This window comes from Vicia villosa, linkage group LG1 (assembly GCF_029867415.1).
Source record: "Vicia villosa cultivar HV-30 ecotype Madison, WI linkage group LG1, Vvil1.0, whole genome shotgun sequence".
NCBI lineage: Eukaryota > Viridiplantae > Streptophyta > Magnoliopsida > Fabales > Fabaceae > Vicia > Vicia villosa.
The window spans coordinates 90,441,223-90,505,071 of NC_081180.1; the positions used below are offsets into that span (position 1 = coordinate 90,441,223).

Genomic DNA, 63,849 nt, shown 5'->3' on the forward strand with positions numbered 1-63,849 from the left:
CAGTTCATCTTCTTCTTCAGATTCTGATTCTTCAGGATCTTCTTCTCTGGCCTGAAAAGCGTTAGTGCATTTCTTGATATTTGATTTTAATGCAATAGACTTACCTTTCTTTTGAGGCTCATTTGCGTCCAGCTCTATTTCATGACTTCTCAAGGCGCTGATAAGCTCTTCCAGAGAAACTTCATTCAGATTCTTTGCAATCTTGAATGCAGTCACCATAGGACCCCATCTTCTGGGTAAGCTTCTGATGATCTTCTTTACGTGATCAGCCTTGGTGTATCCCTTGTCAAGAACTCTCAATCCAGCAGTAAGAGTTTGAAATCTTGAAAACATCTTTTCAATGTCTTCATCATCCTCCATCTTGAAGGCTTCATACTTCTGGATTAAGGCTAGAGCTTTAGTCTCCTTGACTTGAGCATTTCCTTCATGAGTCATTTTCAAGGACTCATATATGTCATAGGCCGTTTCCCTGTTAGATATCTTCTCATACTCAGCATGAGAGATAGCATTCAGCAAAACAGTTCTACATTTATGATGATTCCTGAAAAGCTTCTTTTGATCATCATTCATTTCTTGCCTTGACAGCTTCACGCCACTGGCATTTACTGGATGTTTGTAACCATCCATTAGAAGATCCCATAGATCACCATCTAGACCCAGAAAGTAACTTTCCAGTTTATCTTTCCAGTATTCAAAGTTTTCACCATCAAATACCGGCGGTCTAGTATAACCATTGTTACCGTTGTATTGCTCAGCAGAGCCAGATGTAGATGCAGGTGGATTTGTCGGAGTTTCACCAGCCATCTTTTAAATGAAGCGTTTTTCTCTTCCTGAATCTTTTCTAAACACGGTTAAGTGCTTGCACCTTAGAACCGGCGCTCTGATGCCAATTGAAGGATAGAAAAACACTTAGAAAGGGGGGGATTGAATAAGTGTGACTTTAAATCTTGGACGATAAAAATAAATTGCACAATTATTTTTATCCTGGTTCGCTGTTAACGAAGCTACTCCAGTCCACCCCCGCAGAGATGATTTACCTCAACCTGAGGATTTAATCCACTAATCGCACGGATTACAATGGTTTTCCACTTAGTCCGCAACTAAGTCTTCCAGAGTCTTCTGATCACACACTGATCACTCCAGGAACAACTGCTTAGATACCCTCTAAGACTTTTCTAGAGTCTACTGATCAACACGATCACTCTAGGCTTAGTTCACTCCTAAGACTTCCCTAGAGTATTCTGATCAACACGATCACTCTAGTTACAAATTGCTCAGCCAACTGCTAAGACTTCCTAGAGTATACTGATCACACGATCACTCTAGTTCCTTACAACTTAATGTAATCTATTTAAGAGTTTACAAATGCTTCTTAAAAGCGATAATCACAACTGTGATATTTCTCTTAACGTTTAAGCTTAATCTCACTAAGATATTACAACAGCAATGTAGTGAGCTTTGATGAAGATGAAGATTCTGAGTTTAAATTTGAACAGCGTTTCAGCAAGTTTGATATAAGTTGTTTTGGTGCAGAATCGTTAACCTTGCTTCTCATCAGAACTTCATATTTATAGGCGTTGAGAAGATGACCGTTGAATGCATTTAATGCTTTGCGTGTTCCGTACAGCATCGCATTTAATGTTATACGCTTTTGTCAACTACCTCGAGCCTTGTTCACGCTGTGTCTACTGACGTAGCCTTTAGTAGCTTTTAACGTTCCTTTTGTCAGTCAGCGTAGTCTGCCACCTGTACTTCCTTCTGATCTGATGTTTGTGAATACGACGTTTGAATATCATCAGAGTCAAAACAGCTTGGTGCATAGCATCTTCTGATCTTCTGACCTTGAAGTGCTTCTGAGCGTGATACCATCTTCTGATCTTCAGTGCTTCTGATCTCATGTTCTTCTGATGCTTCCATAGACCCATGTTCTGATTCTGCTTCGACCATCTTCTGATGTCTTGCCAGACCATGTTCTGATGTTGCATGCTGAACCATTTGAGATACAACTTCTGAGCGCTGAATTATGCGTACTCTTTATATATTTCCTGAAAGGGAAATTGCAATGGATTAGAGTACCATATTATCTTAAGCAAAATTCATATTATTGTTATCATCAAAACTAAGATAATTGATAAGAACAAATCTTGTTCTAACAGAAGGGACATAAAAAAGGATATAAGAAAATCTATGGAATTTAATTAGGGAAGAAAAAAGTTGAAATTGTGTAAAAGCGGTAGGCTCGAAGAAGAAGATTTATCATTATAAAAGAGGGAGAAAAAACAAGTATTGATGGAGAAATTATGAATGAAAACGCAAAATGAAAGGTTTCCACCTCTAAATGAAGAGAAATAAGGTGCAATGGAAAAAGAACCAAGTCATAATAGTGTGGTAGAATGCGGTAATCTTGCTAAGATGAAGGAATAGAACATAGGATAGAAGAAAATTTCATGAATTCAATTAGAAAAAATGATAGGCTCGAGGAAGCATATTTATTATTAAAAGAGAATTCTAGGTTGGCCTAGCAGCGAAAACTATTAGGAAGAATGGGGAAAATGTATGCGTGTTATGAGATTTTAATGCTATCAGATTTGGGAAAAAAAAAAAAGAAAATGAGCGTCCAAAAATCATCAGAAGAGATGAATTCAAGAAACTCGATTATTTCATCTTAAATTTAGATCTAATTGATCTGCCTCTTCATAGTAAGTGGTTCAGGTGGTCAAGAATTGGTGATGCATAAATGAGCCATCTGGACATATTTCTAATCATGAAAAATGGTTCAAGAAGTGGCCCACCTTCACTCAGTGGGCACTAGACAAGAGACTATCAGACTAGAGCTGTCAATATGAGCTACCCGACCCTAAACGAACCGGCCCATGCGGGTCTCGGGCTTTTCAAGGCCGGGCCCAAAATACCCTTTTTTAAATGGGCTCTAGTTTTACTACCTAGGCCTAGTCTTGTCTGGGTTACGGGCTACCCGGCCCTAAACGGGCACATTTCTAAAAAAAAATTAAGACAGTTTCTTTATGGACCCCCCCAACCTTCTTAGAAACTCGCGAAGAAATTCCAAAAAAACTCCTATATTTCGGAAGTGCATCTCCGAAGTCACCTTTTTATGAAAAAAAAAGTGGTTTCGGATGTGCACTTCCTAAAACACCTTTTTTTAGGAAAAAAGGTGCATTCGGATATGCATCTCTGAAATAATCCATTTTTGGGTATTTCGGAAATGCACTTCCGAAATAATGTTTTTCACCTCTGCAATTTCGTTAGCGTGCTTCATGACCGTACCATCATCATCAATGCCCACAATCTGTAACATGAGACAACAAGAAGCAAAGGAATGACAAAATGGATTTGGGTTTTACTACATACGGAGTACCACGAGTTCATAGCGAGCGGCAAGCATCCAAGAACAGAATTCTATCAATTATTTGCAAGAATGGCAAAATGGATTTGGGTGTTACTAGGATCTGCGGTCACAATAGACCCTAATGCAACCATGTTTTCTGTGAGAAAAGGAAGCATCTTCTCAAGCTCATACATGGAATCTGTTGGGAAAGAAAATGAGTTTACAAGTCCTTTCGACGAAGAACAACTGGTAACTTGCAGAGGTGGAAAACATTATTTCGAAAGTACATTTCCGAAACACCCAAAAATGGGTTATTTCGGAGATGCATCTCCGGAAACACCCCTAAATTGGTGTTTTGGAGATGCATCTCCGAATTCTGGAAAAATCTAGAAAAAAAAGACTTCAGAGATGAATCTCCGAAGTTAGGGGTATTTTGAGGTTTTCAGTAGGGGTTCTATAAAGAAATTGTCAAAATTAAAATTTTCTCCTTCATTTTATGAGTAACCATGCAATACAATAACACTTGTATAATTATTAGGATTTATAAATAATACATATAAGTTACCAATTAAAATGTAAAACAACACATTAACTTAATTCAAAGTATCCAAAATACATCAAAAATCATCCAATGTAGCACTCAAAATTAAATAACTTGTTCCAACAAGTTTTAAGTTATAAATATTCACGATAACACAAAATATTCATGATAACACAAAATAACTTTGTTCCTTCCAAGATAATACAAATTCAAATAGTACAAACTCGACTCGCAACATCACTTGAGTTTTCTTCAACGACATTCAAATGATCAAATGTGTTGGATGCTAGTCCACTTCCATCATCTTGATTTATATTAAGGTCGTTATCAAATTTTATAAAACAATAAATATAGTCGTTAAAAATTATTAAAAGAATATAACCAAGTTTATAACATGCTCCTACCAAAAAAAAAGTTTATAACATGCAACATTATGATAATACTAAAAATATATAAGCAATATTACAAAAATATTAGATGAATGAATAACTTGCAACATTATGAATAACATGCAATATTAGAGTTCTCGAGTTTGGCCCAATTAATTGTTTTTCCTTTTGTTTAATTTTTTATGGGGTATGAAGGGATGATTTTTAATTATATTAAAAATTTTAATCTTTTTTCGGGTCGGCGAGCTACCCATCGCCCATATGGGCTAGCCCATATTTTTTAAGACTTTTTCGGGCTGGGCTAAAAAAAGGCCCGGAAGTAAATGAGCTAAAAAAATAAGGCCCTAACTTTTTCGGGTCTGATGGGCCAGCCCATGGGCTTTGGCCCATTTTGACAACTTTATATCAGACGATTTCCCCATTCTGCTTGGTGATTCAATGCAAAGTTGAGGTTGAAATATTTCCCTATGCTAAGTTCTTGTTGGAATAAGATGAAGGGGTATCACAATTTAGTTAAAGAACAATAATTGAATCTGAAAGTCGAGGGTGGGGATGTACGTCTTGAAGGAAAAATTGAAGTTAATTAAGATCAGGCTAAAAGAATGGCATAAATATCACACTAAAAACCTAGAAGGTAAGATCAAAAGTGCAAAAGAAGAGCTGCTAAGTTCTTGTTGGAATAAGATGAAGGGGTATCACAATTTAGTTAAAGAACAATAATTGAATCTGAAAGTCGAGGGTGGGGATGTACGTCTTGAAGGAAAAATCGAAGTTAATTAAGATCAGGCTAAAAGAATGGCATAAATATCACACTAAAAACCTAGAAGGTAAGATCAAAAGTGCAAAAGAAGAGCTCAACCAACCTGAAGTCAAAAGCAAATCAAAAATCATGTCTCCGGTGGAGATAAATTGTAGAAGAGAAGCCTATGTAAATTTACAAAAGATGATGGATCTTAACTGCAACATTCAATGTCAAAGATCACGAAACATGTGGTTGAGAGAGAGAGAGAGAGAGAGAGAGAGAGAGAGAGAGAGAGAGAGAAATGCAAACTTCAAATACTTCTACAAATGTATTAATAGAAGAAGGAATGATAACAAAATTTTGGCGTTAGAAGTTAAGTGAATACTTTTAAAGGAAGCAAATGAAAAAAAAATAGAGTTTGGTATTCATTTTCAAAGAATCTTTGAGGGTAAATGTGAGACACATATTCATACCAACATCGAGTTTAAGAAAGTAGAAGAAGCAGATAAAGAGTGCGACAATTCAAAAAGTCCATGCTCAGATGGAGTAAACTTCGAGTTTATAAATGAGTTTGGGGAGATCATCAAAGGTGATTTTATGAGAGTTATGTCAAAATTTCATGCAAGCAGTAAGATGGTTAAAGGCTCCAATTGTTCTTTCTTAGATTTCATCCCAAAGAAGAATAAAACATTAAAGATATCAGATTATCAGCAAATATCTCTATAAGGTGTATCTATAAAATAATATCTAACGTATTGGCAAATATGTTGAAATCGGTGATTGATTCCATCATTTCTAAAATACAATACACATTCATTATAGGTAGGAAGATTCTTTACGGGGGTGCTTATGGCAAATGAAATTGTGCACGAGGCTAGGAGAAAGAAGAAAAAGGTCGTCCTTTTTAAAGTAGATTTCGAGAAAAACTATGATTCGGTGAATTGGAATTTTCTAATCTTTGTAATGATGAAAATTGGTTTTCATGAGAAGTGTCTAAGATGGGTTTTAGAATGCTTAAGGTCGTCATCAGTTTCGGTGTTAGTAAATGGTAGTTCCGCTAAGGAGTTTGAGGTTAAGACAAGGAGACCTCATGTCTCCTTTCTTATTCTTAATCGTAGTGGAAGACTTTAGTTTATTGATGAAGAAAGTTGTCGGCATGGGCAAATTTTTCGGGTTCGAGGCTGGTGACCAACGATTCTCACATCTTTGATATGCAAACGACACCATGATGAGAAGTAAGAAAAAATGGTTCAATATCCAAACCATAAATAAAACCATAAAGGTAATTTTATTACTTTTCGAATTAGTAAATTTTCAAAAGAGTTCGATGGTAGGGATTATTATATTCCACAACTGGTTAATTTAGGTAGAAAACGTCCTACATTGTAGAATTGGCTCTTTTTCGCTCAATTGCCCTGGGCTTACAATTATGACAAATCCAAACCGAAAAGAAACTTGGAACTAGGTGATAAATTCAGGAAAATAGAGATTGCATAGGTGGATGAACAAACAATTGTCTATTGGCGGTCGGGCTGTAATCTTAAAATTTATCTTATATGTGATTTCAGTCTACTTTTTCTCTTTCTTCAAGACTTTGGCATGTATTATTTATTTCTAAATTAAAATCTATTTTTAAACAATTTTCATGGAGAGTGAGGAAGTGAGAAAAAATAATTAGGTTAAATAAAAGAAGGTGTGTAAGTCAAATGAAGAAGAGACTTAGGGGATTAGGAACTTAAGGATGTTCAATTTTTTATTATTAATAAAGTGGGAGTGGAAGTAAATAATTAGAGAAGGGGTATTTGGTATGATGCGTAGTTAACAGATATGATCTAAATAATGAGGTTCTAAACCTAGGGTTTAATGGAGTTTCAAATTGGTGGTGGAAGGATATTTGTCATTTGGACTTAGGTGGGTGGATCACAACAAGGGAATATTCATTGAAAGAGGTTTATAAGAGTATGGTGTTGGACAGCCAAGCATGGACCAAACTTTGGAATAAAACGATTCCCTCAAAAGTTTCATGCTTGGTTTGGAAAGTGATTCAAAATAGAATTCCATCAAAAGATAACTTAGTTAGAAAGAGGGTGTTAGCTCAAGGGAAGGTAGGACGCGCCAGAGAGTGTAGGAGAGAGGAGTAGTTTCTCACATTTTTTTCTAGTGCCCTATTTTTACAAGTGTATGGAGTTCAATATGGAACTGGATTTGCATAGTTTCAGCTCTTTTAACACTTGAAACAGTTTGAAAGCTTGCTATGAAATTATCCGTGATTTGGGTCTGTTGTGTGTGGAGTATTTGCAAGCATAGGAACAATAAAATTTTCCTAAATGAGGAGATTTGAACTGAATGAGTGATAGAGGAGGGGAAAATATCAACATGGAAGTGGCTTAGAATAAAGAAAAACACAATAGCTTATGGCATTGTCTCGTGGTGTTTGAATCCTAAGGTGTGCCTCGGCATCTTGAACGATTGAGCATGTTGTTCGACTATAGTTGTCAGGTGGTTTGATTGTTTGATTCAAAGATAGAAGCAGTTGCAACAATAGTCTTCAAGCGTGCTGTCATGGAAATTGACAGTCGTCATGATTCTTCTCCTGCTGTGTGGTTTGGGTGTTGTGGTATTCTCTCAGTTTGGTTTGGTAGGTGCGGTTGGAGAAGGTTGAGAATCTGGCATTAATTCGCACAGGTTTCCTTTCATGTGCTGCACTTTTGGAGAGTAGTAGGCTCTGGTCAACTGCAATTGGCATAGGGGTGTTCAAAACCAAACCAACCCAATAGAAAACCGCAAACCAAACCAAACCGAAACCGCAAAAAACCGCATTTGGTTCGGATTAGTTTGGGTCATCATTCAACAAAACCGCACCGTTCGGTTCGGTTTGTGGTTTGTATTTTGTAAACCGAACCAAACCGAATCAAACCGCATTATGTTACAACCTAACTTTTACTTAACTCACATCAAACCAAAACTTAAACCTATTATACGTTAGCCTTATGATTACGAACAATTTTCTCATCCTTGCACATATATTTTCAGTCCCGATCTTCTCAAATCTCTAATAACATTATCGCACCTTCTTTGCCACATACATCTTCCCTTTTCTTCTATAATCTCTACTCTCTTATATTCTTTCTTTTTCACCTTCTCATTTTTATGTAAACGTTCCGTATTTCAGTTTTGTTTTTATCGTCCATCTTCTTCTCTAATCGCTCAATATTTTTTTCTTTTTCACCTTCACTACCTCTCGTCTCTTCTATTTTTTTGTTTCATTATAATATTTTTTATATTGTTTTATGCTATTATTTTATGTTTAATATTCTACTTTTGTCTAATTTAATTTTTACATATTATATGGAAAATTGTTGTTAAAATATGACGAGTTTTGTTGTTATTTGATAGTGCATGAATGTCTAAATACAAATTTATATTGTCATCTATATGTGTATGGATGGCTCAATAAAATATTTGTAAAAAACCGAACCAACCGAACCGAATCAAACCGCATTAGTTTGGTTTGGTTTGGTTCGGATTTTTTTTAAAAGCCAACCGAACCAAACCAAACCGCACGATTTTTTCTCTTGTGGTTCGGATGATTTTTTTCGTCAAAACCGCCCAAACCACACCGCCAACACCCCTACATAACAGTATCGGTTAGTCAGGCCTTTTACTGTTTGGCCTGTCGTTGTTCATATTGCAGATAAGGACGTTCCTTATATTTGTTGATTTTCTTTGCGGTTATCACTCATCATCCAGATGGTTCTATTTTGACGCTGGTGTTTTGCTATGGTGGTGTATCAAGGCATTCCTTATGCATCTGTTTGCTAATTTAATTATTTTATTTCTTTTGCTTCTTTGAAAAAAAACTATTGCAATCATTGAACATATCAAGAATCTACTTCCATAACCGACACCTTATTACCAATTTGCTGTAGCAGACAATCACGAAGCAGTGACACTGTTAACAAAGAACAAAGTAATTTCACATAACTACTATAAGTGATTGGTAAAAACAAAACACAAGCCTTTTCAACATATAAGCCAAAGATTATAGAGCAAAATTTAGAAGAATTTTATTCAGTCGAAGAAATTAAAGATGCTCTTTTCTAAGTATAAAGAGAGTTTATGTACACTCTTTTGCTTGTATACAGGATGCAGAGTAACTATGTAGGAATATACATGGACGATTCCTTGATTGCCTTCTAACCTCAAATTCTATAGACTTTAAATGTGTCCTAAAGAACTCTAGCATTACACAAGGGATGTGCCCTTAACATACTCTGTGAATGCCAATGCAATCAAACCCAACATAGCAATTCTTCCATTCCAAAGCTCTGCATCTGAGGACATGATACTCTTAGATTTAGACTCAACACTAACACCTTGCAAAAATGGAATCAAGGAAGCAAGTGTCAACAACACACTTGTCCCCAAGAACCATGGAACTCCACCACCAGATATCTGTTCAAACAAACCCTGCCCTCTTGCTATCTCCACCCCCAATGCTGCAACAAAACCAATCATAGCCAATCTTCCATTGATCCTTTCAGGTGCTGGCCCACCAAATGCCATCAAATCAGAAAACTTTGTGCTCATCTGCCATTATATCATCATCATCATTATCATGATTTATTAAATGAGTCTTACTAATTTAGACCATGATTAATGCTTAAAATAACTAATCAAACATAAAAAAAAAAAAAAAAAAAACAAAGTAGTATCTGTGTGTTACTATGGTTACCTTTGGTGGACGAGTGTAGGTAGGCTGTGGTGATGATGTTGGGGTAGATGAAGGTGCAATTGGGTCAACAGGCACCTTTGAATGATCTTTCTGCTCTCCCTGTACAATATAATAAGTACTAATTAGCAACATATCATCCTTAAATCATAAACATATTACATAATACATATGCATAAGCATATAGTATATCCTTAAAATATGTTTGAGTAAACCATAATTACCTCAGCCATAGATCTAACTTTGAGGCTGACATTCCTTCGGAGGCTTGGAACGTAGACAGAAGGGATGTTGCTAAAGTGGTTAACCCTAGATCTGCCAGAAATGTTAGTCATAGAACATGACATGGTTGATTGAAAAGATGAAACAGCCATTGATAATAGTTTCTTAATTAATGTTACAATGCAAAACTCAAGAACCAAAGAGATAGGCCAATGTCTTTTCTAAAACTCACAAATTAAACTCTTACAGAACTTACACTTTAGAAGGTTGGGTTGGTAAGTGTAGCTTTGAAGAAGGTTGGTTATATAGAATAAAAAGGAAAGCATATTGTGAGGAATATATAAGTTCCACGTAGTGTGTAAAAAGATCCTAAAAAGTAATTGATTCACGTGGCTTCATTTGTCCACACATGCTAAAAGCAACAGATGTGGCTCTAGCTAGAACCAGAAAATGCTGAACTCATAATTTTGAGGTTGTTTGGGGTTGTAAACTTGGTACATTCAGGACCTCAAATGTTGTTTTTACTGTTTATTAATATTAGTCTAGAATATTCTATTGCTCTATAGATTACATTAGACAATTGGTGGTTCTGAATGTTCCTTAGTTAACCAAGAACCTAAAACTCTTGATTTGATATTAAGACAATAACTTTGTTCTAGCTAAGATGCATTATTTCAAAATCACATTAGATGATTCTGAATTTACTTAATAGTTAATGTTTATTACAGTTTTTCAATTTAGTAGTCCCTGTGGTGTCAAACAAATATATCATAAAGCACTTGATAAATAGAATCAATTTCTGTAATGCTTACCACTTCTTTGTCATGTGAAGTATCAAAACTGTTCCTGATCAACAACAACAAAGTATACAATATGGCAGAGCTTCTATTATTCATATGTCTTTCATTACTTTTTCTTATTACTCAAGAAAATTGACAAAAAGAAAAACACTACTATCTATTTTTTTCCTTTTCCTAAGGTGAGTTTTTAATTAATCACTCATATAACCTATAGTTTTAATTTACTATTATTGTTTTGAATCTTTTCTTTTTTTTTTCAGTGAATTTTTTTATTTTGAAAAAGTTAGCGGTGATCCATCTCCATACAAATCAAAATCAATATCAATATACTGTATAAATTTGTTTCTATTTTTTTCTTTAATTATTTTAACTAGAGAGCGATGATTTGTTTCTATTATTTTCTTTATTTTTTTTTAAAAAAATTGATAATAATATCAATATACTGTATAAATTGTTGACGGATTGTTATTAATTATTTGATTCTTTTCATTCATTGATAGAGATGAGAAGATTTTTGGTTGATAGAGTAAGTATTGAGAATGTGAATGTTGTGCAATCGGAAGCCGAATTAGAACCACCGTCTAATAATGTGATTAATGAGTTTAACCCAAATGAGATTGTGCATGATCCAGGTCTTAGGAAACAAATTAATGAGTATGCTCCGGATATTCAAGACCAAGTGAAGAGGACATATATGTTGAAGGGTCTGTTGAAAGAGTTTTTTCAGCAATGAAGATTATCAAATCTAAATTGCGCAATATGATCAACGATGTGTGGTTCAGTGACTTGATGGTGTGTTACACCGAACGGAAGATATTCAAGTCACTTGATGATATTGATATTATTCGAACATTCCCAAGAAAAAAGTCTCGAAAAAGACATTTGCCTTGTGATTTTATATAACAAGCCGTTGTAAAGTTATGTTTCATTTCTTTTATTTTAAACTATACTTTTGTTGACAAAATTAAAAGTCTATTTTATTTTGCCCAGACATTATAATTTTTCTGACTACGCCACTGTTTACCGCATCTACTTACCTTAAAGGTAAGATTTTAGGTACAATCAATGAAAAAACACTGGCAAGAAAATATTTTTAATGGATATGAAACAAGTTACAAAGAAAAGGGTTTGAATATCATCATGCTTTCTTTCTCCATTAACTGGCAATTTTTAAGATGACTAAGCATTTAATACACGAGGGTTAATCAATATAAGCATCAGAGGAAGCATAGGGAGTGAAGATGGAATTGGGAAAACGGATTGATTGTAGCTTTAGAAACAGAAAAGATTTTAGCATTTGATTTTAAATATGAACTTGCATCTCAATCTATGAAGATGCAAAGTTGAAACACAAAAACTATACCAAAGCCAAAGAATTGTTGAAAGGTCCACTCTATCTTCTCACTACCCACTTAACAATAACTTTTTCATAATTTAAATAGTATTATCTCAATATTAATTCTCTAATCAAATTTTTTTTTTTTTCAACATGCAGCAATTAGAGAAGCTCTTTCAATTATAAAGAAAGTTCAATTACAATTCCTCTTGTAGCATGGGAATCTGGAATCTGAAGTACTTCAAAGGAGTAACTACATGAGAATATACATAATCAATTCCTAGATTGGCTTCTAACCACAAATCCTATAGACCTTAAATGTGTCCCCAAAAACTCTATCTATTACACAAGGGATGTACCCTTAACATACTCAGTGAATGCCAGAGCTATCAAACCCAACATAGCAATTCTTCCATTCCACAACTCTGCATCTGAGGACATTATACTTTTAGATTTAGACTCAACACTAACACCTTGCAAAAATGGAATCAATGAAGCAAGTGTCAACAACACACTTGTCCCCAAGAACCATGGAACTCCACCACCAGATAACTGTTCAAACAAACCCTGCCCTCTTGCTATCTCCACCCCCATTGCTGCTACAAAACCAATCATAGCCAATCTTCCATTGATCCTTTCAGGTGCTGGCCCACTAAAAGCCATCAAATCTGAAAACTTTGTGCTCATCTGCCATTTCATCATCATTATTATTACTTATTAAACTTAGACCAAAATCAATGCTATATATTGATAATCTAACATAAAAAAACAAATACTAGTAGTTATGTGTTACTAATTTAGTCACCTTTGGTGGACGAGTATAGGCTGGTTGTGGTGTTGGTGTTGGTGCAATTGGGGTAATAGGGTCAACAGGTACCTTTGATTGCTCTTTCTGTTCTCCCTGAACAATGTAATAAACAATTAGCAACTAATCATTCTTAAATCATAAACATATTACATATGCATAAGCAAATAGTATATAACCTTATAAATCCATAATTACCTCAGCCATAGATCTAACTTTGAGGCTGACATTCCTTCTCAAGCTAGGAGTGTAGACAGAAGGGATGCTGCTAATTTGGTTAAGTCTAGACCTGCTAGAAATGTTGGTCATAGAGCTTGACATGATAGATTGACAAGATGAAACAGCCATTGATAATAGTTTCTTAATGTTAAGATGCAAAACTCAAAAACCAAAGTGATAGACCAAAGTCTTTACTGAGCCTCACAATTTAAACCTTGAAATGGTATAGATTGATATGTAAAGCATTGAAGAAGGTTGTTTATATAGAATAGAGAGGAAAGCATATAGTAGGGGATATTTAAGCTCCACGTAGTGTGTAAAAAGGTAAAGTAATTGATTCACGTGGCTTCAGTTGTCCACACATGCTAAAAGCATCAAACGTGGCTCTAGTTAGATCCAGAAAGTGCTACACGCAGAACTTTGAGGCTGTTTGGGGTTGTAAACTTGGTACATTCAGGACCTCAAATAATGTTTTTACTGCATATCTTTTTTCATATAGTCTAGAATATTATATTGCTCTATTAGATTACATATGATATGACAATTGGTGGTTCTGAATGATCCTTAGTTAACCAAGAACCTAAAACTCTTATTTTAATATTAAGACAATAATTTACTTAATCATCTAAAGGTTGGTTGGACATAAACTATCTCTTCAATTTTCGAAAGGAAGTAAAAGATATATTTTGCTTTGGATTTAACTATTCCTGATTTCACTGTTTGTATTATTAATTAGTTAATATTATTTTGTATTTAGACTTCTTCATCTCAAACTGACTTTTTAGTTTCCAAGCAAAATAGCAAAGAGCTACTTAAAAAAACAGCATAATCAGGTCAAAGTTTTATAAATATAGTGACTAACATTAGTAAGTATAATTGTATAGTCATAACGGTGAAAGTCCATTTGGCATCCGGTGTTTTAGGGCTAGAATTCGCAAAGCTTTTAGAGTACTGAAAAGAATATGGGCGCACTCAAACTCCTATAGGCCATATTGAATCCAACATAGCACTGATGTGTTGAGAGACGTTTTAAAGAAGTTAGAGAGATTCCTCAGTCATTGTCACACACTCCTCAGATTCAAGGAGGGACTCACCCCATTTTTCTGACCAATAGGTCAAACCTAGTAAATATAAGAGAACAGGCGAATCGGTTCCTAGTGAGGAACCAATGGTATAAATATGTGATCCCGTAAATGAGAAAAGGATGATCTCTACGTATTAAGGCCCTTATTTGATGCAGACCGGGTCTATATTATCGTACATAGCACAAGTATACTAAGTCAGAATTTTTTCCAGCGGAGTACATTTTGAAATTAGGAACTATGATTTTTTTTTACCTTAGAAATCTTATTTTAATAATAAAAAAGTAATTTTGAAATTTATATTTTAAAATTTTATTTATTTTAATAATTTTTTAATGTATTTAAAAGAAATAATATTAATTTATTGAAAGTGTGTGACGATGGATCTTGGACATATTGGGATGTATAAGTCGATGTATAAATATTTGTTGTTGTGTTGTTTGAGTTTGGTGGTATGTTTGTACCATGTTAGTGTATGTTGGCATTTGTGAAATTTATTGGCCATAATATTGTTGAGATTGAGTTTGTTTGAGGCATGTGTTTGGATATGGGTTGCTGGAAAAAGAAGGTTGGGATAAGAGTTGTGATGGGTAAACTTGTGGAACTTCTTGATGGATGGGCAGAACATCTTTACCATTAATCATAGCCTCATACAACGCATATCCACATCCTCACTCATGAACTTGAGTTTATACGGGTTTTTAATTCTCCAATGGTTGAACTTGAACCAAAATCTATAATTATTATTGTCCTTCAACGTCTTCTGTTTTACATGAATCGATGCCTTCAGCACCAACTGTGATATATTAGAGAAGAAGTAAAGCTGACCTACTTTAGAAAGAAATTCAATTGTCAGAATCAAAGGTAACTACTTGTTGCAGTTCATATAGCGAGTGCAATTTTTATCGTCTCCACATGTATTGGTTGTGTTTCAAAGACAGTTCAATAGTATCTATTACTTTAAGTTTGGTTTATCAGAAGATTGATTGTTTGGTGAATGCTTGAAATGTAAAATATTATAAAACAAAATTATATTTTCGGTGTTTCAATAGTGAGAAAACTTTGTTGGGGTTAGATTTAATTGACTTATTCTTATGTACACTACTACAAATAACATGTTTCATCTCGGACGTGAAATGCATTTAACCTCGGCTACAACAGCAAGGTAACGAATGGTGTCATGAAAAGCTTACACTTTACCCCTCAGTTAATATAAAACTGAGGGCTTAAGTTATATGCACATGGGTTTGAACCCAAGCATCTGCATTTCAATTATTTTCAAAACTAGCACATAATACCTCTCGATTTTTCAATAAAACCAAGGGGTAAGATAGATTTTTTTAAACTCTTTACATTGTTTACACAGAATATTAATAAATTAATTTTTTACAAACTACTTTGTTTACCCAGAATATTATATTGTTTACACAGAAAAAAATTAATTTCTCTGAAGATTTAGATTTTAGATCTTCAAATCATATAATTTTGGAAAAGAGAAAATATTGGGTGCAGGATAATTTCAATTGCTTTTGTTTGTATTTGTTTCTGAAATAAAACAAAAAAAAATGTTAGATAAATAAACGATTTTCTGCTAAAATAAATATATAAGAACACAAACCTTAAACCTAAATAATTTTCTGCTCTTGCAATTCATCGTAGAGATCTTTTCATGGCAAACCTTAAAGTGGTGGGTGTAGATAGTTTCAACAGCTTCATGATACTTCACAATGGAATTCATAATGCTCCTTTTGATATTCATAATGCTTTTATAACGAAAGTTTTTTATGTTTCACACGGATCACTAATGATAGTGTCTTGAGCGTTGATAGTCATAAAATGGACGGTAAAGATTTGTTTAAGGACGGTGATCAATATCCTAAAAAATCACATCAAAATTATTCCCTCGGTTTTGACTAAAACTAAGGTAAAATATGTTTAACCCTCAGTATTAGAAGAAAACTGAGGTAAATCATATCTTTTTTTAAGATTTACATTGTTTACACATAATATTTAACAAATCCAGATTCGTCATTGTAGCTGTAATTCGAGATTTCATTGCATATCTTGAATGCATCTAACTTCTAATCTTTTCAAAGGTTGAATACCTTATTTGTTTAACTTGAAGCTGCAAATTATTTTCTGCACTTGCAATCTATCATGGAGAACTCTTCCAACCTTCTCTAACCAAGCATTGTTCAAAGAATATAACAACAACATCAACACCATTATATGAGATATAGATTGCAAGGGTCGAAAAAGTATTTTGTTCAAGAATAGAAGAACATTGAAGTTTTTTCTGTCTTGCAATCCATCTCAACGAATGATGCATACGAGTTTAGGGCGGCTACATATAAGTAATGATTAAAGTAAAATATTTTTATCGAATGCTTTTATAGTAAAATCTGATTATTTTATCCCTCGATTATTATGGAAACCGAAGGGAAAGAAGATCATTAAGTTTACACTTATAAAGAAATAAAAACATAAACTATAATAGTTGGGATTTGAAGCGTGCCCTGAGTTTTTTTCCCTCGGTTATAGTAAAAACCGAGGGAATATGTTGTTTTATTTTATTTTTTTTAATTATGTTTGATCTTGACGTTATACCTCAATTTATTTTTGGATGAGGTGAAAGTTTTGTTATGAAATGTTTGAGTCAATCATGTTTTAAGTAAATCATGTTTAAGTCAACGACGTAAGATCAACCATATTACCTAATAGACAATCTCTCAACCTATTAACCAATATGTCAGCATTAAGTTTCAACAGTAAATGAGGATAATAATGACAGGTCCATCAATATCAACATCAAATGTGGATATTAAACTTAAATTTAGGTCTAGACTTTAGCATCCAGTAGATGACACATTTGGATCTATTAATGACCAGTACCTTTCAAATATGAGGTCAAACCATGAAAATGTATTTTATGTAGCTAATACAAAACAAGTAGTAAGAATGAAGAATCCATCAATATTAAAACTTAAGAAGAACTGCATGAAACTACATGGTCAAAGTTAAAACATAAGGAAAAGGACAACTACATCTAACCCCAAAAAAGTAGAAAATTAGCTACACATACTCATCATAGCTTTACAATCTAACTCTAAAAGAAATAAGTTGAAAAGCATACGCTGACAATTCCTTAGAAGCGCTTCCACCCTCTTTATTCCTCTCGTATTTTCTCCTGTTGTGATTTATAATGAAAACATAATTAGATTGAGGAACCTCCTCGAATCCACCGACTTTTGATATCCCCTATTTATATGGTTGGAAAGGATAGGATCTCTAAATGCACCTCCTAGGCTCTCTTAGCGCACCTACTTTCTTTTAGGTTAAGTAATACCAGCTACCCTTTGATTAGCCTTGTCGCCCATGCTCGTTAAGCGCACTGCCCACACTCGCTTAGCAACCAAACCCTGGTTCACCTTGAAGTAAGTTAATCTTGAAGTCTTTGAACTTCCTTTTCATTGATAAATCAAGGGTTTTCTATTTGATTTCTTGTAAAAAAAATTTAATAAGTGTCTATTATGGATCTATGTGCTTATAGGTATAAAGACTGCAACAACCAGATGATTTGGTTTTGATGATAACAACGCCTTTAAGACAAGTCTTCATCAGTCTTATTTTCCAAGGCTATGCTTGTTAATGTGATGGGGATTGAATATTAATCAAATGACGGTGCTTCATATGTTTTCTCAAATGACGGTACTTGACATATTGTTAGTCAAGTGATTGTGCTAGATATGTTTGTTCAAGTGGTGGTGTTTAGTATAATGTTAATCAAGTTATGGTGCTTAATATGTAGTTCAAGTGATGGTGCTTATCATATTTTTAATCTAGTGATGGTGCTCGATATGTTGTTTAAGTGATGGCACTTGACAAATTGTTACTCACGTGATGGTGCTTGACAAGTTGGTGTTCAAGTTATGATGCTTGAAAAGTTATTGACCAAGTGATGGTGCTTGGTGCTTAAAGCTCAAGGTATATTAATCAAGATATGTTGATCAAGGTGAAGCCTGGAGATTATTTGATGCAGTGACTAAGTGGTTTCAGTTACATTTTTGGTAATCAAGATTGTAATACTTGGAGATCAAGCTATATGTAATGACAACACCTGATATCCTACAATAAAATCAAGATTTTTGAAAATATAATAAAATCAGGTTTTTTGAAAATAAGGTAAAATCGAGTTTTTCCAAAAATACTGTAAAATCGAGTTTTTGAAAATACTACAAAATCGAGTTTTTTAAAAAATACAGTCAAATCGAGTTTCCCAAAAGTACAATAAAATCAGGTTTTTTCTTAAAATACGGTAAAATCGATTTTTAAATATAGTAAAATCGTGTTTTTTCAAATTACAGTAAAATTGGATTATTAAAAAAACAAAAAAAAAAGTCTTTTTTTATATCAAATATAACAGTTTGTTTAGTTTGAAAAAATTTGTCTTCTAATGGTTTGGTATGGTTCAAAATTATGAATCGTTATACCAAACCAAAACCTTTGGTTCAGTTCGGTTCTAGAAAAATTGAAATGGTTCAATTCAGTTATGGTGACCTTATATAATGGTTCCGTATAGTTTGGTTCAGTTTTCTTACAGAACTGTACCATTATCAGCCCTACAAATGTAAGTTATTTTCTGTCATCCGATATTAGCTGTTGTAGTTTGATATTTCTATATCAAAGAGATGGGATAATCATGACCATATATCCTCTAATTCTGAAGTCAATCCATTGTCAATTGCTTGAAAACAAAACTCAAATTGTATTAGTAAAAGCTATATATTTAAGCTTTTGAGTTCTCAAAAATCAAAAACCTAGAACAATCTACATAACTCAAACTCTTACACTGGATAACAAAACTATTGAAATAACAAGCTAAAGACACTTTATAACCAAGCTTTTAACATTGGTTAAGCTTTCAATTTTAACAACTTACAAACTCTCTATAGTCTTAAACCAAGAGACGTCGCCTTTTTTATTTACAACAGAATCTCGCTTAACAAATAATTGATCAACCACAAGTGTAGATAAAATAAACTGAAACTCAAAAGGTTTTAGAGATTTTTTAGAGATTTTTTTAGATATTTTTTTTTAAATAAGAGACATCAAATATTTAAGGATAATTTACCTTAACGTAATATTTTAAACCATAATTATTTGGTTTATTCAGGAGGATGCAGGTTAAAAGAAAACTATAATCATCTAGTCTTATTTATTATCCTCCGTTGTCTTCTGTTTTGTAGGAACCACCACCTTTGGTACCAATTATGGTGTATCATAGAAAAAGTAAATTTGATCGGCTACAAAAAAACAACTTCAATCGCTCGAACCACATGTAAGTAATGAAATGGATTCTCCTATTGGTGATCCTCAAATTTCTCATACTTGTGACATTGATTCGAATGATTTACTCATGGCTTTAAGAAAAGATAAAACATCTTGTCGCTCCAAGTAAATGTATCATTTTTCTCAATATTTCTCCTCTAAACATCTTTCCATGCAGTATCAAAGTTTTATTGTAGCTGCCTCAGTTTGTTATTAGTAAAATTGATAGTATGTGTAGAATGTTTGCATGGACAGGAAATATTGAAGCAAGTAGAAAGATCCATGTGGCTTGGAGAACTGTGTGCAGACCTAAGGCACAGGGAGGTCAAGGAGTGATTAATCTCACCATGTGGAATAAAATCACAATGATAAAGTGCTTGTGGAATCTCTGCAGGAAATCAGATAATATGTGGGTCAAGTGGATGCATATGTATTATTTGAAAGGGCAAAATGTGATGGAGGCAAGATTTTCTCAAAGTAGCTCTTGGATGATTAAAAGAATTATGGACCTAAGGGAAGAAGTGCATCAGTATCAGCTAACTTGGGACAGATTGCTGAATCATAATAAATTCAAAATGAAAATGCTATATGAAGCTATGAATGAGGAGGGAAATATGGTGGATTGGAGGATAATTTTCCAGAGAAATGCAGGCAGGCCTCGTGCACAGTTCATAACATGGATGCTTTGCCATGGGAAGCTTGCAAATAAGGATAGATTAAAAATATTAAAAATGATCACTGATAGTGTTTGTAGCATTTTCCATAATGCTGAAAAGAGTATTCCTCATCTGTTTTTTGAATGCATGGACAATGCTGATGTGTGGAGACAAATTCTGAAATGGCTTAATAGAGCTCATCAACCTCTTCCATGGGCTGAAGAACTGGCATGGTTGATTCAGGAAGTTTCAAGGAAAGGCTGGAAAGCGTGTATTTTGAAGATGGCTTTCACTGAAACAGTGTATGGCATTTGGAGTAGGATAAATAGCATAGTGTTTACACATAGTACAAAAAGAGATATAATACAGAATATTATAGATACCATTGTCTATAGGGGATGGCAAAATAGGAGAACTAGGAAATACATAGCCCAATTGATGCTATAGTTTGTCTTGTTTTATTGGTTGGATCTAAGGATCACCTATTGTATAAACCGTTTTTTGAGGTAATATATTCTTATTTGCTTCAAAAAAAAAAGTTTTATTGTAGCTTGATTTTGGAAGAATCCCATCATTTGTTGAACAAACATTGAAATATAAAATTTTGGCCCAAGTTATAAGTGAGAAAATGAAAGCTCTTGAGAAAAGTTATACTTCAAAAATATTTGAGAGGCAGAGAGGTGAGAAGGCAGTTGGACGCAGATGGATCTATCATGTAAAGCACAAATCATATGCCACATTTGATCATTACAAGATAAGACTAGTAGAAAAAAGTTATACTCAAACATATGACATTGATTATAAGGAGACATTTGCACCAATAGAAAAGACTCATATTGTTCAAATCTTATTATCTCTTGTTGTTTATCTTGGATGAGAAATACAATAACTTGATGTTAAACATATGTTCTTGCATGAAAACTTAGAGGCGGAAGTTTATATGTATAGTCCATCCGGTTTTAGTACCACATGTGGAGCCAACAAGGTGTGTCAATTGAAGAAGGTCACATATGGCCTAATTAGGCCATATGTGATGTCATGACTATGGAATTCCATGGTACCCGAGATTAGTGATGCGTGCATATTCATGAAGACTGCCAAAGAGGTGTGGGACAGTTGTAAAGAAAATTATTCCAAGGTTGGTGATGCTGCACAAATTTACGAAATTAAGATGAAGATTGCGACTACCAAACAAGGAGATCGGTCCATTAGTGAATATGCACAAACTCTACAAAACCTATGGTTGGAGTTGGATCACTATGAACATTTTGAAGCAAAATGCACTGCAGATGCTACTTTACTAAAAAATTATAAGGAGAAGGATAGAATCTATAAGTTCTTAACAGGTCTGAACAACGAGTTTGATCCAATAAGGATTCAAGTACTCGGAAAAGAGTTACCCTCACTAAATGAAACCATGGCTGCCTTTCGAACAGAAGAATCGCGAAGAGGAGTGATGATGGAGCCTCAATCAACTCAAAGTTCGGCCTTAGTAGCAGAAAGTCGAGAGAAGAACATCGACCAATGGAAGAACGGTCAAATCGGAGGAGCCCCCAAAATGGAGATTGAAAGAGGGGATAGCAAGGATTCTCTATGGTGTACATTCTGCAAGAAGCCAAGACACACTGAAGACAAATGCTGGAAACGTCATGGAAAACCGCCAAATCAGAATCGAAATTGGAACACCAAAGGCATTCAACGAGGAGGACCAGCACATGCTCACTTGGTCCAATCAAGTGTTGTTGAGGGAAGTCATTCCAAACCTACTGCAGACTTCAATCCAGAAGAAATTACAAAACTAAGGGAATTACTAGACTCTTTAGGCAAACCCACAAATACAGGTAGTTCTTCCATGGCATTATCAGGTAGTTCTCATCCTTATGCTCTTAGTGTTATACAATCTACAGAAAAAAAGACATGGATTATTGATTATGGGGCTACGAATCACATGACCCATTCCTCTACTGAGTTTATCTCTTACACACCGTGTCCAAGTAATAAAAAGATTGTCACTGCAGATGGCACTTTTATTACTGTTGCTGGGAAGGGAGATATTCCACTAAGTCAAAATTTAATTTTGAGAGATGTCTTGCATGTGCCCGAATTATCTGCCAAATTGTTATCTATTCACAAACTTACAACAGATTTACAATGCTTAGTAACATTCACTCCTACACTTTGCAAATTTCAGGATCAGGAAACGGGGAAGATGATTGGACTTGCTAGAGAGGACAATGGGCTCTACCTTCTTATGGAAGCGCGCGGGACAAGTTGCATTAAGAGTTAACTTCCATTGTCTTTGTTGTCAGAATCTGTTCCTTCCCTTAATAAAGAAATCTGGTTGCGTCACTTCCGGTTTGGTCATCCTTCATTTAGCACTCTCAAAAATATGTTTCCCACCTTGTTTCAAGGTATAAATTTAGAAAGTTTTCATTGTGATGATTGTGAACTTGCTAAACACAAACGTGTTAGCTTTCCTAATAATAATAAAAGAATGTCTACTCCTTTTTCCTTAATCCATAGTGATGTTTGGGGGCCATCCAATATCCCAAATATATCTGGGGCCCGTTGGTTTGTCATTTTTATTGATGATTGTACTAGAGTGTCATGGATGTATCTCTTAAAACAAAAAAGTGAAGTCACTCAAATATTTAAATTGTTTTTTCAAATGATAAGAACCCAATTTGAGACTACCATCAAACGGTTTCGTTCTGATAATGCCAAAGATTATTTTAATCAAACATTGTCTTCCTTTTTCACTGAAAATGGTATTATTCATGAATCATCATGTGTCCACACCCCACAACAAAATGGGGTGGCTGAAAGAAAAATTGGGCATATTCTCAATGTTACCCGAGCATCTTTAATACACACAAATGTTCCAAAACAATATTGGGGGGAGGCTGCTCTTACTGCAGCCTACTTGATTAACCGCTTACCCTCTCAAATTCTTCAGAATAACAGCCCCATTCAGCTCCTCTCCAAATTCTACCCAAATTTCAAAACTTCAAACAACCTAGTTCCTAGGATCTTTGGATGTGTGTCATTTGTCCACGTTCATTTTCCACATCGAGGAAAACTTGATCCTCGAGCTATTAAATGCATATTTCTTGGTTACTCCCCTACCCAAAAGGGTTACAAGTGTTATCAACCTACAACAAAAAAGAATTTTGTGTCTATTGATGTCACTTTTGTCGAAATCGAATCCTTTTTTTCCAAACCTTATCTTCAGGGAGAGAAGGAATATATTGAAGATAAGGATGATTTGTTCCAAGACCTTTCTTTTATGCCCACTTCATTACAGACTCCTAATGCTACTCGTCCACTACAAGTTTACACAAGAAGGGCAGCACCTATTATCCAACTTGTGCAAGTTCCAGAATCTGACCCAAATCCTGAAACTGTAATTGATGAGACTGTTTTAGAGGAGCAAATTGTGCCCCCTGAAACTGAAGTTGATGGGACTGTTTTAGAGGAGCAGAATATGTCCATGGATGCTAGAGATCTTCCAATTGCAATAAGGAAGGATGTTAGAGAATGCATAAAAAGGCCAAGGTATCCATTGTCTCACTTTATATCCTATGATAATTTGTCCAACAATCATAGAAGTTTTCTTGCTCATTTAAACAGTACCATTATCCCAAAAAATGTTACTGAAGCACTAGATATCAAAGAGTGGAGAGAAGCTATGAAAGTCGAAATGGATGCATTAGAGAAAAATGGAACTTGGAAGTTAGTAGAGCTTCCTAATGACAAAAAACTTGTTGGCTGTAAATGGGTATTCACCCTTAAATACAAGTCTGATGGAACACTTGAAATATATAAAGCAAGACTAGTAGCTAAGGGGTACACACAAACGTATGGGATTGACTATCATGATACTTTCTCTCCCGTCGCAAAAATGAGCACTGTCAGAATTTTGTTATCTCTAGCAGCTAATTATGGATGGAATTTGCAGCAATTCGATGTCAAGAATGCTTTCCTACATGGGAACCTTGAAGAAGAAATTTACATGGAGGTCCCACCTGGGTTCAGCTTTGAGAAAGGCAAAGTTTGTAAGCTAAAGAAGGCCCTTTATGGACTGAAACAGTCCCCTAGGGCCTGGTTTGGCAGGTTTACTACTGTGATGAAAGATATGGGATTTAAACAAAGTCAGGGAGATCACACTTTGTTTACTAAGCATTCAGCCTTAGGGGGAGTTACTGCACTAATTGTTTATGTGGATGATATAATTGTAACAGGAAATCATCAAGCAGAAATGGATAGCCTAAAAGTGTGTTTGCTGAAAGAGTTTGAAGTAAAAGAGTTGGGCAGATTAAAATATTTTTTGGGCCTTAAAGTGGCACACTCTCGTCATGGTATTTTCATCTCTCAACAGAAATATGTGCTGGATTTATCATCTGAAACTGGTAAATTGGGATGCAAACCAGTAGAAACTCCAATTGAACAAAATCACAGGCTTAGTGAATTTGTTGAAGATGCAAGTGTGGATAGAGAATCCTATCAAAAGTTGGTTGGAAAGTTAATATATTTATCTCACACTAGGCCAAACATAGCTTATGCAGTGGGAGTGGTGAGTCAATTCATGCATAATCCCAAAGAAAATCATCTTAGAGCTGTTTATCGAATTTTGCAATACTTGAAGGGCACTCCTGGAAAAGGAATTCTATTTACAAAGGGTGAAGGAATTACTTTGGAAGCTTATACAGATGCTGATTATGCTGGATTAGTAGATGACAGAAGATCCACATCCGGATATTGTACTTTTCTTGGAGGAAACTTGGTGACTTGGAGGAGCAAAAAACAAAACGTTGTTGCGAGGTCAAGTGCAGAAGCAGAATTTCGTGCTATGGCTTTAGGTATTTGTGAACTCCTATGGCTGAAAATAATTCTACATGACCTAAAGATTGAATGGAATGGACCCATGAAACTATATTGTGACAACAAGTCAGCAATAAACATTGCACATAATCCAGTGCAACATGATAGAACGAAACATGTCGAAGTAGACAAACATTTCATCAAGGAAAAATTGGATAGTGGGACAATATGTATACCATTTGTATCAACTAGAAATCAGCTGGCAGATGTTCTTACAAAAGGATTAAGTGGCTCTACATTTCAATCTATTATCAGCAAGTTGGGAATGGGTAATATCCACTCTCCAACTTGAGGGGGAGTGTCAGAACCAACTGTACAAAGTGTTAATTAGTTGTATATTTTATATTTAAATAGGATTAAACTCTCATAAATAGGATTTGATTAGCTGAATAATGTGTATGTATTTATAGAAATTATTGGCCCTTAGTTATAGAATTGAAACAGGGCAGTGATGAGTATTTATTAGGAATTTCCTTTTCTAAATACATTGTATTCTATTTAAGAGCACAGGCTGCTCTATCATAATATAGAAAATTATCTCTGTCATAAAGTAGTTCCCTCTCGCATGGTTTGAAAGATTCGCTAAGGCATTTAATGTTGCAATTGCCTGAATCATATGTTTTGAAAGTGAAACTAATTATAACAGTACATTTTTATGTTTGGAGTTTTGCATGAATGTCTAATATGTAAAAATATATTTAATTAAATTGAAATTTTCTAAAAAAAATTCTCAAAATTTTAGATTTACAGTGTGTTTGTTTGAAGTGAATTAGCGACGAGAAAAATACAAGGGAGAGAGTGAAGTGAGAAATGGACTATTTCTTCTACTTGATTTATCAAAGAAATAGAGGAGAGAGATAAGCTATGGTGGGGGCATGCTCTCACATGCGATGAAATAGAACTGTAGCAATATATTCATTTATTTTTCCACATATACTCTTTAACTGATTGGTGTCCATTAATGCAACGCAGGAACTTAATTTCAATTTATTGCATAATACATACATAGTAGTAATACTTATTCTTTTGAATGCATGTCGATAATCAATAATATAAATTAAATTAATTTATAAAATAAATTTGATTAGAGTAAATTAATGATTTTATATATATATATATATATATATATATATATATATATATATATATATATATATATATATATATATATATATATATATATATATACTCTATAACCAACCAAAAAAAATTAATTTTTTAAAAATAATTATCGATTTTTAATTTAATTAAAAATAAAATATTTAAATTTACTTTGTTAGAAAATAATCACTACATATTTAAAAGATTTGTTAGAAAATGAAATTTAAATAATTAAAAAAATATTTTTTTAATTTAATGGTATTTATGTAAGGAAATTCTTATTCCACTCCATGCTTTTCTAGCGCATCACGTGAAATTCTAAAAATGCCCCTCAAAACCGGAAGTATGTTTCCGATACGCACCATAATTGACAATAACGTTGGAACTAACCGGAAATATAACTACTGTATGGAACCACAAGTGTATTTTCGGTTTGTGGGACACCTAAAAGGTGGGCTGCCTCTTCCCCTCCCATTACAGTTTCAAAAACAAAATCAAAACACACTCACTCTCTCAATTTCACTTTCACCGAATCAACCACATTTGCAACCGAAGTCGTTCTAAGGCATCAAGCATCAGTGTATCAAGCATCCAACAACAATCAAACAACAAATAACAACAACAATCAATCAAGTTGATTTTGAAATTTTTAGAGTTTATGTAAAATCCACTTAAATGTGTGTTTTAGGTCAGAAATTAGGTATTTGTGGATTGTTTTGAACATTATACATCATTTCTAAGGTGTTATTGACGCACCTCTGAAATCGCAGTAGAAACCGGAAATATACTTCTGGTTTTCATCAAGAACAAAACCGCAAGTATATTTTCGGTTTTCCCTTATGTTTTTCAAGCTTGTTTTCAACATTGTTCCTTGAGTTAACATTTTTTTCGTGCTTCTAAATGAGCAATGACTGGCAGAGCATCTTGATTGAGATACGGTAGGGTAGCACAGCATGCCTCTGTGCAGAGAGAAAGGAGTCAGGCATCCCAGCCTCCTCTTGCATCTAGATAGGCCGTACTAGATGCACCAGTTTCATCTTCCGATGTTCCTCCGACTACTCCCACTACTCCGGTCTCCCGCAGCAGACGGGATTCTCCAGTCCATCCTTCTCCACCCACGTCCTCCCACACACCTCTTCACCTACAGCATATGAGAAGGGAGAGACCTTAGGTTCTCAGGCGACACCATAGGAACCAGAGGCCCATTCTCAGCCTCAGTCAGAGCCTCCATCCCAGCCTCAGACGACACTACAGGCGGCTCGTGCACCGCGAGCACTTTCACAGCTTGCAGTGCCTCTGGGTTTTGGAGGAGGACCATCTGATTTATCCCTTCTTCCTCTTTACCCTAACCATATTTTTAGACGTATTTGAGACTGGTAGGTATGAATTTTGAATTTTGATTTCTATTTCATTTTAAATTATACTTTTGTTTATGAATTTTGAATTTTGGTTTGTTGATTAAATCCATAAAAATATTTATGCAAGACCGTGATACGCTCAAGGTCATTAGCCATGGGCGGAAGATCGGTAAATTGGTACCCCCTACAGAGCCATTGTTTGTTGAGCATTTAGAGCCTACAGGGTTGAAAATTTTGGCCCTCTGTGGATACAGCATGGTCAACTGAGGTATGATTTACGCGTTCGTCGAGAGGTGGCACAATGAGACGCCGTCGTTTCGCATACCACATGGTGAAATGACGATCACACTCGACGACGACGTGTGTCTGCTGCATCTTTCGATCAGAGGGAGATTCTTGGATCATGAGAGGATCGGTAAATAGAGGCGTTGGATCTGTTGGTTAAGATGTTGGGAGTTACCCTTGAGAATGTTGTGGGAGAGATTGACAAAACCCGAGGTAGTCACATCAGGTACAATTATTTGGCTGAGGTGTTCGGGGAGGAGATACAACGTGCACGAGATACCGATGGTGATGCCAAGCAGGTTAACATGCATAGGAGGTATGCTATGAGAGCATACCTTTTGTATCTTGTTGGCACACAGATGTTTATGGACACCGGTGCCACTTACACTAGTATCATGTACCTCCGGTTTTTTGCTGATCTTGAGACGGTGCACGAGTGGAACTGGGGGCTACTTGCCTGTACACGAAGTTGGACGAAGGGATTAAGTGGAATACAAAACAGATAATCGGTAGCATGTCACTGATGACGGTATAACTTCTTTTTTCGTTGTGGCCTTTGTTAATTATTTTGATTCAGGAAACTAACTATTTAATTTTCTTATTTCAGGGATGGATCCCACAACACTTCCCCCGCATCTCGGGTTGGTCACTTATGGAGGGTTATACTGAAGATAATTCATGTGCATACGCATACGACCCCCTTCAGGGGAACCAGGCGGTAGAGTTGTTTCGGTTGTACATTGACCAGCTGGCCCATGAGGATGTACACTTCTCTGCATACGTCGACCACCGTAAAACGATACCATTTGACGAGGTGTCGTTGTTTACAGGTTGGTTGGCTTACGGGATTCATAAGACGATTGCCTATATGCCTAAGCGGGTGATGCGTCAGTTCGGGTTCACCCAGAATATTCCCTGGGATCCTTCTATAGTTACTCCTCCGACGGTGAGACGGAGGGATATGGATGAGCTTTTTGATGATTTTGAGAATCATCTTATTCCTGAGGAGGCAAGGAGTACTGTAGCTACATGTGACTGGAGCTACAAGTACAATTACATGTTATGGTTCTTCCGGGTGTCTCATCCATACATGATACTAGATGTTCCAGGGAACCCACAAAGACCCATTCATCAGGAGATCCTAGAGGAGGAGCAGGCTAGGGCCGATCATGCCATTGACGTCTGGCTCAAGTATCGTCGTATCTTGGAGCTTGCGTAGGAGAGTATTGAAAATTCTAGCAACTCACACGCGATGTCTTACTGGACGTTATGACATCCACAATAACACAGAATAATACTTTAAGACAGAAAAGCATAAAACAGTAAAGAACACAGAGAATTGTTTACCCAGTTCGGTGTACAACAACACCTACTCTGGGGGCTACCAAGCCAGGGAGGGAATCCAATATAAGTAGTATCAATTCAGAGCTAAACTCCCTTGTTTACAACTCCTCACTTAAGACCTACCTGTCATACCCCAATTTTTGACCTAAGATACCACCTCATATCATTTGCATATGCATCATTTGCATCTCTAACAAATTGCATAGCTTGTGTTTGCTACTTGTGACTCAGCAGGGTTTAATCAAGAAATCACTCATCAGTACAAGTAACAATCAATTAGGGTTTTGTTCTCCCTTCATCTCAAATGAATCATCTTCATCAATAATCAACATTTGGTCCTCAGAGATTCATTTCAACAAGCTCAACAGCTTTGAATCGACTGAATTAGGGTTTTGACTGAAGACAGCACACTCCTGACTTTTGCTCAGAATTTGACCTAATGGCTTGGGACATGATATCAAGACCTCAAGTGCATCATTTTGACCTAATCCATTGGCTCATAACATCTCCTACACAAAGATTGATCAGACAAATCCTTAGATCAGGGTTTTGAACTATCAGGGACTGAAATCAGGGATCACATTTGGGAAACCCTAAAAATCCCCAGGAAGTCAATCAAAGGTTTCAATCATCTTCAAATAATCCCTATGACAGCATCCAATGGAAATTGCATCTCAATTCAAGATCCACAGTCATCAATTTCATCAGGTCGACAATTAGGGTTTTTGACCTAATTCACTGAACCACTGACTTTTTAATCAGGACATGGTGCCACAACTCAAACCATGGCTCAATATCCTCTAATGCTTCAATGTGATCCATTCATACCATTCATATGGTGAGGATAACCTGTTTCATTTGAAATCTCCAGAAACGCGATTCGTCTGAAAAAGTCAACTGTACAAGATCACCATTGACTTCTGGGGAATTTTGGTCAACCATGACTTTTGAAGTTAAAAATCATCAATATATGATATATGAAGTCATTTGATCAAGAAAAATCAAGAAAATCAATCAAGAATCAAAAAGTCAAAGTTTGACTTTTCATACTTAGAAAAATTTCTAAGTGTTTTTCAATGGTTTTTTCCAAACTTTGGAAGGGAATTTCTCAAAATTTCACCTACAAACTGAAAAAAACTTCCAACATGAAAGTTGTAGATTTTGATCCAATAAACAACTTTGACACATATAATTTTTTTCCATAAGATCAACCATTTAAGAGATATGGAGCTTCAAAGTTGGCATCTTATGAAAATTTCACTTAAAACTTCATTTTCTTCAAAGTTCATGGATCTTTTTCACCCATTTCCTTAAAGGTCTTGAAGAAACTTTCAACTAGGCTTTTGAAGTGTGTAACATGAGCTTTCCAAAATGTCCAAGAGCATGAAAAAATATGGAGTGTAGCTATGGTTTTGAATTTTGACATTAGTAAACTTTTCACTTGAAATTTCAAGCCATTTTCACTAAGTTATGAACCATTTTGCCAAATGATCCAAGTAATGATGCATAGATGCAATAATTGGTAGATATTTTCTGATTTGAGATCAGAATGGAAGAGGATAAGAAGCTTGAGAAATAACCATGGTTAAGTCACTTTTAACCATTTGCATTTAATGTGAAAGATTCCATTTTATCTCTTAAGCCAAATCATCATTCTTGATCAACTTGCAAGAGCTTTGTATTCAGAAACTTTGGCCTATAAATAGAGATTCAAATCACTCTTCAATTCACACCAAAACCTCACAATTATAGGTTTTCTCTCTTCTTTCTTGAATTGCAAGTTTCATAGTTTTCAAAGAGGTAGAAAACTCAACCTCCAAACCCTTGAAGTTGTGGCCAAAGTGATGGTTCTAGCAACTCATAAACATCATATGGGATGTGTTTGAACCACTCACACACCCCAAATTACCCCAAAACTCAGATTCACTCTTCAAACTCCATATGAACACATAAAGAGCCTTATCATGCCAATTTTCATTCCAGATCATTTCTGTACAAATTAACACTTCCCACACCTCACATATATCACATATGAGCTATCCAAACACTCATCATCAACCTGAAACATCAGAATCATAGAGCTCGATTCACACTTGGGCTTAACTGCAGATCGGGTACCTCCAACTACTCCAGGTGTTTTCAATTCACTCCAAGCATCCAGACACCTTCCCTAAGGTTCATTGAAGCTGTCCAGATCAAGCAACAACATCTGTAACACCTCCTCTGCAAAATTCAATCTCCAGCTTGGCCGTTTTTGAGGTAAGTGCTCATGAACTTCAAACTCTATCATACATGCATCATAAATGAAAAACTAAGTTACCATCTTGTTTCTGCACCATCACTGAATAATAACCCTCAATCAATTGCATCATATCATGATCATACACGATTTCACAAAGATTTGTCATATTAGGGTTCTTCGTGTTCATCAGAGAATTAATCATCTTAGAGCAAAAATAAATGAAATTAAAGGGCACCATCATGTTCCTTGTGAAAAACCGAGTGAGATAGACCCTTTGATCGATCAAAACAACACAGATTTGAAGGAATTCAAAATTCAGTTAGGGTTGTGTTCTTGGCGCCAGATTTGGTTTGGGAAATTCAAACATTGGTTTTAAAATATAATAAACTGAAGGCGTATCATTAACAAGCTGCGCGCGCAGCTCAGTTGGTTGTTGTTTTGGCTGGTGAGAGAGAGGTCACGGGTTCAACACCCTTAGGGACCAAAACCATTTTTTTAACACTATTTTTCTTTCATTTTTTAACAAACTTCATTAATTAATTTAACTAACCAAATCAATTCATTTTTGCTTCATTTTTTAAACACTATTCATTTAATATATATATTTTAAGAATATCAAAAAAAATCATCAAAAAATATTTATTTGATACATTTTTTAAATAGGTTTAAAATGACTTATTTTTAAGTATTTTTAATACTTTAAATATTGTTTTTTTCATTTAATTTTTAACCTAATCACTTGTAAATATTTTTTGAATAAACCCTAATCATCTAAGTGTTAATTGAAGACAATATTTTTGTTTATCTTGATTAATTTGACTCCTTTCAAAATTCAAATCATTTTAAAACAAGCGATCACGATTCATTTCAAAGACAATAAACCATTTCTTTTTGAAACTATTGATTAAATCTTTTTAATTGATCAATTGATTTTCAAAACGATGTGGGGCCTCTCGAATATTAGAGAGTATAAGACCCACTCTTTTTTCTTTTATACAGTTTTTCTTTGTACAGAAAACTCTTTCAAAACAAACTTTCAAACAGTTTTTTCAAACAACGCGTCTGTAAATAAACAATCAACCATGTTTTATAAAATAAAACACGGGCCTCCACGTAGGTATAAGTCCCAAGCCCCTTTTGTACATACCCACTCCAGTACATGAAATTAGGTATTTCACCGTACGCCTTTTGTACATATTTCAATCTGTTTTTTTTTAACTTTGAATAACAAACCAAAAACGAAGGTTTCTTTAAATCTTCCCAAAAATAAAACATGGGCCTCCATGTAGGTATAAGTCCCAAGCCCCTTGTGAATACCTGTTTACATAGCTTTGAATAAACTCAAGTGGACCTCTCCTCGAGTATAAGTCCCGAGCCCCCGTGTATACAAATGGATCATGCTTACAGGTATATTTCCTTCATAAACTCCATTATATACACACACTTTGTCATACATATATATAATTGTTCATACCTGTTCATGTTTGTTCATACTTGTTCATGTTTGTTCATATGTGTGATATGTGTGCTTGTTCAACTTAGTACAACACTAGGTTCCCCATAGCCTCCTATTGGGCTTCGTGCAAAGAATCTCCACTAGTTTAGGTTAGGACATAGAGTATGGTTTCCCGGTGAAATCGCTCTAAGAGCTCAAACCAACTATACCATGCCTCCCCTTGGGCTTTGTACAAACGAGTGTCCCTCCCATAGCCTCCTCTTGGGCTTACAATGCAAGGACCCTGGATTGTCCCTCCCATAGCCTCCTCTTGGGCTTACAATGCAAGGACCCTCGGATAGCCTCCTCTTGGGCTTCGTACAAGGACCCACGGGCTTCTTATAAGCATCCCCAATATCCAAAACAAATACCCTAGGAGATTAGACATTTTTCATCTCTATGATAGGAGTATCTCTTCTATATCATCACAAACAATCAATCAATCAAACTTTTTTGCCACAAGTCTGGCTAATCAATCAAACTTCTTTTTGACACAAGGCTGGCTAATCAATCAAACCGTTTTGCCACCGTACTGGCAGATTAATCAAAGTTTTTGTCACAAGGCTGACTTCATTGAAACTTTTGCCACGAGGCTGGCTGATTAATCAAAACTTTTTGTCACAAGGCTGACTTCATTGAAAGTTTTTGCCACAAGGCTGGTTAAACAAACAAACAAAATTAAATAGATGTATGTGATGATATAGATTAGATACATCTAGCATTTAGACGACATTTGTCTATTTTCCTTTGCTTCCACTAGCATAAGTGGGAACTACGATTGCTCTGACTTTCTCAACATCCCTTTGAGAATACGTAGGCACAAGGTCGATCCTTGGCGAGCAAAACAAAACACAAAAAAACCATTCAAACCTTAGCACCCGTAGACCCCGAGCTACAAATGCTCTGATTCCCGCTAAGGGATATGTATGCAGAGGATCGCGATGATCTTTGCGAGCATAATCAAACAAACACCTTAGGTCCCACCTCCTTCTCACAAGAACCTCTCAATAACATGGAATGAAAAACAAAGCAAAGAAACCTATAGAGTACTATAGATACGTTGGGTGCTAATACCTTCCCTTCGTATAACCAACCCTCTTACCCAAGATCTCTCCCCCCACTTTTAGGTTATTGCAGCTTTTTTCCTTTTCCTCCTTTGGAAATAATAAAAAGTTTGGTCGATACAAAAGAAAAATCATTTTTTATGAGCACTTGAGCCCAAAGAAGGCATCAGGTGTCTCATCCCACAAAAAGAGGAACAAAACGATTTTTCGCCCGCGACACTACCCAATGCAATTCCAATCTAGTGCTAGACCTGAGTATCTCCACTCACTCCCCCTCAATCACAGCAGTGGTTACAAACAGACTTTAATCAAAAGAGAGAAGACACACTTCAAAAACACACATTGATCTTGCTTAAAAGCTCCAATCAAGAGACACACACTCGTGCTTAAAAGCTTAGAGTGACAAAATACAAACACAACCTATTCCAAAACAATCATCAAAAGACAATTGCTTGGAGTACAAGAGACTAAACACACAGAAACAGAACTATGGTTCTTCACAATTAAAAATCTCTGCATTCCAAATTAAGATTGCAGTCTTCTTATATGCAGCTCTTGGGCCTCGGGCTTTCCAAGAAATAAATTAGGGTTAACCAAGTTAACCTAATTCACACGTCATCAGGCTGTTACACAATATGATGTATACAAAATCTTCCAGGAGAAATATTCAGCATACAATAAAATGTTTCCTAGATTGTAGACTGAGAGAAATCAAGAAACATAATAGTAAAGCATAAAAGCTCCTGCTGTCAAACATGGATGTCATGACATCGGTCATGACTCACTAAAAACCTGTATTAGCTTAAACATATGCAACCTGCATAACACCATATAAAGCATGTCATGACATTTGTCTAGACATTAAACACCCAAGTATGTTTTACCATAAATGCAGCCAACTTGAAAACATCTAAAAGTATTGACCGAGGTTCATTTCCTGATGGATCCGATGCTAGACGGACACTGGATGCCATTATGGAGGAGGCTCGGCTGCTATGCTTTACAGGAGGCAGCGGAGGAATGCCTCGAGGGTGTCAGGCCGACTCATCATCTGCCATACCCAGTAGTTTTTATTACTTTTTTTGTTATTTGGTTGTACTTTTTTGTATTACATTTTGGATTATATTTTTGTATCTCGTACTACTATAACACTATATATATATATATATATATATATATATATATATATATATATATTGTTCCGGGCTCGGGATTCTTGTAAGACCGCGACCTAAAGACGAGCATACTCATACACGTTTCATAGACCTACCCAGCAATAACCTACAAGGCCAGTCGAGTATACAAGCCGGAAATGGGCTACTATACAGGTCTATCCGGGTTGTCGTAGCCGGATACAGAGGTATCATGAACGGGTACCTCAGCCGGGTACTGGTTAAAGCCGCGTAGGGACGAGATGCGAAGGGTCGTAACGTTTAGACAGGTTACACACAACTCGGCTATAATTGATGATTGATTATGCCATCAATGATAAGGAATTTAAAGCCATATCAACGCTTGTAACGTTTAAAGCTCGAAAGTCACCTCTTTAATGAGGTCTTAAGGGCCAAAATAAAGCTATAAATAGAGGCTCCCGGAAGAGGGTTAAGCAAGACATTCATCTTGGAGCAAAGTGTTCAGTACACAGCCTCTAAATCCCTAAAGCTATTCACAAACACTCTTTGTTTAGCAGCTTCCCTTACCATAGGGGCAAGCTCACCTTATAAACTGGTTTTTACACAAGAACATTGGCACCGTCTATGGGAACTCGGTGAAATTTTGTCCCAGACCACACTCATAAGCAACAATGTCAGAAACACCACCGAACATGGCTCAAATGCTGGCCATGATCGACGAATTGCGCCAACATAATGAGACACTGCAGGATAGCGTTCATCAACTGCAGCAGCAGAGTCTGGGGGACCCTCCTCCTGAGAATGATCCTTTTGATGCCCAACCTCTCTCTCAGGAAATCTGGGAAGATGTGGTTCCTGAGAACTTCCGACCACCGTCACTAGGTACCTATGACAGAAAAACTGATCTGTTAGTGTGCTCTGTTCTGTATTATTGTCTTATTGGCATCCATGCTTGGCTAAAACATAATAGCAGCTGAATGTAATATAATGTACTCTTGCGAATATTAAAAGAACAAAAACAGGTACTAAAACAAGATGTTACAAGGAATGTCATGACATTAACCATGACATCGCGCCTGCAGAACTGAGGAAGGAAGATTCAGTTTTGGTTTTAAAAGATACAGAATATTCTATGTGGATATTATGTAATCCTATGTGGCGCAGTCTTAAAGGTCAAAGAATCAAGTCAGAATATTGAAGAATCAAATCTAAGATTGAAGTTTCAGCAGTTACTAATTTAGGAGATAAATTAGGTAACTTATGATCAAAAGGCCTTGTTTGTAGCAGAAGAAATCTGCTGATTTATAATAGCATGGAGTGCTGCGATTTTAAGCCCAAGTCCAACTAGGATCAGGTTATATATAGGAATCTTTGTAGCCTTGTAAACCTAACGATCATAATGTAGTCATTAGGGTTGTTGTTTAAGTGAACCACCCAGGTTGTGGGATGGTCACTGATTTGTGCCTCGAAGCCTGTAGGTAAGAGGTTTACTTGGTTCACTCAGAAGCTGTGAAGCAATGAGTGAAGATTGTGTTCTTGGAACTACTCCAGTATGTATATTTAAATTGTTGGTGATTAAGCTGTCGATGCAGTGGCTGAGTTGTTGACTGCTAGACATCATTGCTATGATTGGGAGTGGAATGGAGATATTCCATATCTAGGGAGAACCTAGGTAGAGGGGTCATTGGGTAGTGATTAAGTGAGGAGTTGTAAACTGGGAGTTTAGCTCTGAATTGATACTGCTAATAGTGGACTTCATCCCTGGCTTGGTATGCCCCCAGAGTAGGTTGATTGAACCGAACTGGGTGAACAATTCTGTTGTGTTGTTTATGTTTCTGCATTGTTTATTTGTAAGTTCAGTTTGGATGTCATAACATCGTGCATGACATCAGTGTGTGATTTAATGACTGTGCTAACACAGAATCTCTGCTAAGCAGATTTGTTAATGGTAACTGAACTGATATGGGATCCCAACACTTCCAGACTTCTGGATGTTAGATGTAATAAATAATTGAGGGATCTGTATGTACTGCCTCAGCCAAGCTGATGACAGACCAGATGTCACAACATCGTATATGACATTTGGGGTATGTCTTACCAGAATTTCAATTGGTATCAGAGCAGGCATCCTGTCTGTTTCTGGATGAGATCCATGGGAGATACTTTCTGGTTGTTGGAGGTAGTTGATTGTTTGAACATTCATGTTCATATTGAATGGTCCCTAGAAGTGGAGGATGGACCTATGTGTGGAAGACGGGACCAAACTGACCATAACAGGTGTATTCTCTTGGCAAGGGAAGATGGTGTTACTGATATCCAAATGATTCATGCGGGAGTGAAGTTAATGATAAGGTATTCTTTGTGCTTATCTGTTTCTTTCTGGTCAGAATATTGGTTAGGTCTTGTTGTGTTGCTTGAAGAAGAAGCAAGCATATTGTTGGATTGTTCAGCTGCAATTCTTGGATGTCATGCTTACAACTGGTTCTGGGAGTAAGCGTTGTGTAATCTCTGTTGATATATGGCTATTTTCTGCTGCATAGCATCTGATGCATAATCCTATCTTTGAAAGAAGATTTCTAGGGTTATATGGTTTTCAACAGAATTTGTAGCAGATTGTTTTCAACTTTAGTACAAGTGTCAAAGATACTTGAGATATTTTCTCAAGTCCACTCATAAAGGCATGGTTATTGAGGTTGAAGAGGTTCAAATGATCAGTGCTCCTCATATTCATCTGCAAAGTTGTTTGATGATCTTCAAAATTGTCAAGAATTGTGTGTTCCAAGAAGAAGGAACTGATGGCATACTGGTATGCAGCTACCAGTTGAAGAACAGATGTTCTGGTGCTAAACTTATGTAGTGTGAGTACATTTGTTTGGAACCTACTCCTGATCTGGAAGAGGAGACATCTGCTTTTTGTGTTGATTGGTCAGAATACAATCAATTGAACCTTCCATCCCAAATGTTAGTTTATCTCAGGCATAAGCTTATGGGAGTTGGAAGAAGAGCTCAGTGCAAGTGAAAGGATTCATTCAGGTTTTCTTTTCAAGACCTCTATGAAAATTCAAGATGAGCTTATATCTGGTATGTTCTTTTGATCAAAGGAACCAGATGTGTGAATTGTTTTCTTAATCATAGAACAGTTAGTGGTGAAAACTGAATACTGTGTATCGTGCATAGTGAAATATGGTTTTGAATATTGTGTGATGATTCAAGGGAGTCAGATTACTGTGTGGAATCTGAGGTATTTTCAGGAGTTATGTCATAAGTGAATCTGTTCCAGAAACCGAGTTGAGGGAATCTCTTCATGAGGTACAGATTGTGGCATCCATTATCTCAAAGTCAGAAGAGAAGTCTGAAGAAAAGTTTATTGAGATATGGCATATATTATCCCTTAATCATGACTGATGTGTAGCTGAGTTGATGATGTTGGTCGTGCTTTCTTTGTCTTTCCCCAAGTGTCATACAGGAGATGTTGAATGAGAAATCCAAAGAGTCTAAATGAATGATGTCATAACAGATGTTATAACATCATTTTCAAGAAGAATGCTTTCATGTATGAAGAAGAGATCATTTAGAAGGACCTGGTGTGAGCAGTAAATTCTATCTGAGTGACTAATAGGTGCTGTGATGGGAGACTTAGTACTTATTGGATGTACAGCATGAATACAGATTCATATACTCTGTCGGGAGCTAAGTATGTGTATGAAGTGTCCATGGTCTGATTTGATCTATGCATCAATTATAGTTCTGTGTTATCTTCAATTAAGCATTAAGAAAGGCAATGGTTGTCTGGTGAGTTGATTCAAGAAGAAGAAACATATAGGAGATGGTGAGTATCTTGATGGGAGCTGGATATTTACATCAACTATGTGGAAGAAGAAGAAGATGTATGTGATGCTTTGTTTTGTATGTTACATCACAACACTTGAAGACACCAGTAAAGATTAGGTTCAGACCTATCTGTTGAAGAGATGTTCAAGAGCTATTTAGAAGTTTCTTCTATTTCAAGGTACATGAAGTGGCAGTCTGGATCTTGTGTAGATAGCAAACTAAGGATTCCAAATTTGGAAAGTGTGGCAGTTCCAAATGAAGAATGCTTCAGGTTAAGGACAATTATTCAAAACATCCTTATGGTGTAATTCTCAGGGGGGAGTATGAAGTATGACAAGACATCAATCAGTGTAGGTGGTGGAACACTCAGAGATATTGATGAGATTTCAAATCTGATAAACTAATTTCTTGCGTGATGTCACAACATCACTATATCTTGTTGGTTTGGAAAATTATCTAGAATCTAGCATGTGAAGGATGAAGAAGCAACATTAAGTCTGAAGTGACCGTTCGAACTTAATGTGGATTAGAATGAGCAGATTCTGATCTTGGTGATGGTAACATGTTCTGGCAATTCGGGTTTACTTTCATGATGAAGACTTCAGTAGTGAGTATGACTATGAAGACAGAAGTTTGGTGAGATGATCAACATAGTTGTGGATAAAAAGGATTCTTCTAATTCTAATTGGAGAGTATGTTAAGCATTATGAGAAACATCATATCAAGGAGGATTTCAAATTATCTTGGCAGACCTTGATCAGAGTGCAACTTGGTAGGGTTATGATCAACAAGTGGAAGAAGTGGCAGTTCTTTTTGTTGAGTTTGTGGCAACCTTTCTATGGAAGCATCAAGTGTCAAAGGGTTATTTGTTGATTATTTCAGGTGGAGATAAGGTGGTAGACTTGAATCTGTTGAAGAAAGAGAAGTGGAGTTAGTTGAATGTACTGAACTGTTCAACTGTATCTTAATGTTATACAAGATGTTATAACATCTAAATTCTGATGTGAGTATCTTTTGTAAAGGAGTTACTTTGTAATAGTGAAGTGTGTCAGCTAGTTAGTTGGGCAGAGGGTGCGCTCTTGAAGATATGAAGATGCGTCTTATATTTTCCATTCATCATTACAAGTTTTTGAAGGATAGAAAAACACTTAGAAAGGGGGGGTTTGAATAAGTGTAGCTTTAAAAACTAGACAGATAAAAACAAATTGCACAGTTATTTTTATCCTGGTTCGTTGTTAACTAAACTACTCCAGTCCACCCCCGCAGAGATGATTTACCTCAACTGAGGATTTAATCCACTAATCGCACGGATTACAATGGTTTTCCACTTAGTCCGCAACTAAGTCTTCCAGAGTCTTCTGATCACACACTGATCACTCCAGGAACACTGCTTAGATACCCTCTAAGACTTTTCTAGAGTCTACTGATCCACACGATCACTCTAGTTACAATCTGCTTAGTTCACTCCTAAGACTTCCTAGAGTATTCTGATCCACACGATCACTCTAGTTCCTTACAACTTAATGTAATCAATCTAAGAGTATTACAAATGCTTCTTGAAAGCGTTAATCACAAACTGTGATATTTCTCTTAATCGTTTAAGCTTAATCTCACTAATATATTACAACAGCAATGTAGTGAGCTTTGATGAAGATGAAGATTCTGAGTTTAGATTTGAACAGCGTTTCAGCAAGTTTGATATGAGTTGTTTTAGTGCAGAATCGTTAACCTTGCTTCTCATCAGAACTTCATATTTATAGGCGTTGGAGAAGATGACCGTTGAGTGCATTTAATGCTTTGCGTGTTCCGTACAGCATCGCATTTAATGTTATACGCTTTTGTCAACTACCTCGAGCCTTGTTCACGCTGTGTCTACTGACGTAGCCTTTAGTAGCTTTTAACGTTACTTTTGTCAGTCAGCGTAGCTTTCCACTTGTACTTTCTTCTGATCTGATGTTTGTGAATACAACGTTTGAATATCATCAGAGTCAAACAGCTTGGTGCATAGCATCTTCTGATCTTCTGACCTTGAAGTGCTTCTGAGCGTGATACCATCAGAACTTCAGTGCTTCTGTTCTCTTGTTCTTCTGATGCTTCCATAGACCCATGTTCTGATTCTGCTTCGACCATCTTCTGATGTCTTGCCAGACCATGTTCTGATGTTGCATGCTGAACCATTTGAGACAAAGCTTCTGAGCGCTGAATTATGCGTACTCTTTTATATATTTCCTGAAAGGGAAATTGCATTGGATTAGAGTACCATATTATCTTAAGCAAAATTCATATTATTGTTATCATCAAAACTAAGATAATTGATCAGAACAAATCTTGTTCTAACAATCTCCCCCTTTTTGATGATGAAAAAAACATATATAAATGATATGAATTTGCGATCAGAAAGAACAGACGGCAAAAGACAAATTACACAGCTATAACATAAGCATATGAATATGTCTCCCCCTGAGATTAACAATCTCCCCCTGAGATAAATAATCTCCCCCTGAAATAAATACTCGAAGAACTTTAATAAAAGACTTCCCTGATTATTTCGGTAGAGACGATCATATAAGCTTCTGTCTTTAGAGAATTCATAGCTTCTGACTTCTGCTTCCATAGGACAGCTTCAGAACTAGAATTTCCTTAGATCCCTAGAACACTCACAGCTTCTGATTCCTGCTTCCATCTAGGACAGCTTCAGAACTTGAATTTCTTTGATCTTCTGAACATTCACAGCTTCTGATTTCTGCTTCCATTCAGGACAGCTTCAGAACTTGAATTTCTTTGATCTTCTGAACATTCACAGCTTCTGATTTCTGCTTCCATTTAGGACAGCTTCAGAACTTGAGTTTTCTGGATCTTTAGAACATTCACAGCTTTGAATTTCTGCTTCCCTCGGATAGCTTCAGAGCTTTGAATTTCTACCAACATCACTTCATGCTAGATTTGTATCAGAACATTGTTGAATGTACCAGAGCATCATCAGAGCATCTCTACATCCTGAAATGTTACAGAACAAAAAACTAAACGACAAAAGTCAGCATGAATGAGTTAGAACATAAAATGTAACTTCTAACACATTATATGTATCAGAGCTATAACATTATATGTATCAGAGCCATATAGGCTGAAATAATGTATCAGAGCAAATAGAATTTTGTCATAGCAAATAGACAGATATGGATCAAATTCTATTATCAGTGCTTCTGATTCATTCTTCTTTCTTGCTTCTGATCTCTGAAGCTTGACAGCACTCGGCTTGCTTCAGTTTCCATGGTTTTGCTTCTTGTGTTTGCTTTGAAGATTCTCTTCACTTCTTTATACCTGCAAAACACTTAAACCATATAGAACTTGCAGTTCTTGTTAGTAAATGTGTGGGAGCTTTACCCAGCAACTGATAGATTAATCAAATCATTTATCATTTATCTTCTCCCCCTTTTTGTCATAACATCAAAAAGCAATATTTCAAAAGATTCAGATGTATAAAACGACAAATAAATTCACTGGAATGTAAATCAAAGAAACTTTTCATTGATAATCAAAAGATATTACAAAAGGTTCCTATGTTTAACAAGATGAGAAACATTCCTAGCAAATACATAAAAAGTCATCCCAAGAGGAAATGACTACAAAAATTAAAAACAGCACCCTAGCAGGACACGCTCGGTGTCAACCCATCAAGAATCCCTGTGGACTCTTGTCTTCCAGACTAGAACCTCCACTGTAGGAGAGATCCAAGTGACCAAAGAGGAAGAGAGGGACAGTTCACAGACAGAGAGCTAATGTTGCAAACGGGGCTTTCCCTTAACATAGAAGTTAAGAATATCATTCTTAACCTCCTCCCATAACTCAAGAAAGTCTTCTGTCTTTGGGTGAAAGTTGATAACAACATCAAAGAAGAGGTCTGACTTGAGAGGTATTAGGAGAGCCATCCCGAGATATGTAGAGATCTGTCGCCTTTGAGTCATAGATCTTCACCAGGCTTAGGGTAAACGCTAGGTTTGAGCTAGGATTTTTTAAAAAAATTTGTTTGAGCAAGATACGAAAACGGAAGAGAGCGAGAGAAAAACTTGATGAGGAATGCAAAGAGATAGAGAGAGATGAGAGGGAAAGAGAAGAGTTTGAAGAGTATTTAAAAGAAAATAAAATGAAACGAATGATGAAAAGCATTTAATGTTACGTGACGTGAGGAGAGATAATAAAGTCAAATGAGGTGACTGGCACAGTTACCTATGGTCGGCGTCCCTTCAACTGCACGCACGTTTATCCATGAATAGTAACGACAGGTTTACCATCCCGAGATAAAACGTAACAGCTGTTTTGCTTTAAAAGAGGTTCTGAATCAACTTAGACAATGAAACGTTAGTAATAACCGAATCATAATTTCTAAAAGATTTCAATCAGAACTTCTGATTTAAAAAAATTGTCCATTTTCATTTCAGAAGATACTCATACATGAGAACTTCTCATCTTCTCATTCTGGGCATAAATCCATACTGATGTTCTTCAGAATGAACTTAAACCTATCTTCAGCCAGGGGTTTTGTAAAGATATCAGCCCATTGATGGTCTGTATCAACAAAGTTTAAAGATATAACACCCTTCTGAACATAGTCCCTTATGAAATGATGTTTAATCTCAATATGTTTAGCCTTTGAATGAAGAATAGGATTCTTAGATAAACATATAGCAGAAGTATTATCACAGAATATAGGAATGTTACTCTCAAATATCTGATAATCTTCTAACTGACTCTTCATCCAGAGCATCTGTGTACTACAACCAGCAGCAGCGACATATTCTGCTTCTGTTGTTGATAGAGCAATAGTTGCTTGCTTCTTGCTATACCAAGAGATCAAATGACTTCCAAGAAATTGGCAACTTCCTGAAGTACTTTTTCTTTCAATTCTGTCTCCAGCATAGTCAGCATCGCAGAATCCTAATAAGTTGTATTCTTTAGATTTTCTGTAAACTAAGCCAACATTAGTAGTACCTTTCAGATACCTTAGAATTCTCTTAACAGCAGTTAAATGAGATTCTCTAGGATCTGATTGGAATCTAGCACACAAACAAACACTGAACAGAATGTCAGGTCTAGAAGCAGTCAGATATAGAAGAGATCCAATCATACCTCTGTATAACTTCTGATCTACCTTCTTACTTACCTCATCCTTACCTAGGATGCATGTTGGATGCATAGGAGTTTTGGCTTCTTTGCAGTCTAGAAGATTAAACTTCTTCAGAAGTTCCTTCACATACTTGGTTTGGTGAACATACGTTCCTTCTGATGTTTGATTTATTTGTATTCCAAGGAAATACTTGAGTTCTCCCATCATGCTCATTTCAAACTCAGCCTGCATAGACTCAGCAAACTCCTTTCCAAGTGTAGCATTAGATGTTCCAAAAATAATATCATCTACATATATTTGACAAATTAAAATATCCCTTTTAAAGGTTTTACAAAAGAGAGTAGTGTCCACTTTTCCTCTAGTGAAACCATTATCCAGAAGGAAAGAACTTAAGCGTTCATACCACGCTCTGGGAGCCTGTTTCAATCCATACAATGATTTCTTAAGTTTAAAAACATGATTAGGAGACATAGAGTCTTCAAAACCAGGAGGTTGATGGACATAAACTTCTTCATCTATATAACCATTTAAGAAGGCACTCTTAACATCCATCTGATAGAGAGTGATGTTATGTTGAGTGGCAAATGAAATTAATAGACGAATAGATTCTAACCTGGCCACTGGTGCAAAGGTTTCTGTATAATCAATCCCTTCTTGCTGACTATAACCCTGAGCCACCAGTCTGGCTTTGTTCCTTACCACTTCTCCTTTCTCACTGAGCTTGTTTCTGAAGACCCATTTTGTGCCGATTATATTGAATCCATCTGGTCTAGGAACAAGATCCCAAACATCATTCCTTGTAAACTGATTCAGTTCTTCTTGCATAGCAATTATCCAGTCTGGATCTTCTAGAGCATGATCAACAGAAGTTGGCTCGATCAAAGATACAAGACCTAATTGACAGTCTGCATTGTTCTTAAGGAATGCTCTTGTTCTGATTGGATCATCCTTCTTTCCAAGAATGACATCTTCTGAATGACCAGAGATGAGTCTGGATGATCTTCTGACAGATGGTTCTTCAGAAATTCTTAGATCCTCCAGAGAAGCTGATACTTGATCTTCAGATTCTTTGCTTCTGAGAAGCTCTGCTTCTGATGCGTTGCTTCTTGGCTCAACAACTTCTGATATATCAATATCACAATCTGCAAAATTATCAAACTGCTTTGGTTTTTCAGAACCAAGCTTATCATCAAACCTGATATTGATTGATTCTTCTACAATCAATGTTTCAGTATTGTATACTCTGTAGCCTTTTGAGCGTTCAGAATATCCAAGAAGGAAACATTTTTGTGCTTTGGAATCAAACTTACCAAGATGATCTTTAGTGTTCAGAATAAAGCATACACATCCAAAAGGATGGAAATATGAAATGTTGGGCTTTCTATTCTTCCACAATTCATAAGGAGTCTTATTTAGAATAGGTCTGATAGAGATTCTATTCTGAATATAGCATGCAGTGTTTATTGCTTCTGCCCAGAAATGCTTAGCCATATTGGTTTCATTGATCATGGTTCTGGCCATTTCTTGCAGAGTCCTATTCTTTCGTTCTACAACCCCATTTTGCTGTGGAGTTCTAGGACAAGAGAAATCATGGGCAATACCATTTTCTTTGAAGAATTCTTCAAAGGATCTGTTCTCAAATTCACCACCATGATCACTTCTAACCTTTATGATTTTACACTCTTTTTCAGATTGAATCTGAATGCAGAAATCAAAGAACACTGAGTGAGTCTCATCCTTGTGTTTCAAGAATTTTACCCATGTCCAGCGGCTATAATCATCTACGATGACTAATCCATATTTCTTCCCTCTGACAGATGCTGTTTTGACTGGGCCAAACAGATCAATGTGCAAGAGTTCTAATGGCCTTGAGGTAGAAACAACATTCTTGGACTTGAATGCAGGTTTGGAGAACTTGCCCTTTTGACATGCTTCACAAAGAGCATCTGATTTGAATTTCAGATTAGGGAGTCCTCTGACCAGATTCAGTTTGTTAATCTGAGAGATCTTTCTCAAACTAGCATGACCTAATCTTCTGTGCCAGACCCACTGCTCTTCAGAAACAGACATAAGACAAGTCACCTTCTGACTCATAAGATCTTGCAGATCTGTCTTATAAATGTTGTTCTTCCTCTTGCCTGTAAATAGGATTGAGCCATCCTTCTGATTTACAGCCTTGCAAGACTCTTGATTAAAGATTATATCATAACCATTGTCACTCAATTGACTGATAGATAAGAGGTTATGTGTTAATCCTTCTACAAGAAGTACATTAGAAATGGAAGGAGAGTTACCAGACTTTATAGTTCCAGAGCCAATTATCTTGCCCTTCTGATCTCCTCCGAACTTGACTTCTCCTCCAGACTTAAGCACCAGGTCTTGGAACATAGACCTTCTTCCTGTCATGTGTCGTGAGCATCCAGAGTCCAGGTACCATGACATGTTGTGCTTTGTCCTTTTTGCAGTCAAGGATATCTGCAATAGGAATAATCTTATCCTTAGGTACCCACATTTTCTTGGGTCCTTTCTTGTTAGATTTTCTCAAGTTCTGATTGAACTTGGGTTTAACATTGTAAACAATAGGAGGAACAGCATGATAATTTTTAATGTGAGTTTCATGATATTTCCTAGGTTGTGTCACATGCTTTTTGGTGTGTGTTAAGTGAAAACTTTGAGCATGTGAAGTGTGCCTAATATCATGGGAGTGGCCATACTTGAACTGATCATACAATGGCTTGTATGTGAGTTTCATTTTATCAACAGGTTCAAGTTTGTATGGGGTTTCACCCTCAAAACCAATGCCGACTCTTTTGTTTCCAGACACAGCATATATCATAGAAGCTAGCTGACTTCTGCCAATACTTCTAGATAAGAACTTCCTGAAACTTAAATCATATTCTTTCAGAATATGGTTTAGACTAGGAGTGGATTTTTCTGAATTAGAAGGAGATCCAACATTATTGGATAATTTTAAAAGTTTTTCTTTTAATTCAGAATTTTCCAACTCAAGCTTCTTTGTTTCAAATTCAAATAGCTTTTTCAGCTTTTTGTATTTGAGACTAATCTGAGACTTGAGTTCCAGAAGTTCAGTTAGACCGGAAACTAACTCATCTCTAGTAAGTTCAGAAAATACCTCTTCAGAATCTGATTCTGATGTACATTTTGATTCGTCATCTTCTGTCGCCATCAGCGCACAGTTAGCCTGCTCATCTTCAGAGTCTGAATCATCTTCTGATTCATCCCAGGTTGCCATAAGACCTTTCTTCTTATGAAACTTCTTTTTGGGATTTTCCTTCTGAAGATTTGGACATTCATTCTTGTAGTGTCCAGGCTCATTGCATTCATAGCACATGACCTTCTTCTTGTCAAATCTTCTGTCATCAGAAGATTCTCCACGTTCAAATTTCTTTGAACTTCTGAAGCCTCTGAACTTCCTTTGCTTGGTCTTCCAGAGTTGATTTAGCCTTCTGGAGATCAAAGACAGTTCATCTTCTTCTTCAGATTCTGATTCTTCAGGATCTTCTTCTCTAGCCTGAAAAGCGTTAGTGCATTTCTTGATATTAGATTTTAATGCAATAGACTTACCTTTCTTTTGAGGCTCATTTGCATCCAGCTCTATTTCATGACTTCTCAAGGCACTGATGAGCTCTTCCAGAGAAACTTCATTCAGATTCTTTGCAATCTTGAATGCAGTCACCATAGGACCCCATCTTCTGGGTAAGCTTCTGATGATCTTCTTTACATGATCAGCCTTGGTGTATCCCTTGTCAAGAACTCTCAATCCAGCAGTAAGAGTTTGAAATCTTGAAAACATCTTTTCAATGTCTTCATCATCCTCCATCTTGAAGGCTTCATACTTCTGGATTAAAGCTAGAGCTTTAGTCTCCTTGACTTGAGCATTTCCTTCATGAGTCATTTTCAAGGACTCATATATGTCATAGGCCGTTTCCCTGTTAGATATCTTCTCATACTCAGCATGAGAGATAGCATTCAGCAAAACAGTTCTGCATTTATGATGATTCCTGAAAAGCTTTTTCTGATCATCATCCATTTCTTGCCTTGTCAGCTTTACGCCTCTGGCATTTACAGGATGTTTGTAACCATCCATCAGAAGATCCCATAGATCACCATCTAAACCCAGAAAGTAACTTTCCAGTTTATCTTTCCAGTATTCAAAGTTTTCACCATCAAATACCGGCGGTCTAGTATAACCATTGTTACCGTTGTATTGCTCAGCAGAGCCAGATGTAGATGCAGGTGTAGACTTTTCACTTTCATCAACCATCTTTTACTGAAGCGTTTTTCTCTTCCTGAATCTTTTCTAAACACGGTTAAGTGCTTGCACCTTAGAACCGGCGCTCTGATGCCAATTGAAGGATAGAAAAACACTTAGAAAGGGGGGGTTTGAATAAGTGTAGCTTTAAAAACTAGACAGATAAAAACAAATTGCACAGTTATTTTTATCCTGGTTCGTTGTTAACTAAACTACTCTAGTCCACCCCCGCAGAGATGATTTACCTCAACTGAGGATTTAATCCACTAATCGCACGGATTACAATGGTTTTCCACTTAGTCCGCAACTAAGTCTTCCAGAGTCTTCTGATCACACACTGATCACTCCAGGAACACTGCTTAGATACCCTCTAAGACTTTTCTAGAGTCTACTGATCCACACGATCACTCTAGTTACAATCTGCTTAGTTCACTCCTAAGACTTCCTAGAGTATTCTGATCCACACGATCACTCTAGTTCCTTACAACTTAATGTAATCAATCTAAGAGTATTACAAATGCTTCTTGAAAGCGTTAATCACAAACTGTGATATTTCTCTTAATCGTTTAAGCTTAATCTCACTAATATATTACAACAGCAATGTAGTGAGCTTTGATGAAGATGAAGATTCTGAGTTTAGATTTGAACAGCGTTTCAGCAAGTTTGATATGAGTTGTTTTAGTGCAGAATCGTTAACCTTGCTTCTCATCAGAACTTCATATTTATAGGCGTTGGAGAAGATGACCGTTGAGTGCATTTAATGCTTTGCGTGTTCCGTACAGCATCGCATTTAATGTTATACGCTTTTGTCAACTACCTCGAGCCTTGTTCACGCTGTGTCTACTGACGTAGCCTTTAGTAGCTTTTAACGTTCCTTTTGTCGGTCAGCGTAGCTTGCCACTTGTACTTTCTTCTGATCTGATGATTGTGAATACAACGTTTGAATATCATCAGAGTCAAACAGCTTGGTGCATAGCATCTTCTGATCTTCTGACCTTGAAGTGCTTCTGAGCGTGATACCATCAGAACTTCAGTGCTTCTGTTCTCTTGTTCTTCTGATGCTTCCATAGACCCATGTTCTGATTCTGCTTCGACCATCTTCTGATGTCTTGCCAGACCATGTTCTGATGTTGCATGCTGAACCATTTGAGACAAAGCTTCTGAGCGCTGAATTATGCGTACTCTTTTATATATTTCCTGAAAGGGAAATTGCATTGGATTAGAGTACCATATTATCTTAAGCAAAATTCATATTATTGTTATCATCAAAACTAAGATAATTGATCAGAACAAATCTTGTTCTAACAGTTTTCCTGTATGAAGCACAAATTATCTCAAATAGGGGGAGTGTCTTCTTAGTTCAAGATATAATTCTAGAAAATTATCTTGGTCTTTATACTCTATCATCATAATGAAGGTGATCCAAGTCAGCAGGAGCTTTTTCAACTTAGTTAGAGGAAGTTTCCTATGAAAAGGTTTATTTAACAAGATGTATCATTACAGTCAGTTTTTCTGGGTATGGTTGAATCTAACCATGTGCGTCTGGTATCCACAAATCTTAATCTGTTCTAGTGGATGCATGACAACAAGTGTTGGAAGGCTCTTCACAGTTGCAGTATACAGTCTCAAGGTGATCAGAACAACAGAAGTCTATGACTAGTGAGTCAGTAAAGGAGAAGGAGGTCTATTACGTGGTTCATAGGATGCTTTGTCAAAGTCTCTTAAAGAATCTTAAGCTATGTGCTTGAGGGGTGAAAGAGGGACAATGTCTGACAGGATGTCATGACATAGTTAAAGACATTGATTCTGCAGAGTCAAACAAGGAAAAACTGCTTTGGAAAGAGTAATTGCTTTTAGAACTGTTTCCTAATTAATAGTTTGACCGTTGAACAAGACCAAAGACTATCGTTACTTCCTATGATTCTCAAATGGCTATAAATTAGCATCTTCGCAGCAGGCTTCAGATATCAAATCTCTCAAAGATGTGTTTCGTGTGTGTTTGTGTTGGGTGCGTCCAGATTTGGTATTGCGTTGGGTTCCTCTACCAAAATCTGCTCAGAATAACACAGGGTGGGGAAAGCATGAATCTCTACCAATGGAGTTACAGCAATAACAATGAGCACGCATCTTCTTGTTCAGTCTTCGAGAAGGGAGACGTTTTAGTTGTGATTTGTGATCTGAGTTATGAACACAATTGTGATTTGTGTTCTGAGTTACAAGGGCTAGTTCTTGGAGAACTACAGTGGCAAGAATTGGTTTTGGTATCTTCTTCCTCATGTGCAGGGGGAGTTACAGGTTCTTCCATTGCATATTATGACATTGTATACATCTTTGTCATATTATGGCTAAAAAGGGGGAGAGAGGCTGACGCTGATTTTGCTACTGTCAAAAGAAACAAAGGAAGATTTGAAGACAGAAGTAGAAGCAGACTGAAGATGTTATGATGTGGTTCAGCCTAGGTATCCTGAAAGTTGAAGCAGCTGCTCTTGGAGTTAATGTGTATTTATTATTTATGTTTAGTTTTAGCCAAAATAAGCCAAAGGGGGAGATTGTTAGTGTGCTCTGTTCTGTATTATTGTCTTATTGGCATCCATGCTTGGCTAAAACATAATAGCAGCTGAATGTAATATAATGTACTCTTGCGAATATTAAAAGAACAAAAACAGGTACTAAAACAAGATGTTACAAGGAATGTCATGACATTAACCATGACATCGCGCCTGCAGAACTGAGGAAGGAAGATTCAGTTTTGGTTTTAAAAGATACAGAATATTCTATGTGGATATTATGTAATCCTATGTGGCGCAGTCTTAAAGGTCAAAGAATCAAGTCAGAATATTGAAGAATCAAATCTAAGATTGAAGTTTCAGCAGTTACTAATTTAGGAGATAAATTAGGTAACTTATGATCAAAAGGCCTTGTTTGTAGCAGAAGAAATCTGCTGATTTATAATAGCATGGAGTGCTGCGATTTTAAGCCCAAGTCCAACTAGGATCAGGTTATATATAGGAATCTTTGTAGCCTTGTAAACCTAACGATCATAATGTAGTCATTAGGGTTGTTGTTTAAGTGAACCACCCAGGTTGTGGGATGGTCACTGATTTATGCCTCGAAGCCTGTAGGTAAGAGGTTTACTTGGTTCACTCAGAAGCTGTGAAGCAATGAGTGAAGATTGTGTTCTTGGAACTACTCCAGTATGTATATTTAAATTGTTGGTGATTAAGCTGTCGATGCAGTGGCTGAGTTGTTGACTGCTAGACATCATTGCTATGATTGGGAGTGGAATGGAGATATTCCATATCTAGGGAGAACCTAGGTAGAGGGGTCATTGGGTAGTGATTAAGTGAGGAGTTGTAAACTGGGAGTTTAGCTCTGAATTGATACTGCTAATAGTGGACTTCATCCCTGGCTTGGTATGCCCCCAGAGTAGGTTGATTGAACCGAACTGGGTGAACAATTCTGTTGTGTTGTTTATGTTTCTGCATTGTTTATTTGTAAGTTCAGTTTGGATGTCATAACATCGTGCATGACATCAGTGTGTGATTTAATGACTGTGCTAACACAGAATCTCTGCTAAGCAGATTTGTTAATGGTAACTGAACTGATATGGGATCCCAACACTTCCAGACTTCTGGATGTTAGATGTAATAAATAATTGAGGGATCTGTATGTACTGCCTCAGCCAAGCTGATGACAGACCAGATGTCACAACATCGTATATGACATCTGGGGTCTGTCTTACCAGAATTTCATGATCCTCAGGAGCATGTCATCGCCATTAATAATCAAATGGCGGTGATAGGCCCCACCGAGTCCCTGAAGTGCAAGCTTATGGTGAGCACATTGAAAGATGTAGCTTTGAGATGGTAGATGAGCCTTCCTCGACAGTCCATCGCGAATTACCAAGATCTCACTAAGAAATTAGTCCAACACTTTTCGGCCATTAAACGCCGGAAGGTGTCTACTACTACTTTGTTCATAGTCCGGCAAGGTCACTCCAAGTCTCTTAGGGAGTACCTCGCCCGATTCAATGAAGAAACCACTAAAGTGTCTCACCCCAATTAGGAGTTGTTCGTTGGAGCCTTCCTGCATGGACTCTGGGTCGGACAGTTCAATGATTCACTAGCCCAGAATCTGTGTCCAACATGGACGAGATCATTACTCGGGACAAGTGCTACATAAAATGGGAAGATAATAATCGAGAGAAAAGAATTCGGGATTCCTCCGAGAAGCCAAAGTCTCGGAAGGGAGATCACGGAAAGAAGCAAGACCCTCAACTAGCTGTTCCCCGGGAGAGGAGAGACCACAGAAGCCGCTTCAACAATCCCAGCAGCGAGAAGGAGCGCACACCACTCTAAGCACTAGAATGAGTGACATATTCCGGGAAGTAGCCCATCTGAACCTCATACCGGATCCTCCCAAGCCAAAAGAGGCTAACGCCATGCTTGGCAGGGATTCAGAAGCATGGTGCAATTATCATCGCCTCCGGGGGCATACCACCGATGATTGCAAGCAGTTGAAGAAGGAAATAGAGAAGCTCATCCAAAGGGGACACATGTCTGCTTACACGAAAGATGACCGGAAAAGACTTCCCGACAGAGAAATAGCTCTTGAGGACTCATCAATTTGGCTCTCTGAACATAACCCTCAGAATTCATGTGGTCATATGCATACTTGACTCCATCACAGTCATTCTCCAAAACCTGAACTCTCCGGGCTTCTCACCACTACCTTCACCAGGGCCTCGCATATGGGCAAGCATGTCAACATCTCTTTGACAAGCATCTTCGCTCATTACTGTTCAATTCTTCTTTGGAGTCGGGTGACATTGCTCCTCAAAAACTTCTTGAGTTAGCATCTCCTGTTCAAGCTGCTCCATAGACGAAGACTTTGAGGCCGTAAACTTCTTACGTTTGCTGGTCCGGGTCTCAAGGCCGGTAAGGTCAGACTTGTTCTCGGTCGGGCCTTCAGTTTCTTTGCGAGCAGCATGGGACTGCACCAAGAGTTTTCTTTTCTCGGCAAGAGATAAATAAGTCATTTTATCCGCATAAAAGAAATACACTTTAATTAGAAATGCGTAAAAAGACAAAATAAATGCTTATCCGATAAAAAGGTCATTACCAAGAAAGGCCAGAAGTTCTTTATCAGGAACCGGAAGCAAGGATTTAATTTTCATTATTCTGAAAGAATCTAAGACTTTCAAACAAATACGCTCCAGTTCGCTTAGCTTCTCAAAGGTAAAATTACATATGGGAACAGGGTCTTTTGTCCTGTAGTGAGGAAAGCAGGTGTGGTAATCGGCTGCGTAGAGAACTTTGAGACAAGTCGGACCGCCATTCACTCTCACAAACTTGCCTTTATAATCCTTGTAATTACTGGTGTAAGCTATCAGAAAGCTTCTTGAAGGGATACCACTTATTTGTATCCAGCTATTCTTCTCTAAACCCTTCACCTCGAAGAAAGAGAAAAACAAACCTACTGTAGGAACAATTGAAACGACCTCACAAACTCTCTGAAAGGCTTTTATGAAGCCCTAGCTATTCGGACGGAGTTGTGATGGTGCTGCATTCATGGTTTTGAGAATGTCGACTTCAAAGTCCGAGAAGGGAATCCTCATATCAAAGGTTTCTATCACACTCGGGTAAGAGTAGAACAACTCTTCTTTAGAACTCGTTGGGCGAAGGGTACAAACTCTCACCCCGGGTCCACAAGGTTCAAGCACCATGTCATCCTCATTCCCAGTCGAGGAAATCCTTCTAAGGGAGCGAAGCTTCGCTATCTCGACTTCGTCAAAAGAGCTAGTCTTGTAGCTCATGACTTCATCGGCAAAAAGAGCGACTATCTACATAATGAATTCTACGGAACCTGGGAGGAAGAGGAAGATGAATCAGAATTATAATAGGCCTCGTTAAGAAGTCTATTCATTTCATCTTTCCCTAAACTCTCTTCCATCTCTCTCAAGAACGAATCTCATAACTCCTTTCTCTCAGCGGCATTAGTGGGTGTGGGAATGTCAAACATCTTATGGTATTCGCCCATACGTGCCATAGATGAATACGTTTGTTTTGATTGAAAAATAAACTAAGAGATTAAAAGGAAGAAAAGGAAACAATACCTGAGAAATAAATACTTGCTGGGAAACTTAAGAATCGGGAGTGTTTTTTGAACAAATTAGCTTGCAGGAAGATAATGATAGAAGCGTGGAGTAGAAAAGGGCTTAAATAGATTTTAAAGCAATAATGAAGGCTAGGCGAACAGATCCCTAAGAATACTCGTTCCCCATAAAAGCCATCATTGCTAGTGCCTAAAAATCCGCTAGACACGCAACCTATCATTCGACTGACACGTTTCAAACGACTATAAGTAAGAATCTGAGGACTTCATCCGAGCACATCTTCTCGACGAGAACGAGGACATGTACTCGGGGGGGTTTGTTCTGGGCTCGGGATTCTTGTAAGACCGCGGCCTAAAGACGAGCATACTCATACACGCTTCATAGACCTACCCGGTAATAACCTACAAGGCCAGTCGAGTATACAAGTTGGAAATGGGCTACTATACAGGTCTATCCGGGTTGTCGTAGCCGGATACAGAGGTATCATGAACGGGTACCTTAGTCGGGTACTGGTAAAAGCCGCGTAGGGACGGGATGCAGAGGGTCGTAACGTCTAGACAGGTTACACACAGCTCGGCTATAACTGATGATTGATTATGCCATCAATGATCAGGCATTTAAAGCCATCTCAATGCTTGTAATGTTTAAAGCTCAAAAGTCGCCTCTTTAATGAGGTCTTAAGGGCCAAAATAAAGCTATAAATAGGGGCTCTCGCAAGAGGGTTAAGCAAGACATTCATCTTGGAGAAAAGTGTTCAGTACACAGCCTCCAAATCTCCAAAGTTATTCACAAACACTCTTGGTTTAGCAGTTTCCCTTACCATAGGGGCAAGCTCAACTTATAAACTGGTTTTTACACAAGAACACACACACACACACACACACACACATATATATATATATATATATATATATATATATATATATATATATATATATATATATATATATATATATATATATATATATATATATATATATATATATATATATTCAGTAGATCTGGTTCAATAGCATTTTGTTATTCAGTAATTTATGTCTTTTTCCATTTCTACATGTATTTGTTTTATGCGCGAACGAACCGTAAAATATTAGAATGGTAAAATGTTTTTGTTCTGATACAGGTAATAACAGAATAAATCGAAAATATATTGCTAGTTTGAAACCGCAAATATACTTCCGATTTTCAATCAATTTTAATAACAAATGGTGCGCACCGGAAATATGTTTTCGGTTTTGAAGTGGCATTTTATGAATTGCATAAGGTACTTCTTTAGACCATGGAGTGGTATAATTCCCCTTTATGTACTTTCAAAAATAATTATACTTCTCTCTTCTATTTCTCTTATATTTCTCTTATAACAAACGATCTATCAAATCTACTCAATTTCTTACATTTTTCTCTCTTCTTACACTCTCTCTTATCTATTTCTATCTTTGCCACTTCTCTTCTAAACCAAACACACTCTCTCTTATCTATTTCTATCTTTGCCACTTCTCTTCTAAACCAAACACATTAAAGTCCTAACTTGAGCCGCTATACCAGAGATTGATAATCTTGTGATGTTGGAAGAACACTATATAGCAACCATAGATCATATTAAGAATCTGCTTACATATCTGAAACCTTACCAATTTGCTGCAGCAGACAATCACCAAAAAGTGGTCCTGATACTATAGGAACAACATAGTTCCACACAACTAAAATAAGAGGTGACATATATATAAAACAAAAAAAAGCAATATTTACAATAAGAAATCATGGGGTAAAAGTGAAAGAATTTTATTCAGTGGAAGAAATTAGAGAAACTCTTTTTAAGTATAAAGAGAGTACAACTACACTCTCTCTTGCTTGTACATAACAAGTACCTCAAGTGAGTAACTACATAAGACTATACAGTAACAATTACAAGATTAGCTTCTAACCGCAAATCCTATAGACCTTGATTGCATCTCCAAAGGACTCAATTACACAACAAGGGATGTACCGGTAACATATTCTGTGAAAGCCAGAGCAATCAAACCCAACATAGCAATTCTTCCGTTCCACAACTCTGCATCTGAGGACATAATACTTTTAGATTTAGACTCAACACTAACACCTTGCAAAAATGGAATCAATGAAGCAAGTGTCAACAACACACTTGTCCCCAAGAACCATGGAACTCCACCTCCAGATATCTGTTCAAACAAACCCTGCCCTCTTGCTATCTCCACCCCCATTGCTGCTACAAAACCTATCATAGCCAATCTTCCATTGATCCTTTCAGGTGCTGGCCCACTGAAAGCCATCAAATCCGAAAACTTTGTGCTCATCTGCCATATCAATATCATTATTATTTATTTGAAGTGTCTCATTAATTTAGACCAAAATCAATGCTTTAAAAATCTAATCTAACAAAAAAACAAAAGTAACAAGTATGTGTTACAAAGCACACCTTTGGAGGACGAGTATATGCTGGTTGTGGTGTTGGTGCAATTGGGGTAATTGGATCTACAGGCACCTTTGCTTGCTCTTTCTGCTCATCCTGAAAAATATTATAAAGTCATTAGCTACCAATCATTCTTATAGACATAATTTAAAATGTTTAAAATAGGTTTGATAAAACCATAATTACCTCAGCCATGGATCGTACTTTGAGGTTAACATTCCTTCTGAAACTTGGCGTGTACACAGAAGGGATGTTGCTGAATTGGTTAACTCTTGACCTGCTAGAAATGTTGGTCATAGAACTTGACATGATAGTTTGACAAGATGAAACAGCCATTGATAATAGAATAGTTTTGAGAATCTCTACACTCTTTGACTACTACACTTAATATGGTAAAAGGTTTGGTAAGTATTGCATACAAGAAGGTTGTTTAAATAGAATAAAATGAAAAGCATATTGTGAGGGATATTTTAGTTCCACCTAACGTATGAAAAGGTCAGAAAGGTTATTGAAAGGAAAATGTTCCATGTAATGTGTAATTGGATCACGTGGGTTCATTTGTCCACCCATGGTAAAAGCATCAAACGTGGCTCAAGTTAGAACCAGAAAGTCCTACACGCAGAACTTTGAGGCTGTTTGGGGTTGTAAACTTGGTACATTCAGGACCTCAAATAATGTTTTTACTGCATATCTTTTTTTCATATAACATACAAGATACAACTTTAAAATAGTTTTTTAATTTAATTAATTTTTTAAGAAATTTATGACATAGTTTTAATTAAAAATAATTTTAATACTAGTAAGATGAGTATACAATTTATGTTTATGATGATTTTAAAATTAATTTTATTTTTTAAATATTTATGTTGGGATTATGTTTTTAGTCTTGAAAAATATTTATAGTTTTAGATAATTTTAATTTCAAATAAAAATACTAAATATATATGAATTATATTTTTATATTTATGTCCTAAAATTTAGTATATTTATAAAAATTATTTTAATAATGACTATTTCATCAAGTAGAATTATTTTCAGTAAGAATCACTTTTTATGGAAAGTTTAAATATTGAGCATAACAGATAAAATTCAGTGAGGTGATCTTCATATAAAAAATTTAAATCTTAAGCATTGATTAAATCCAACGATTGATATTAATAGTTCTCGTTTCTCACATAAATATTAGTTCTCATTGGATACGCTCCCATATATATATATATATATATATATATATATATATATATATATATATATATATATATATATATATATATATATATATATATATATATATATATATATATATATATATATATATATATATATAGGGGATGTATCAAGTAGGAGGAGTTTTTAAATAAGAAATAAGAGGGTTTAATGCTAACCATTGAATTAATCAAGAGAGAGAATTAAATTATTTATTAAAATATTAATATAATTATTATTTCTCTCTCTTGATTAATCCAATGGTTAGCATTGAATCCTCTTATCTCTTATTTAAAAACCCTCCTACTTGATATATTCCCTATATATATATATATATATATATATATATATATATATATATATATATATATATATATATATATATATATATATATATATATATATATATATATATATTCAAATTGCATGTTACAACTTTATATATATTCAAATTGCATGTTACAACTTTATGTAACTAAAAATATATATTATACTACGAAAGACTGAGATCTTTATTTAATTATTTATATATATTTTATTGCCACTATCAAAGCATTTTTCAATTCTTTTGAAGTTTAAAAATAAATTTATTTAAATGTAGCACGGGGAAAATGTGTTATTTTATACAATTATTTATGTTAGTAATATAGAAATTAATGAGACAAATATTTATAAATAAAAAAATATTAGACAAACATACATAAATAATATATGAGTTAAATAACATTATAATAATTATATGCTAATATAAACAATTCTTAATTATTTTATGATCACCACAACAAATATATATATATATATATATATATATATATATATATATATATATATATATATATATATATATTTCATTTTACTACTTGTGTGGATTTTATAATAATAAATACTTTATAAATTAAATCGATTACATCAACTTTAACACAAATAATAATATAATGAACACACCAGTACACGTACAAACACACGTGTATTCATATCAAAATTCGTACGAACTGATGGGTAACAAACCAGTACCGCATCAATACCCGGAAAAACACACGGGTATATACTTTCCTTATTTACATTTTGAAAACAAAAGTGTGAGTACCACACCAGTATCCGTGTCAACGCACGGGTAACACATTAGTACCGTCTGAATGCATGGGTAACCTTACCAGAATTCGTGCGAAACTACTTGTTATTTTAATTTATTTACAATTAAATAAAATATAAATAAATATATTTAAAATAATGCATGAATCCAAGTAGGGGAAATGTGTTATTTTTTAATTATTTTTGTTACTAATAACTTTGTTTTAGCATTGTTTTAATTTAAGATACAATATTTTTAAAAATTGTGCGTAATACAGTGTTACCCGTGCAATTGTTTCACATAAAGTTAATGATAAAAATATTGAATACTAACGGGAATATGAAGTTATTGCTCAAACTATTGAATATTAACGGGAACATGAAGCTACTAATTAAAATATTGAATATTAGCGTGAACATGAAGTTATTGATCAAACTATTAAATATTAACAGAAACATGAAGTTACTAATCAAAATATTGAATATTAACGGGAACATGAAATTACTGATCAAAAACATGAAGTTAGGGATCAAAATATTGAAATATTTAATAATAACTGGAACATAAAATTACTGATCAAAATATTGAATAATAACGAGAACATAAAGTTATTGATTAAAATTTTGAATAATAATAGAACAACTTTACTATTGGTTTAAATATCTTCATATTTGAAGTGGCTTGTTATCACTTCACTGTTGAGAAGCGCCAAGGGATTTTTGCTTAGGCTAACATTTGCAGCTTCAGGCCCACACCAGTGAAGTGTAAACCTTGTTCCACCACATTAAAACCCTCGCATGAGTTACAAGTTGGAGCTATTCAACTCGGCGAGGTGACAATTGTGTCAAACTGTTATAAAGCGTTATTTTGATCATAAAATTGTCGATGTGGGACTTATCAAAGTTGTATAATGATAAAAATGAGAACTTTGTGTGCAAATTAACTAACTACTTGAGTTGATAAGAATTTTCCTCAGTTGATTGATTAGTAGAATGAAAATGAAATGAGAAGGAAGAAAAAAAGCATATGATGAAAGCTGAATGTACTAATATAAGTTGTTTCCTATCATCTGATACTAGTTGTTGCAGTTTGATATTTGTATATCAAAAGAGATGGGATAATCATGACCATATTTCCTCTGAATTTGAAGTCAACCCATTGTCAGTTGCTTGAAAACAAAACTCAAATTGTATTAGTAAAAGCTATGTATTTAAGCTTCTGAGTTCTCAGAAACCAAAAACCTAGAACACTCTACATAACTCAAACTCTTACACTGAATAACAAAACTATTGAAATAACAAGCTAAAGACACTCTATAACCAAGCTTTTAACATTGGTTAAGCTTGCAATTTTAACAACTTACAAATACTCTATAGTCTTAAACCAAGAGATGTCACCTTTTTTATTTACAACAGAATCACACTCAACACTATAATAATTAATCAACCACGAGTGTAGATAAAATAAACTGAAACTCAAAAGGTTTTAGAGATCTTTTTTAGAATTTTTTTTTAATAATAGACATCAGATATTTAAGGATAAACCTCAGTGTAATATTTTAAACCATAATTATTTGGTTTATTCAAGAGGATACAGGTTAAAAGAAAACTATAATCATCTTTCATTGATTATAATGAGCTTTTGAATTAATTGTCATTGCGGTTTATTTTGTTTTTGTCTTAATCACAAGTTGATTGTATTTGCATTCCCTTAGACATGTTTTTGTAGGTCATCCTCCTAACAGAAGAGGGTACAAATGTTAATCCTCCCTGTTGTAAGTACTTTGTTTCTAAAGATGTCACCTTTCACGAAAATGTGTCTTACTTCACTCGTCATAAGTAATAGGGGGCATGAATGACTATGAATCTAAGTTTAAATTTTTTATCCTCAGCTATAACTTATCTATAACACTAGAGTCTACCTCTGAGACTAAGTTGTCGCTTATTGTGAGTGAAATTACTCCTGGTCATAGTCTTGAATCTATATCTAGTCTTATTTTGTATCCTCCGTTGTCTTCTGTTTTGTAGGAACCACCACCATTGGTACCAATTATAGTGTATCATAGAAAAAGTAAATTCGATCTGCTACAAAAAAAAAAAACAACTTCAATCACTTGAACCACATGTAAGTAATGAAATGGATTCTCCTATTGGTGATCCTCAAATTTCTCATACTTGTGACATTGATTCGAATGATTTACTCATGGCTTTAAAAAAAGATAAAACATCTTGTCTCTCCAAGTATATGTATCATATTTCTCACTATTTCTCCTCTTAACATTTTTCCATACAGTATCAAAGTTTTATTATAGCTTGATTTTGGAAGAATCCCATCATTTGTTAAACAAACGTTGAAATATAAAAATTTGGCCCAAGTTATAAGTGAGAAAATAAAAGCTCTTGAGAAAAATTGTACTTTAAAAATATTTAAGAGGCAGAGAGGTAAGAAGGCAGTTGGACGCAGATGGATCTATTGTGCAAAGCACAAATCATATGCCACATTTGATCATTACAAGACAAGACTAGTAGTAAAAAGTTATACTCAAACATATGACATTGATTATGAGGAGACATTTGCACCAATAGAAAAGACTCGTATTGTTCAAATCTTATTATCTCTTGTTGTTTATCTTGGATGAGAAATACAACAATTTAATGTTAAACATATGTTCTTGCATGAAAACTTAGAGGAGGAAGTGTATATGTATATTCCATCTGATTTTTTGTACCACATGTGGAGCCAACAAGGTTTTTCAATTGAAGAAGGTCACATATGGCCTAAAGCAGTTCCCTCTAACATGGTTTGAAAGATTCGCTAAGGCATTTAATGTTGCAATTGCCTGAATCATATGTTTTGAAAGTGAAACTAATTATAACAGTACGTTTTTATGTTTGGAGTTTTGCATGAATGTCTAATATGTAAAAATATCTATAATTAAATTGAAATTTTCTATAAAAAAAATCTCAAAAATTTAAGATTTACAGTGTGTTTGTTTGAAGTGAATCAGCGACGAGAGAGAGAGAGAGAGAGAGAGAGAGAGAGAGAGAGAGAGAGAGAGAGAGAGAGAGAGAGAGAGAGAGAGAGAGAGAGAGAGAGAGAGAGAGAGAGAGAGAGAGAGAGAGAGAGAGGTGAGAAATGAACTATTTCTTCTACTTGGTTTATCAAAGAAATAGAGGAGAGAGATAGCTATGGTGGGGCCATGCACGTTTTGCTTTCTACGCTTACATGCAAAGAAATAAAACTGTAGCAATTTTTCCACATATACCCTTTAACTAATTGGTGTCCATAATGCAATGTAGGCCCTTAATTTCAATTTATTACATAATGCATACATAGTAGTAATACTTATTCTTTTGAATGCATGTCAATAATCAATAATATAAATTAAATAAATTTATAAAGTAAATTTGATTAGAGTAAATTAATGATTTAATATACATACGTATACAATCATATGACTTACTCTATAACTAAAAAATAATTTTTTAAAAATAATTATTGATTTTTAATTTAATTAAAATAAAATATTTAAATTTACTTTGCTAGAAAATAATCACTACATATTTAAAAGAGTTGTTATAAAATGTAATTTAAATAATTAAAAAAAATCATTTTTTAATTTAAGGGTATTTATGTAGGGAAATTCTTATTCCACTCTATACTTTTCTAGCGCATCACGTGAAGTTTCAAAAATGTCCCTCAAAATCGGAAGTATATTTCCAATACGCACCATAATTGATATTAACGTTAAAACTAGCCGAAAATATAACTACGGTATGGAACCGCAAATATATTCTCGATTCGTTTGACACCTAAAAGGTGCGCTGCCTCTTCCCATCCCATTACAGTTTAAAAAAAAACAAAACACACTCACTCTCTCAAAACTCTCTCAATTTCATTTTCACTGAATCAACCGCATTTGCAATCGAAGTCGTTCTAAGGCATCAAGTATCAGTGTATCAAGTATCCAACAACAACAATCAATCAAGTAAGTTGATTTTGAAATTTTTAGAGTTTATGTAAAATCAACTTAAATGTGTGTTTTAGGTCAGAAATTAGGTATTTGTGGATTGTTTTGAATATTATACATCATTTCTAAGGTGTTAGACATGTCTTTTATATGATCAATATCCATTAATTTGATTTTTGTTGTGGGGATGGGGTGTCATTGACGCACCTCTGAAATCGCAGCAGAAACCGGAAATATACTTTCGATTTTCATAACAAAACCGCAAGTATATTTCCACTTTTTTCCCTTATGTTTTTCAAGCTTGTTTTCAACATTGGTCCTTGAGTTAACATTTTTTGTGCTTCTACAGGAGCAATGACTGACAAAGCATCTTGATTGAGACACGGTAGGGTAGCACAACACGCCTCTGTGCGGAGAAAAAGGAGTCAGGCATCCCAGTCTCCTCCTGAATCTAGATAGGCCGTACCGGATGCACCAGCTTCATCTCTCGATGTTCCTCCGGCTACTCCCACTACTTCGGCCTCCCGCAGCAGACGGTATTCTCTAGTCCATCCTTCTCCAACCCCGTCCTCTCGCAGACACTCTTATCCACCTACAGCATTTGAGACGGGAGAGACCTCGGGTTCTCATGCGACACCAGAGGTACCAGAGGCCCAGTCTCAACTTCAGCCAGAGCCTCCATCCCAGCCTCAGGCGACGCCAGAGGCGGCTCATGCACAGCCTGC

At 35.8% G+C, this 63,849-nt stretch overlaps 1 protein-coding gene across 7 annotated transcripts; it reads right to left on the bottom strand.

The window, feature by feature from the left end:
• Nucleotides 1–8,919: 8,919 nt before the first annotated feature.
• On the bottom strand, nt 8,920–57,324 carry LOC131643501 (early light-induced protein, chloroplastic-like). Of its 7 annotated transcripts, none has more exons than XM_058913737.1 (3): nt 57,063–57,324; nt 12,914–13,009; nt 8,920–9,608 (listed from the first exon to the last, which is right to left on the bottom strand). In XM_058913737.1, exons 1-3 carry the CDS (start codon nt 57,210–57,212, stop codon nt 9,264–9,266), a joined length of 591 nt encoding a protein of 196 aa, XP_058769720.1. In that variant the 5' UTR covers nt 57,213–57,324; the 3' UTR covers nt 8,920–9,263. The 7 variants fall into 7 exon arrangements, with proteins under 7 accessions (XP_058769720.1, XP_058769723.1, XP_058769719.1 ...); XM_058913740.1 differs by lacking the exon at nt 12,914–13,009 and adding an exon at nt 56,883–56,972 and having other exon boundaries at nt 8,925–9,608; nt 57,063–57,322; XM_058913736.1 differs by lacking the exon at nt 57,063–57,324 and adding an exon at nt 13,112–13,388 and having other exon boundaries at nt 8,939–9,608.
• Nucleotides 57,325–63,849: the final 6,525 nt, after the last annotated feature.

What these genes read in the sequence shown, in the direction of transcription:
- LOC131643501 (XM_058913733.1), bottom strand. Translation starts at nt 10,124, where the DNA reads ATGGCTGTTTCATCTTTTCAATCAACCATGTCATGTTCTATGACTAAC. An exon ending in AAGTTAGATCTATGGCTGAG is followed by an intron (nt 9,853 to 9,974) that starts GTAATTATGGTT and finishes TATATTGTACAG; the next exon opens with GGAGAGCAGAAAGATCATTC. An exon ending in CCTACACTCGTCCACCAAAG is followed by an intron (nt 9,609 to 9,753) that starts GTAACCATAGTA and finishes ATATAATGGCAG; the next exon opens with ATGAGCACAAAGTTTTCTGA.